Here is a 72,089-nt window from a genome sequence, read left to right as displayed (position 1 = left end):
CGGCCTGATTCAGAGATGGATGCAAGGCCGATGTTTTTGCAGTTTGAGCGATTATCGGTAATCTGCGCATGCATGTGAGGCCAGCTTAATTTTCGTTGTCGCTCGCAAATAGGATTTATTCGCAAAGTGAGTGACAGAGACCATTTGTGGTTGGCATTGAGGAGGTGGCGACTCACACAGACGTGTCGCAACTGTTTTTGGGTGTGTCTCAACCTACACCTACAATCCCATTTGCAGTAAAAATGTCTATGGCATCTCAGTTCTTGTGTGTATTCAGCGCGAGTAGGGTTACTCAGAATGCTGATTATTGACTGATCTGTGTCCGATGCTGCATCTTTGTACACTTGGATTTGCGAAGCCGCGACTCAATACAAATCCCGGTGGCAGCGACATCTGCATACAAATTTGCTGCAGTGGCATTAGTGTATACATAAGGAGTATTGTAAGCCAACATTAAGGTTAGTAGAATAAGTAATATTTTACTAACTGTAATACCTGGAAGTACGCGCAACTACGCAACCACTAGAAATTGTGGCTAATTGAATCTTCATGTAAATGTACCACTGATTTTTTTTTTAGCATATTATTTATAATAAAATTTGGGCGACAACAGGGACTTTTCCCCAAAACAGAGGCGTATCACCCCCGTTTTCCGGAAAGTGCCGAGGTCAGGGTCTGCTTCTTCCAAGGCAGATTTCTTGGCCCCCGATAGATGAGTTCTGTCGCTCATTCTGAATAAGCTTAGACTTACTCAGATGGGCAAGGACTGATGCTGGAGATCCGATGCTGCGTCTTCAGACACAGTGCTCCGATCTACGATGCTGACAGAAGGCGTTTTTTTTTCTTCCTTTCTTCAGACGCCTCCTGTGTCAGATGTTATTAGTGTTCAACTCTGAATCAGGCCCTCAGTCACAAGGTTCATAGCTTACATGTCCTGTTTCTATAAATGTCCTATCTATTATATCGTGAGCAAATCTATTTTCATATTTGCATAGCACTTTACTTTAAAAAGATTGAGCCTCTCACAGCACCTGGACCAAGTATTCTTTTTGCATGGGAGCGTCGTCATAAATAAAATATTCTTCATCCACCTGGTGTCCCCTTACAGATGTGTTTTGGAAGCTTGTATGCTCTATTAGCATGTATAAAAGATTTTATCAGCTTGCGACTTCCTGGTGCCTAAATTCTCCCAAATATTAACTCCACTGGCCTCTTTGGTTTCACTTGTATTTGCAATGCTGGCGTTCTATCTCATCTAGGATCAGCCTGTTCTGAACAGCTAATTGGCTGTTAGGTATGAGCATACAATGTATCCAAATATTTCTCTGGTCTTCTATTTGGGCTATGCTTTTAATCGTTTGAAAATGTAATGTGGTTTCATATGTTTGGGCTCTACCATATCTGTACTGACTGTCACATGAACGTGGCTCTTTGATCTGGGACCATTTCCTGTTCCAGGATGTCAGTCTCGTGAACTGGGAGATCTCCTGACATTGGTCATGGAAATTTCAGGACAGGGAAAACGTATATTTCTCATGGCTTCTCACATTGTCTGCTTATAACATTTTATAAATCCACACTTAAACTTTTTCTGCAGCTTCAGATGCGCTAAACCTGTGTGTTTTGTTTGTGTGTGTGTGTGTATATATATATATATATTGTGTGTGTGTAAAATATATATTGTTGAGACTGGCAGAAGATTGAAAACATTCAAACAAGTTTATTGAAACATCACATCTTCCTCATACCGGATAAGTCAAAATGATGTTCCCGATTTCTGTGATTTGTAATGTGTTTCTTGTTGCAAGATGTGTGCTTTTGAAAGACAATCTTTCAAAGTTCAAATTCCATGCTAGCATCACGTCAGGAGCCAGCTGAGGAAAATGGCGACTAGCAGAGCATAAGGCATTCTGTGTTCTTGATTTTCATATAAACAAGTCTGTTGTGAGCATTCAACTGCATTTTCGAACAACATTTGGGAGAGACCCACCCAGCAGTAAAGCAGTTCGGAAGTGGTATTCACAATTTCGAGACACGGGCTGCATTTCAAAGCGACATTCAACTGGATGTACTTCAATAGGGGAAGAAGCATGGAGTGTGTTCCAGCAAGTTTCACAAGAAGCCCTCAGAAATCCACCTACAGAGCAGGCCGAGAACTTCTTATCCTGCAGAAAACAGTATGGCGGGTTCTACAGAGACTTTTTCAAAGTAGACCCTATCATCTGCAGTTGCTGCAAGCTCTGAAGAACAGTGACTTAAGATGCCTACACACTAGACGATATTCTGCACGATTTGGTCGATTCCGATGCATCAGAACGTCAAATCGTGCATAATATTTGCAAATCGTGAGTGACCATTTACGATGCCGATACACGTACCCGTGGGTCATCCGTCGTATCCTCCGATCTTACCTACAGCAGGTAAGATCTGGCAATCTCGTACACGATCTGCGGTGTTCAGTGTTTAAGCCTGTCTTCCCGATCCATACGATGCCGACGTCATTGCTTGACACAGATGCATGCATCTACCAATGAGATCCGTCCATGCATCTGTGTTTAAAAAAATAAACTAATAAGTGTAAAAATAAGAAAAGAGACAACATGCCCCCCCCCAAAGCACAACCAACCCAGGGCTTTTTAGGGACAGTCCAGGTTGTGAAAATACAGGGGACAAAGGAAGGAGGGTTCCTCTGTGTTTAGCACAACCAGCACTGGGCTCAGCAAGCTGGTCCTGGTTTTGGAAAAACAGGGGACAAAAAAAAGAGTAGGGGTCCCCTGTATTTTCCATAACTGGCACCGGAATCTTTCTAGCGGGGGGGAGTGATGCCACAGCCAGGGGAATCCTTTCACTATAGAAATCCCAGTGCTAAGCTTTCATTGGCTGAAAGGCAGGCCTTCCGTCTCTCAGCCCATGAGCGGAAGGCATGCCTCTCTCAGCCAATGAAAGCTCAGCACCAGGATTTCTATAGTGAAATCCTGCAGCAGACATTCGGTTAGTACTGTCCTTAGAGGACAATACTAAGTTTGTAGACTGGGGCAATTATTTTATTTATTTTTTTTTCCGAAGACCTTTGATGCCTACTTGGAAAGTATTGGGGCATTACTCCCCCGCTAGAAAGAGTCCAATGCTGGTTATGGAAAATACAGGGGACCCCTACTCTTTTTTTTTTTCCCGGTATTTCCAAAACCAGGACCGCCTCGCTGAGCCTAGTGCTGGTTGTGCTAAATACAGGGGACCCCTACTTTTTTTTTGTCCCCCGTGGAGCGCAAATTGAATGTTTGTAATTTGTCTTAAAAAACTTGATAAGTTTTTCTTTTTCATCAGTACTTATTGTATTTACCTGAAAACTTGAGTAAAAATATATGGAATCGGGAACATCATTTTGACTTACCCTGTATAATATAATATACACTGATCAGCCAGAGTATTAAAACCACTGACATTTGTTGTGGAATCTGATATTTACCCCATATATTATGGCGGGATCGCAGCAGATATTGAAGATACGGTATCTGTCCCTGCATTTCTGACAGCAGCTACAACCCCATAGGTTTCTATAGGGGATGCGATGCTGGTGGATTTACCAAGTGTTGTCCTGCTGTAGCCTATGGGCTGCACATCACAAAAATGGCCACCGTGCATCTAATTGGGCTTCACATCTCAATGGCCGACGTGCATGTGTGATCTGTAGCCCGCGCATGTGCTGAAGTCCCGGCACAGGCAGTGTATAATGTAAATGCTCCTGTCATCCCGGTAGTGCATAGTGTAATGCCCCTGTCATCCAGGCAGTGTACAATGTAAATGCCCCTGTCATACAGGCAGTGTACAATGTAAATGCCCCTGTCATCCAGGCAGTGCATAGTGTAAATGTCCCTGTAATCCAGGCTGTGTACAGTGTAAATGCTCCTGTCATCCAGGCAGTGTATACTGTAAATGCTCCTGTCACCCAGGCAGTGTACAGTGTAAATGCTACTGTTATCCAGGCAGTCAGTGTACAGTGTAAATGCCCCTGTTATGCACGCAGTGTATAATGTAAATGCCCCTGTCATGCACGCTATCTGTACAGTGTAAATGCTACTGTTATCTAGGCAGTGCAAAATATAAATGCCCATGTAAATCAGGCAGTGTATAATGTAAATGCCCCTATAATCCAGGCCGTGTACAATGTAAATGCTCCTGTCATCCAGGCTGTGCACAGTGCAAAATGGCCCCATAATCCAGACTGTGTACAGTGTAAATGCTCCTATCATCCAGGCTGTGCACAGTGTACAGTAAATGTCCCTGTAATCCAGGCTGTATACAGTGTAAATGGCCCCATAATCCAGGCTGTGTACAGTGTAAACGCTCCTATCATCCAGGCTGTGCACAGTGTACAGTAAATGTCCCTGTAATCCAGGCTGTGTACAGTGTAAATGCCCCTGTAATCCAGACTGTGTACAGTGTAAATTCCTCTGTTATCCAGACTATGCACAGGATATCTGGCTCTGTAAAACAGTTTGTGCATAATGTAAATGCCACTGTAAGACAATTTGGACAGTGTAAATGCCTCTGTAAAACAGGATGGGCACTGTATACTTGCATTGTTCAGGTTGTGCTCAGTGTAGCTATCATTGTCAGACAGAGTATTAAAACCACTGACATTTGTTGTGGAATCTGATATTTACCCCATATATTATGGCGGGATCGCAGCAGATATTGAAGATACGGTATCTGTCCCTGCATTTCTGACAGCAGCTACAACCCCATAGGTTTCTATAGGGGATGCGATGCTGGTGGATTTACCAAGTGTTGTCCTGCTGTAGCCTATGGGCTGCACATCACAAAAATGGCCACCGTGCATCTAATTGGGCTTCACATCTCAATGGCCGACGTGCATGTGTGATCTGTAGCTCGCGCATGTGCTGGAGTCCCGGCACAGAAATTAAGAAATTGGTGACGTGGTCACTTCACTCAGAGCACATTGCAAGGACGGGCTACTTTTTGAGAATTTAAAAAAAAATACTACATGACCGGCGCCCTCTTGCAAGCTTATAATCTATAGGGAAAAAGAAATTAGATACAGCAATTTAGGCCTGGGGTCAGTGGGATTTGTGAGTGTAGAAAGAGAACATATGTAAAGTTAGCAGATACTTGCCATGGCCAGGAAACTCCCCAGACCTTAATACCATTGAGAACTTGTGGTCAATCCTCAAGAGAAGGATGGACAAACAAAAACCCACAAATTCTGACAAACTCCGAGCATTGATTAGGCAAGAATGGGCGGCCATCAGTCAGTATGTGGCACAGAATTTGATTGACAGCATGCCAAGGGCGAATTGTAGAGGGCTTGAAAAAGAAGGGTCAACACTGCAAATATTGACTCTTTGCATAAACTTAATGTAATTGTCAATAAAATTCTTTGACACTTAAGAAATGTGTGTAATTTTACTTCAGTATACATTGTAACATCTGACTAAAACACTGAAGCAGCAAACTTTGTGAAAACCAATACTTGTCATTCTTAAAACTTTTGCCATGGCTGTACAGTGTAAAATGCTCCTGCGGTATACGTTTATGAAGCCGGCAGACGAAATGCCAACTGCCAGCTTCCGGACTACTAAATCCCGGCGAGGATAAATGACAGGCTACTAAATCTAGACGCCTGTTATTTTACCGCCGCCAGGAGACTGGCGCCCGGCACTAGGGTTAGGGGGTGAAATTAGGTTAATTTATACTTACCTGGGGACGATCAGGATTTCCTCCTCTGTCGGGATTTGAACCGCCGGTGGTGAATCATACCGATTCTGCTCCTGTCATCCAGGCAGTGTATAATGTAAATGCTCCTGTTATCCCAGCACTGCATAGTGTAAATGTCCCTGTCATGCAGGCAGTGTATAGTGTAAATGCCCCTGTCATGCAGGCAGTGTTTAGTGTAAATGCCCGTCATGCAGGCAGTGTACAATGTAAATGCCCCTGTCATGCAGGCAGTGTACAGTGTAAATGCTCCTGTCATCCAGGCAGTGCATAGTGTAAATGCCCCTGTCATCCAGGCAGTGTATAATGTAAATGCTCCTGTTATCCCAGCAGTGCTTAGTGTAAATGTCCCTGTCATGCAGGCAGTGTATAGTGTAAATGCCTCTGTCATCCAGGCAGTGTATAATGTAAATGCTCCTGTTATCCCGGCAGTGCATAGTGTAAATGTCCCTGTCATGCAGGCAGTGTATAATGTAAATGCTCCTGTCATCCCGGTAGTGCATAGTGTAATGCCCCTGTCATCCAGGCAGTGTACAATGTAAATGCCCCTGTCATACAGGCAGTGCATAGTGTAAATGTCCCTGTAATCCAGGCTGTGTACAGTGTAAATGTTCCTGTTATCCTGGCAGTGCATAATGTAAATGTCCCTGTAATCCAGGCTGTGTACAGTGTAAATGCTCCTGTCATCCAGGCAGTGTATACTGTAAATGCTCCTGTCACCCAGGCAGTGTACAGTGTAAATGCCCCTGTTGTGTACGCAGTGTATAATGTAAATGCCCCTGTCATGCACGCTATGTACAGTGTAAATGCTACTGTTATCCAGGCAGTCAGTGTACAGTGTAAATGCCCCTGTTATGCACGCAGTGTATAATGTAAATGCCCCTGTCATGCACGCTATCTGTACAGTGTAAATGCTACTGTTATCTAGGCAGTGCAAAATATAAATGCCCATGTAAATCAGGCAGTGTATAATGTAAATGCCCCTATAATCCAGGCTGTGTACAGTGTAAACGCTCCTATCATCCAGGCTGTGCACAGTGTACAGTAAATGTCCCTGTAATCCAGGCTGTATACAGTGTAAATGGCCCCATAATCCAGGCTGTGTACAGTGTAAACGCTCCTATCATCCAGACTGTGCACAGTGTACAGTAAATGTCCCTGTAATCCAGGCTGTGTACAGTGTAAATGCCCCTGTAATCCAGACTGTGTACAGTGTAAATGCTCCTGTTATCCAGACAGTGCACATCTTAAATGCCCCTGTAATACAGACTGCGTACAGTGCAAATTCCTCTGTTATCCAGACTATGCACAGGATATCTGGCTCTGTAAAACAGTTTGTGCATAATGTAAATGCCACTGTAAGACAATTTGGACAGTGTAAATGCCTCTGTAAAACAGGATGGGCACTGTATACTTGCATTGTTCAGGTTGTGCTCAGTGTAGCTATCATTGTCAGACAGGCTGCACTGTGTAACCCACATTGCTGACCTGCAAGGAGTAAGTAATTGTTAATTTCCATTAACATTCAGTTTATTTTATGGAAGTCATTGAGAGACATTAAATGAAGATATGTTTACTTTACCATCAGATTTTCTACCAGTTACATAGCCTCATGTATTTTATTTTAATAGTTTTTCTCAGTATCATTTTAATTGACTATTCCCTGGTCTGCTGTGTGAAAAATGGGTCTGATTTTCATCTGTTTATTCTTCATATGAAATGCAGTTTGCTGTAAGTAATATGAATCTGTGAAGGTGCTATGCAACAGGGATTATGGCTTAAAATAATAATACATTACAGTTACTGGGGATGAAAGTAATTTTCCCATGGGTGTTTTGGCGTAGCTCATGTTGTTTTTGGCTCATGTTGATTTTGGCTCAGATGTGACAACCTTGTCCGGCACCCTGCGTACTGTCCTTCAGTATGAGACAGAGAATGCAGACATCACTGATTGTAACAAGGACTTAATTTCCTGCCCCAGGGTGTGGAGACACACACACACACACACACATATATATATATATATATATATATATATATATATATATGTATATATATAAAATTTCCCTGTAGCCACAGAAAAAAAACAGCACTCCATAAATATGCAAAAATGTTTCTCTGTGCCCCGTGAGGAAGGTGTGAGGAAGCACCGAAACAGCTGTCGGGCTGTGACATACAGACTCCTTAGAACCACAGCACGTTTGTTCCATGGTGGTGACCATGCACGATTACACTGCCTTTGACACATGACGGGAACCTCGCTGTCTGTTCATAATGCCTCATTGAGATTTAAGGAGCCTGAATTGACCGGATACTACTGCTGGACATTACTGACTCCTCAGGACCATAGCAAGTTTACTCATTGGTGGTGACTATGCATGAGAATACTGCTACTACCTTTATTATATGATGAGAACTTTGCTTTTTTGTCCATGATGCTTGAAAAAGCTTAAAGGAGCCTGATTGACTGTATATCATTGCTGTATATTGTTGGATATACTAGCACAGCAGTTATGTGTTTGTATTTGTCCATATTATTATGAAATTCTTTACTAAAGAAACATTTTTGCATATTTATGGAGTGCTGGTTTTTTTCTGTGGCTACAGGGAAATTTTTCTATATTGATTGAACTGTGCACCCATCCCTTGGATAATAGGAGTGTGCACACTTGCTTTACAAACTATATATATATATATATATATATATATATATATATATATATTAGGGATGTGCAGGCTCGGATAGGTTCGAGTTTGCACGTTGAGTTTGGATTTTTCCCTCCAAAAAAACGGAACTCAGAAAGAGGCTAAACGTCATCTTACATGGACGAACATCATCATTCCTGGACTTTTGTCCAGGAATGATGATGTTCGTCCATGTAAGATGACGAACAGCCTCTTTCTGAGTTCCGTTTTTTTGGAGGGAAAAATCCGAACTCAACGTGCAAACTCGAACCTATCCGAGCCTGCACATCCCTAATATATATATATATATATATATATATATATATATAGCAGGGAAACGGGCGGCACTCAGTGAGACTCCACAGCCAAATTATAATTTGCAGCGCTACTTTGTTTCTTACTGTAGGCAACGTTTCAGTGTTGTCTCACTGTTATCAAGACATGTGTCTTGATAAAAGTGTTACAACACTGAAACGTTTATCTAAGAAACAAAGTAGCGCTGTGTTTTATTATTTGGCTGTGGAGTCTTAAGGTGCATATCCACTACACGAGAGTGGAACGGCTGTACGATTACAATATTGTAATCATTCAATCGTTCATCATCCTGTGCAGTGGATAATGAGCTCACACATTGAACGATATGAACATGCACAATCTGTTGATATCGACAGGTTGGCCTGCATGTTCAGGCGATGACATATACGCACATCGCTTATAGTTACTGGCATTTTACTGCATGATTAATGAACGATTGAACGATAACGATGTCGTTAATCGTCCAATCGCTTATTTTTCTTTTCTAGTGGATACGCACCTTTACTGAGTGCCACCCGTTTCCCTGCTATATGGTTTCCTGTTTGGGAAGTGCATCAGAGCTATGCCCTTGTTTAAAGAATGCCGGGTCTTGCTAGATATATATATATATCTATATATATACTGTGTATATATTACACACACCTCCCAACTGTCCTGATTTCAGTGGGACAGACCCGTTTTAGAGGCACTGTCCCGCCCGTGGGCCACAGTGTCCCGTGGGCAAGGGGAAGTTGGGGAGAACACTGTCACACCGAATGTTATAATTCTGAGCAATAGAGTAGGGACTTGCAGTAAAGTGGGGTCCCGTGACGGGGGCTGCAAGCTTAAATGCATTGATCAATTCATGAACCAAAACCCCACTGTTTATTATGTTTATTATTATTATTATTATTGTTAGTTATTATGGTGAGTGCAGAGCCCCTGTGATTTATATATATATATATATATATATAACAGGTTGGAGGACACTCACCATTGATGCAATAAAAATATCCTTTATTTGTTACATACCAGCAGTGTTACAGCACATGTTCCGATGTTATGGTCTGATAACAGACCTTTGTCAAGGTAGAGAAGTGTTGCAAGAAGCCACAGCCATCACAAATATATATTTTATGGAAATGGTGTGGTCACATACCAAGGGCACCCCAGATGGTTTAGTGCCGTGGATTATATATATATATACACATACACATACATACAGTACTGTGCAAAAGTTTTAGGCAGGTGTGGTAAAAATGCTGCAAAGTAAGAGTGCTTTCAAAAATAGAAGTGAACAAACTGCATTCTGTTACAGCCAAATATTTCAAATTTTGACTCATCAGTCCAGAGAACCTGCTGCCATTTTTCTGCATCCCAGTTCCTATGTTTTCGTGCATAGTTGAGTCACTTGGCCTTGTTTCCAGTTGAAGGTATGGCTTTTGCCCGCAATTCTTCCATGAAGACCACTTCTGACCAGACTTGATACAAAATGATCCAATATCACATATCTGTGAGTGGCAAAAGTATGTGAACCTTTAGGCTTAGCAGATATTTTGAAGGTGAAATTACAGTCAGGTATTTTCAATCTATGGGCTGACAATCAGGTGTGAGTGGACAACCTGTGTTTTTAAAAGAACAGGGATCTATCAAAGTCTGATGTTCACAACACAGGTTTGTGAAAGTGTGTCATGCCACGAGCAAAAGAGATTTGAGGACCTCAGAAGAAGAGGCTGGAGGTTACAAAACCATCTCTAAAGAGTTTTGTCTCCACCAATCAACAGTCAGACAAATTGTGTACAAATGGAGGGAATTCCAGACCTTTATCACCCTCCCCAGGAGTGGTCATTCAACAAAGATGACGCCAAGAGCAAGGAGTCTAATAGTTGGCAAAGTCACAAAGGAACCCAACGTAACCTCTAAGCAACTGAAGCCCTTTCTCACATTAGCTAATGTTAATGTTCATGAGTCTACCATCAGGAGGATACTGAACAATAATGGTGTGCATGGCAGGATTGCAAGGAGAAAGACACTGCTCTCCAAAAAGAACATTGCTAACGTCTGCAGTTTGCTAAAGATCACCTGGACAAGCCAGAAGACTATTGGAACAATGTTTTGTGGATACATGAGTCCAAAGAGAAATATAGAAAATTCTGAAGGATTCACAAACTTTCAAGCACCACTGTAAGTGTATGGCCTAGCGCCTGCCTACTAGGCCTGTGGGCCACCCTCCAAAATCAGGGGGAATAACTACATGAGACCCCTCCTGATTAACCAGCACTGGTCATTGCCAGCCTGGGTTGCTTGAACCATAGTTTGGTACACTGCATGACACCCACCATGATTCCAGACAGCCTCAGGCCATTTGGCACCAGGGCTGGCTTTCACAAGGGAGTTGGGCCTGCAAAAAGACATGTGTCTCTTCCCCCCAGGTATAACTAGCCCTGGTGCAGACTGCGCCAGAACTCTTCCCCGTACTCCAGAGCTGTGGTTATGGGTTTAATGAAAGTGTTAAATATTGTAAAATGCAATTTATCTTTGGCAAACTACAGGTCCCAGCATGACCGGGCTGCCAAAAATGCCTGCCAGGGCCTGTTAGCACTTGAAGAACCACAAGTGCCAGCATAAACAGAGACAGTCTAAGAAACAAAAATGTAATAAAAAAAAAAAACACGGACACTAATTTCTAAAATATTTTCAATCTATACTACCACTCTCATAGGCCTGAAGTAGTCCAAATAACATGTAAAGTCCCAAACAAATTGTTTGCAGTCCTCCGGTATACTGATGTGCCCCATCCAGGAGGGATCTATTTGCCTATATTTAACATAGGCCGTATACTTTATAATGGCGAGTTCCACGGGTTCGACCTGAAATAATAACCCTGGGACCATCATTGTAAAGTATCATGCCCATTTAAAGATAGAAAAATAGTTCCAACCGCTACATGCTTTTTTTTTTTTTTTCCATTTTTTTCCGGGTGCCCTAATGAAGCTGAAGAGTAGTACTTCAGGACAACAAGACCCGGTGAGTATAAAATAAAAGAAGGCTGAAATTAAACTGTGTTTCTACTCCAGGGTCCATAGGGTATCCACAGGATACCTTGGGGGTATAGGTGTGACGTCAGTCGCAGGGCACCAAAGAGTTAAGCTTTCAGCCTCCCAGGATGCACTAGGTCCCCCTCCTATACCCCGCCCCCGGGCCAAGGCACCTCAGTTTAGTTTGGTGCCCGGCCGGAGTCGGGTGCACCTGTTGGAGTGGGGGCTAGAAGAGCGCCTGAAGCTTTTTCTTCATGCAGCTGTGGCTGCACATCTGGATGAACAGCATGGACAGTCAGTCCTGACGTCCATGCTGTCTTCCCTACACCCCGCCGGTACCAGAACGCCAGTACTGATCCGGGGATGCTGGTGGGAGTCTGGGGTCACAGCTAGCGGTGACCCCAGATGCTCCGGACCATGGCCGGATTCAAGGGGGACAGAGGTAAGGAGCGGGGTCCCGCGGTGGGTCCCCGCTGATCACATGGTCCTAAGTCCCCAGGCAGGGGGCTCCCTGGGGACTGGCTGCAGCGTGGAGCCAGGCGACCAACCTGCGCTTCCACTACCCCCTGGGACAGCGGACCGCAGCAGAGCGGTAGCGCTGCGGCGTCCCAGGGGTTAAATGCATGCCAGGGGAGCGCGCCTTCCCTGTCTCACAGCCGGCGCCTCCCCCGCTGCACACAGCCCTCTCTGCACTGTGCTGACTGGTCCTGTGTCAGCGCTCCTCCCCCAGGCCAGATTCTCTCTGCTCCTCGGCGGCCATCTTCTCTGCAACGCATGGTGAACGCTGCTGGAAGCCTGGAAGGAAGCATCGTGGTCTGGGTCCACCCGCATACCTCTCCTCCGCTGTGGCTCAGGTCTGTGTATGCAGCGCTGTGTCCTACCAGGCCCTGTGTCTCTGTAGTTGAGTGATCAGCGCTGTTAGTGCAGGAATTGTTATTTCTCTGCATTGTATGTGACTGTGCTAGCGCTGCTGCCTGTAACTTTATCTTCTCAAAACTGTCAGCTTTATTACTGTCCCTGTTCTTTCTGCTAAAGCCCTTGCAGTGCGGTGCTGCAGGGTGGTCTCTCACCTATTTAATACTTAATTGGTGAGAGAGGTCACATACGTGGTGCCATCATGTCTGAAAGTGATTTTCCCCTCCGGCTACAGTGTACCACGTGCAAAGTACCGTTAGCGGAGGGGGTTGGGTAGCGCGGAGGGCCTTTGCCGGCAGTGTTTGTCCATGGCGCGGCCTATTACGGTTACAGCACCGGTACAGGAGCCGCCCTGGGCTTGTTTCGCTCAGGCGTTAACAGCTTTAGTGGGCCAGTTAGCTCCGCAGCCCGCGTTTACTCCGATGGGTTTGTCCCAGCAGTCTGTGGTGTCGTCACCCATGCAGGGGTTCCCACGACAATTGGTGGTACCCCACAGTCTCCCTATTTCCCCGCTCCCGGGTTCTCAGGAGCCAGCGTGGGTTAACTCCCTGACGAGTTCTGTACAGCACTTGTCGGATGTGTTGCAAGGGGAGTCTGTTATGCGGCCTCATAAAAGGCCGGTGGCGTCTCTGTCCGCTCCTTATGAGGATGACGAAGGGACGTCTGATGATGGGGAGATTCTGGATCCTTACGATCAGGAACCTCTCCATACTAAGGACGCTGATGCTAAGTCCAAAGTATATATTCCTGGACTTATTCGGGCGGTCCGCACAGCCTTGGTGATTGAGGACGAAGTTCCCCCAGCGGCTAAATCTAAGTATGCCTTTTTCAAAGATGTGAAGGGCGATGCCACAGTCTTTCCTCTTTCGGGTCAGTTGGTGGACCATTTAGAGGAGGCGTGGAAACAACCTGGCAAAAGATACCAGCCGCAGAGACGCCTGGCGGTGGCTTATCCGTTCGCGGATAATTATTTTGCTAAGTGGGAATCCCCTCCACAGGTGGATTCTCACGTGACCCGTCTTGTCCGTAGTGCCACATTGCCGATGCCATCCATGTCCTCCCTTAAGGATGCTACGGACCGCAAGGTAGAAATCTGCCTGAAGTCCGCTTATTCCCTTGCAGGGGGGGCAGCACGGCCGGCTATGGCCATTTGCTGGGTTGCCAGAGCGATGGAGCGCTGGGCGGATTCATTAGAGGCTTCTTTTGAATCCGACTGTCCGGCCGAACAGGCGGAGTTGATTGGCAATCTCCGTGATTCGGCCACCTACATCAACGAGGCGGCTCTAGACATTAGTACTCTGGTGTCTAGAATTTCTTCAGCAGCGGTAGCTGCTCGTCGCACCTTGTGGCTGCGATCCTGGAAGGCGGACGCAGATTCCAAGAAAGGTCTGGAAGCGTTGCCGTTTACCGGAGAAGTTCTCTTCGGTCCGGATCTGGATAAGATTGTGGCCACGCTGGCGGCAGCCAAATCTGCTTGTCTCCCGTCGGCCGCTGCTCCTTCTGGTTCTGGACCATCGTCCTTTCGGTCATCTAGGGCCCAGGGCAGGCCCAAACCACAGTCGTTTCCTCGACAGGCTGGCCCTAAGAAATCGGTCACGCCCCGGAAGCAGGCATGGAGTACCAGACGTCCGGCCCCCAAGCCAGATGACAAGCCTGCGGCCTGACGGTCCGGGCCTCCCTTTGGGGGATCCCAGGGTGGGAGGCCGCCTGCTACAGTTCGCCCAGTGTTGGTCGACCACTACGACAGACACTTGGGTTCTGGAGGTGGTTACCCACGGATACGCCCTCTCCTTCCGGCACAGACCCCCGGCTCGATTCTTCACCACAGGTCTACCATCAGACCGGAACAAGGCTACGGAGCTGCGGAAGGTATTGCACACTATGCTCCAGGCTGGAGTTATAGTGCCTGTTCCATTCTCCCAGAGGGGCCAGGGTTTCTATTCAAATCTATTTTTGGTACAGAAACCCAATGGGTCATATCGTCCGATTCTCAACCTCAAAGCACTCAACAAGTCTTTGCGGGTCCCGAAGTTTCGGATGGAGACCCTACGGTCCATCATTCTGGCGCTGGAACCTGGGGACTACATGGTGTCATTGGACATACAGGACGCTTACCTGCATGTCCCTATTCTTTTGCGCCATCAACAGTTCCTCCGGTTTGCAATCCGCAGCGACCACTTCCAGTTTCGGGCGTTATCTTTTGGCCTGGCGACAGCACCACGTGTTTTCACCAAGGTGATGGCGGTCATGGCGGCTTCTCTGCGGCTGCAGGGAGTCCGCATGTTGCCGTACTTGGACGACCTGTTATTGGTGGCAGGATCTCCAGAGCTCCTGTTACACCACTTGGACCTGACCATTGCGCTGCTGCAACGGCACGGCTGGCTAATCAACTGGCAGAAGTCCACTCTAATCCCGTCTCGGAGGATTCTGCATCTTGGAGCCTTATTGGACTCGGGACAGCAAAGGATCTTCGTGACGGAGGACAAGATCTCTGCTTTACAGTCAAGGGTGCGCAGTTGTCTGCACAGCCGCCGGGTGTCCTTACACTCGGCGATGAGGTTACTGGGCTCCGTGGTGTCGGTGTTCGACATGGTGGAATACGCCCAGTTTCACTCCAGACCTCTGCAGCACCTGATCCTGTCCAAATGGAACGGGCTGCCTCAGTCTCTGAAGTCCCAGACGATTGTGCTCACCCCGGAGGTTCGCCTGTCCCTTGCGTGGTGGTTAAAGACGACCCACCTCAACAAGGGACGTCCGTTCTGGGTTCCAAATTGGGTCCTGTTGACAACGGACGCCAGTCTTCGGGGCTGGGGAGCAGTTTCGGGTCCACACTTGTTCCAGGGCAGGTGGACGCCGACAGAAGCGGAGCTTCCAATAAATATCTTGGAACTCCGTGCGGTCTTCAATGCTCTCCAGCAGGCACAGCGGTTTCTCCAGGGTCACCCGGTGCAGGTCCAGTCGGACAACGCTACCACCGTGGCCTACATAAACAGGCAAGGAGGAACTCGCAGTCGTGCGGCTCTCGTAGAGGTCTCTCGGATCCTGGTTTGGGCGGAGCGCAATCTTCCGGCCATATCAGCGGTCTTCATCCCGGGAGTGCTAAATTGGGAGGCGGACTTTCTAAGTCGCCAGGACGTTCATCCGGGGGAATGGTCCCTGCACCCGGACGTTTTTCAACTACTGGTGGACAGGTGGGGTCTTCCAGAAATCGACCTCATGGCGTCCCGGCACAACAACAAGTTGCTGGTGTACGGGTCTCGCACAAGAGACGAAGGGGCGTCTCTGGTGGATGCTCTGTCCGTCCGGTGGACGTTCCGGTTCGCATACCTGTTCCCTCTGGTCTCCCTTCTTCCACGGGTAATCCGGAAATTCAAACAGGAAGGAGGGACGCTCCTGTTGATAGCTCCCGCGTGGCCCAGACGGCACTGGTTCTCAGACCTTCAGGGTCTGTCCGTGGACAGTCCTCTGCGGTTGCCGCTACGACCGGACCTTCTGTCTCAGGGTCCTTGCCTTCACCCGGACCTGACTCGGCTGTCTTTGACTGCGTGGCTGTTGAGACGGCCATGCTGAGGTCCCGGGGGTTTTCCAGCTCTGTGGTGCGTACCATGTTACGAGCTCGGAAACCGTCTTCTGCGAGGATATACCATCGCGTGTGGCATACGTTCTTCCAGTGGTGTCGACCGAGAGGTTATGCACTGCGGGAGTTTCGTCTGTCTCGGATTCTCGCCTTCCTGCAAGCGGGACTAGATCATGGGCTTCGCCTTGCTTCTTTGAAGGTACAGGTTTCGGCCCTATCTGTCTGGTTTCACCATAGGATTGCTACAATCCCGGATGTGCGCACCTTTATGCAAGGTGTTCTCCGTATTCAGCCGCCCTTTGTTCCACCTGTGGCGCCTTGGGATTTGGCTGTGGTCCTGAGGGCTCTCCAAGGACCGCCGTTTGAACCACTGGGCTCAGTGGATATTAAATGGCTAACAGCTAAGACTGTTTTCCTTCTGGCCATTGCTTCGGCCAGACGTGTTTCTGAGTTAGGGGCTCTTTCTTGTAGACCCCCTTTCTTGGTTTTTCACGGGAACAGGGCAGTGCTCCGCACTCGGCCCGAGTTTCTTCCCAAAGTTGTTTCCCAGTTTCATGTTAACGAGGAAATAGTTGTTCCGGCCTTTAACTCACCGGGTCTTTCCGTGGGTGAGGCCTCTTTGGATGTTGTGCGGGCATTAAGGACTTATGTTGACCGCACTTCTTCGTTTAGGAAGTCGGACGCTTTGTTTGTCCTCTATGGCTTCCGTAAAAAGGGTTGGCCTGCTTCAAAGCAAACTTTGGCAGCCTGGATCCGTATGGCTATTTCTGAAGCTTATCTTCATGAAGGCCTACCGGTCCCTCCTTCTCTGAAGGCTCATTCCACTAGGTCTGTGGGTCCTTCGTGGGCAGCTCGACGTGGTGCCTCGGCAGTTCAGATCTGCAAGGCTGCTACGTGGTCTTCTGTCCATACCTTCGTGAGGTATTACAGGTTTGACACCTTTGCCTCTCAGGATGCTTCCTTCGGGCGGCGGATTCTCCTTTCTGCACAGGAGCGTCCCCACCCTTAAAGGATACTGCTTTGGGACATCCCCAAGGTATCCTGTGGATACCCTATGGACCCTGAAGTAGAAAATATGAGATATGGTAAGAACTTACCCTTGTTATCTCTATTTCTACGAAATCCATAGGGTTCCACAGGACTCCCGCCCTGTCGCACCTGTGCTGCAATGGGCTTTGCTCTGGTCACCGGTTTTCCGTCTCCCTCTGGTGAGAATGTGATTCTTGTATGTGTCCAGATCTTTGTTCTCTCTCTTCCTTCTCCTCCTCCGGCCTATGGCTTGGTAACTAACTGAGGTGCCTTGGCCCGGGGGCGGGGTATAGGAGGGGGACCTAGTGCATCCTGGGAGGCTGAAAGCTTAACCCTTTGGTGCCCTGCGACTGACGTCACACCTATACCCCCAAGGTATCCTGTGGAACCCTATGGACTTCGTAGAAATAGAGATAACAAGGGTAAGTTCTTACCATATCTCATATTTTTGTCATTATTTATTAAAATGTTTTTACATTAAACTGTGTCTCTGTTTGGTTTTTTCTTTGGTGAACTACAGATGGCAGCTGATCCTAGTGCTAGGGCAAGCTGGCACTTGTGGTTTTACAAGTGTCTGCCGATATGACAAGCCATGCTGGGACCTGTAGTTCACCAAGGAAAATTGCAATTTTACAATATTTAACACTTTACCCTGGTACATACTGCCCTGGGGTACAGGAAGGAGACCTTTTGCAATTGGTACCAGGGCTAAACCGGGATATTGTTTACACGGTACAATTACCCAGGTCCGGCCATTGTAGCTACTCAGGTTGGATTCCCAGGTAACCCAACCTGGATTACTTTCCAGGGACCCTTTTCCGCTAAGCTGCGACCCGGGTAGACCCGGCAATAATCCGGGTTATTGTGGCAAAAGAGGTATAACAAAACGTCCACTTCTAATGACTCACACATATGGCAGGGCAGACATGGGTCCAGTATGCAAGGGGCTAACCCGGGACCAAAGTGCAGTGTGGAAGGGTTATTTGAACTGTGACCTGGGTTCAACCCATGTTAAATAACCCGGGGAAAAGCAGAGTGGAAGCCCCGGCTTCTGTCTGTTACGGGTATTATACCTCTTTCAGACCAAAATCCCGGGTCTGACCCTGGTTTTGGAACACGGTTTCAAGCCATGTTACAGCTGCTCACACCCCTTTCACACTGCACCTTGGACCTGGGTTGTTCCCTGGTCGACCCCTTTCACACTGGACCCGTGCCTGCCCTGCCAAATGTGTGATTAATTAGAAGTGGACGTATTTACAGGCTCACATCATCTCCCAGCACTCCTCAGTCGCCAATGAGATCCACTGTAACCCAAGTTGCATAACCTGTGTCGCCCCTTTCACACTGCAGCTGACCCGGATCAATCCCGGGAATAACCGCGGTCGTGATCCCAGGACACACAACCCAGTTCGACCCTTTCACACCGACACACAGCCCGAGTTGCCCCGGCATTATCCTGGGTCCAAGGTGCGGTATGATAGGGGTATGACTCACAAAAAATTAGAACTTCTCTGTATCCTTTGCTACTAGGTATCACACAGATTTATACACAAAGTATGCTTTTTTCACACGTGGGGGTCTGCTAGCTCATAGGCTTTGGGGAATTAGCTGATGAGAATTGGCTTATATATGGGAGATTCGGGTACAAGAGAATATATATAAAATACACACACCAAGGGTGTGCCCTCACAGGCTCAGCAAATCCAGCAACACATAAGAGGTGCGGCACTGAGGTTACAGATAAACAAAGTTTTGGTATTTATATCCGAAGACGAGAACTACTGAAATGTGTGTATGTGTAAAGATAAGGAATTCTACAACAAGGTTGCATACTTTTTAAATTAGAGGGAAGAAGATTTAAAGTTTACAGAGCACTATCTATGTTGCAGTTTGTATATTCTCCCGCTGTTTGCGTGGGTTTCCTCCAGGTGCTGGGGTTTCTTCCCACATTCTAAAACATACTGGTTAGTTACTGTTAATGTGTGTTAGAGGATTTAGGCAGGGGCAGGGACTGATGTAAATGATTAAAAATGATTTTTAAAGCTCTGTGTAATATGTTGATGCTATGCAAATAATGAAATGTGTGATTAGGAGTCATACTGTATTAGAGTGCATGGACTTGGTCAGAAGAAGAATTATAAACACCTGCTTTTCATCATTAAAATAACAATTATTTTATACTGTTACTGGTTTGAGTTGTGGTACAGGAAAGGAATCCTCTCTCTACACATGACAGTGGGCCTGATTCTGCGTTAGGGATAAAGCAAGAAAGAACAAGTAACTATGCACCTTGGTAAAACCATGTTGCACTGCAGGGGGGGCAGATATAAAATGTTCAGAGGGATTTATATGTGGGCCGGGTGTGTCCAAACAGGAATTATTATTATTATCCTATATTTATATGGTGCCACAAGGGTTCCACAGTGCCTATCAAAGTACATAAGCAAATGAGCACATAAGAAAACAGTTAGTAACAGCACCAAACAATGCAGGACATTACTGATCATAACACGTAATCAGCAAGTGTTGAGGTGCCTTTGCAGGGAGTTGGGAGTAAATTATAGTATAAGTAAGGGAAGGAGAAGCACATGAGGGACGAGGAATCCTGTGTTTCATTATGATTGTGAACTTTCATCCAGCAGACTGGATCCTGGTCTATGCTGTAGTAAAGGGGAGAAAGATCTGGGTGTTAGGGCTATGAAGTCTCTTTAGGGTTTTATATTTCCAGCACTTGGTAGTAAATATAAAAGTAAAGTGTGCCCTGTGTTTGGCTTTCAAGCCTTTTTCACAGCAGATACATACTTACCTACCCTCCCGGGATGGCCGGGAGGCTCCTGAAAATTGGGTGGCGCTCCAGACCACCAGGTAAAGATGGACAAGTCTCCCGGGTTTGGGGCCATCCAGCCGCTCATTGTCGGCCAATGACGCAATTGTGTTGAATTGCGTCATTGTAGTCCTGCTCCACAATGACGATAATCTCGGCATTTCATAGAGGGAGCGGGGCTACAATCACACGCCCCCAGACCAGAGTTTGGCTCTCATAGTGCCGACTTGGCAGCCAAAAGGTCGGCAAGTATGAGCAGATGATATGACCCTTTATATCACCATAAGACTTGGTGGGAAGCAGTCCATTGTCTGCTGTTTTGGGCACATTGGTAATTGCCATCAGCCTTTAAAGTAACAGATTGTACTAATAAAGTTTGTTTTTATTAGAAAACTAATTTACCAGAAGTGTTTGAAAGAATGTTTGCAACGTATCAGACATAACACCTAGATGTACATACTGTATGTGTTGTGTTGTCTTTGGGGAACCTGCTACCTGCTGCTATCATAAGCTGAACAGAGTGCCCCATACTATTATTTCTACATTTGTCAGGCATGAGCAGAGTGCCCCATACTATTATTTCTACATTTGTCAGGCATGAGCAGAGTGCCCCATACTATTATTTCTACATTTGTCAGGCATGAACAGAGTGCCCCATACTATTATTTCTACATTTGTCAGGCATGAGCAGAGTGCCCCATACTATTATTTCTACATTTGTCAGGCATGAGCAGAGTGCCCCATACTATTATTTCTACATTTGTCAGGCATGAGCAGAGTGCCCCATACTATTATTTCTACATTTGTCAGGCATGAACAGAGTGCCCCATACTATTATTTCTACATTTGTCAGGCATGAACAGAGTGCCCCATACTATTATTTCTACATTTGGCAGGCATGAGCAGAGTGCCCCATACTATTATTTCTACATTTGTCAGGCATGAGCAGAGTGCCCCATACTATTATTTCTACATTTGTCAGGCATGAACAGAGTGCCCCATACTATTATTTCTACATTTGTCAGGCATGAACAGAGTGCCCCATACTATTATTTCTACATTTGTCAGGCATGAACAGAGTGCCCCATACTATTATTTCTACATTTGTCAGGCATGAGCAGAGTGCCCCATACTATTATTTCTACATTTGTCAGGCATGAACAGAGTGCCCCATACTATTATTTCTACATTTGTCAGGCATGAACAGAGTGCCCCATACTATTATTTCTACATTTGTCAGGCATGAACAGAGTGCCCCATATTATTATTTCTACATTTGTCAGGCATGAGCAGATTGCCCCATACTATTATTTCTACATTTGTCAGGCATGAGCAGAGTGCCCCATACTATTATTTCTACATTTGTCAGGCATGAACAGAGTGCCCCATACTATTATATCTACATTTGTCAGGCATGAGCAGAGTGCCCCATACTATTATTTCTACATTTGTCAGGCATGAACAGAGTGCCCCATACTATTATTTCTACATTTGTCAGGCATGAGCAGAGTGCCCCATACTATTATTTCTACATTTGTCAGGCATGAACAGAGTGCCCCATACTATTATTTCTACATTTGGCAGGCATGAGCAGAGTGCCCCATACTATTATTTCTACATTTGTCAGGCATGAACAGAGTGCCCCATACTATTATTTCTACATTTGTCAGGCATGAACAGAGTGCCCCATACTATTATTTCTACATTTGTCAGGCATGAACAGAGTGCCCCATACTATTATTTCTACATTTGTCAGGCATGAACAGAGTGCCCCATACTATTATTTCTACATTTGTCAGGCATGAACAAAGTGCCCCATACTATTATTTCTACATTTGTCAGGCATGAACAGAGTGCCCCATACTATTATTTCTACATTTGTCAGGCATCGACAGAGTGCCCCATACTATTATATCTACATTTGTCAGGCATGAACAGAGTGCCCCATACTATTATTTCTACATTTGTCAGGCATGAACAGAGTGCCCCATACTATTATTTCTACATTTGTCAGGCATGAACAGAGTGCCTCATACTATTATATCTACATTTGTCAGGCATGAGCAGAGTGCCCCATACTATTATTTCTACATTTGTCAGGCATGAACAGAGTGCCCCATACTATTATTTCTACATTTGTCAGGCATGAACAGAGTGCCCCATACTATTATTTCTACATTTGTCAGGCATGAGCAGAGTGCCCCATACTATTATTTCTACATTTGTCAGGCATGAACAGAGTGCCCCATACTATTATTTCTACATTTGTCAGGCATGAACAGAGTGCCCCATACTATTATTTCTACATTTGTCAGGCATGAGCAGAGTGCCCCATACTATTATTTCTACAAATCCTGACATGTTTTGTTACATAGTTTATCCTCTGTATTAGTAACCTATTATGTGTTTTTCAGGCACTGAATCGGTAACATTAATTGTGTAGTTTGGATGATCTCTCGCTGTCCAGTCATTGCCAGAGTCAGGGGATGATGAGCTTACTCTCTACTCTTCTAAAACCTTTCTTGGTGTAACTTCATCCTGATCTGCCACCATCCAATCGCTGCTGCAGTCTGAGGAGGATGATCCTGCTCTACGCTATCATGAAACCCTTTGTGTGCGCAGTTCTTCTTTGTTGTGTCATTCATATGTGGCTGTCAGATTCCAGTTCCTGTTCAAAAAAGAGGAATCCCAAAATGCCAAACTTTATTGTTATTTTAGCAGATGACATTGGATGGGGGGATCTTGGAGCAAACAAGGCTGCACAGACAACTAATACCCCCAACCTGGACAAAATGGCTTGCAATGGTTTGAGGTAACTGTGTCTTATCTAAAATACCTTGAGCAAGTTATTTGCCAGCACTTGGGAATTCATGAAATCATTATCATTGTAGCTGACCTCACATGTACCCAAATTGGTGTGTTATTGTGGATTGCCTCCACACCCAGGGCTGGATTAAGTGCCTCATAGGCCTGGGGCTAAAAATGTTTAAGGACCTTTACTAAGAAGGGGAGGAGACATGACCATGAAAGTTTTGCTCTGGGACCACCCTATGTCTTGTTACGCCCCTGACTGTGCATCATCGTTGTGAGAGCATGTCACTACCACCACCACAGGGATCACTTAGATGTATGCGTAGTGTGTTGTTGCAGTACCACCTCTTTTGCTGCTTACTCTGGCTAATTCCACCTAAATGCTTACTTTGATTAGGGACTGCTGGGTAATAGGCAGTGCTGAGGTAGCTGATAAAGGACTTCTGTGTTAGTACCTGTGATCTTCTGATCACAGGATAAAAAACAGGATCTTAGCAGTGAACCTGTTTATTGTTAAGAAGCACTTATAGGAGCTGCAATTAATATATACTGTAGTCCTGTTAAGGTGCCCACACACTAGGCGTCCAGGTCACTATCATATATCGTCTCCAATTTCTCCCCCTGCAGTCGTGGGCACGATTTGGTGTTAAAAACAATCCAAATTGACCCACGATCTATCGTGCATCCTATACTATTCCAGTGCATCGTGACAAGATTTTCAGATCTTGCCTGCAGCAGGCAAGATCTGAAGATGCTGCGATGTACGACCAGAGGGTACGCGCATCGGCATCGTAATCTTGAGTAGAGACTCACGATTAGGACATATTTTACACAATCTGTCGTCCCAATGCGTCGGAATCTGGCTGATCGTGTAAAATATTGCCTAGTGCACAGGTTCTCAAACTCGGTCCTCATGACCCCAAACAGTGCATGTTTTGCAGGTCTCTTCACATAATTACTAGTTAGTAGTTAGCTGCACCTGTAGATCTTTTAAAATGTGTCAGTGAGTAATGAGTACACCTGTGCACCTGCTGGGTGACCTGCAAAAAGTGAACTGTGTGGGGTCCTGAGGACCGAGTTTGAGAACCACTGGCCTAGTGTGTGGGCACCTTTACCCTTTGGGTTTGGGCAGTAAGCCTTTTATATCAACATTGTGTTTGGAGTCGGTTTGACCAGCCCCCTGTCCAGGGATATATTAAGAGAGGAGAGGGCCCATGTTCACTCCACGACCGGCCTATCCATTAGCCGATATAATGAACGATTGAGCGATATATCGTTCAATCGTTAATTTTATCTGCTAATGGATAGGCCCCTTTAACATGCTTTCTGCTTTGGCTTGCTGATTATGGATTGGAGGACTTTCTCTTTATCTTGGGAATAGGAATGCTACAACCAGAATACCATTTGAGCCCTTGCTACAATCAATCATGCAGGGTAGATCAGAACCATGCATTAAGCTGTGGTTGGGATTTCTAATCGTTCCTTTTCCCAGTCCCAACACTCAGGAATGTGGAGTGAAAACCTAGAGCCAACACTCAACATTCGACCATCAGGGTTTTTATATTTATTTTAAATGCTATTAAACTTTTTGTAAATTATGCGTAGATATTACAGTGGGCATTACATTGGGCATATAATAAAACCTTTCCTTTGGCATATGTGCTGGGAGGGGGAGAGGAAGGGCTTGACACAGCTACGCACCATTTACGGTCACACGAAGACTGCTGATTCTGATCAATCCGGGAGGGTACACACTTGCATACAGTACTATATCGTGCAGTGTGTATGCCCAAGTGCGCGCTCCTGCGGGTCACATGCAATATATTGTGTGATTGGACATGCTACACGGCCAATATCCTATGCAAGGCTATACAGCGGAATGAAGGACAGAACATGGTATCGTTGCGTCGTTCATTACAGCGGGTGATTTGTACCGGCAATCTTGCGTGATCCAAGGTGAAGGTAAATCACCCCGACCATCGGCAAGATTGCTGGTCATACAAGTGTGTACCCCAACTTAATTGGGGTGTACAGTACATGTGGTCAATATCTGAAGGTACTAATGGTTCCTCATTGGATCCTCCAAATGCCAAAGTGAAGAAAAGAAAGCGCTTTTAGATTTTGCAACAAACATCATTTAGATTATATGAATATTACTTTATGCAAAACATTGCCTGTATCCACTGCCTCCTCAGTGACTTCTGATATATTCATAGTGTACAGCATTCATAGTGTTTTTATATGTGCTCCATGGCTGCCACAGTCCAGTCTGACCGCTCTTAGGGCCTGATTCAGAGCCGCTCGTAAGCGGCCACTCGTTTGCTCCGAGCGATGTTCACACATCTGCGCATGCGTATGGGTCGTAATGCGCATGCGCCAACCAGTCAGAGCGGTCGGAAATCGTGTGTTCGCAAAATAGCGAGTGCCTGCTAATTTGAGCGACAGGATGAGGCGTTTGTGGGTGGTAACAGGGGAAGGTGCTTGAAAACGGGGACTGGAGATCCGAACGCAGGCGTGCCAAACGGTCAAAACGGGTGTTTTAAGGGTGTGTATAATTAACAAAGCAGCGTCATCGACCACGTCACTTGGTTGTCTCTTAGCCTGAATTGTTCGCATGATTGCGGTAGGAAAATCCTACCACAAGCACTGCGAGCAGTTCAGACGCCTTTCGATGTACTCGATTAATCTAATAAATAGCGGAGATAACGTATGATGCGAACGGCCAGGGGCGTTTTTACAAAATAGCGAGTGCATATTTCGTTCGCTCGCTCAGACATAGAGGCGTCAACAGACCACAAAGAGCGAGCGCTCTATTTAAATATCCGGACCCTTTTTCTGAACGAGTGAGCGCAAATAGCGTCCGGCTCTGAATCACGCTCTTAATTAGAAAGTATATCTGTCATATAACTAAGTTGAGTCTGGTTTTACTCACCTTGCTTAAATAGGTATAATGCTCCAATATTGGTAATTGGGCAGATGGTCCTTTATCTCATCTGTGATGATGGGTCAAAATGAGCCTGTAATAATATGAATCTATTGGGCCTGTTAGTTAATGTGGCCTGTGATCATCTCCAAGCTGCACAATCAGACCCTACTGATGCCAGAAATGATCAGGCTACAAATTCAACCACATTTGTTCTTTTTAACAGATTTATATTCTTTAGGACATATTTAGGGGGGGTTTCAATTAGCTGTGAAATCGTTAACTCTTTTGCATGTGTAAACTTTTTGCACTGTTTGCCCAAATGTGTCACTTTTCACCTCTTTCGCGGCTGCCCTGATTCGCGCAATCCTATTGCAAAAGATGCAGCAAAAAGTGCAGGAGAAAATGGGGGAATCTACCTGTACCCCCAAAAAAGTCAATGAAGGTAGGGTAATAGTGTAGAAGTGTTTTAGTGACCATATTCGATGGGTTTTGGGGTTTTTCATTTGTGTCAAATGACTGTTATGTGATTTTTTTTTCTCTAACGGAAAAAATTATAGGAAGCAATTTGTTTTGTGGAAAATAAATGCTGTATTTAAATTGGGGGTACATTAAAATGGATGTAAGTATGTTTTTGTGTCATAAAAGTGCATTTTTTTTTAAATGCATCTATCACTTGCACCTGCAATCCCAAATACACCCCATCCATACAGCCCCCAAAATACCTAACCCACTACTTTTGAACCCATTTTCCAACACTTTTTACATTTTCACCCAAAAAATGACATGTCATTATTGGTCCAAGTAAGCTAATTAAAGTATTTGTGTCTAATTAATCATTAAAGGGGGTGTCCAAGGGGTTCTGAACCAAGTCCAAACATTTTTGGCCAACTTTTCACCTGCTCTGAGATGGTGAAAACTTTATGCGGCTTTTGCCTATGAACATTTAGCACCTATGAAAAGCCGCTGCTAATAGGATTGCACGATAAGCCGCATTTGTGCGAAAAGTTTGCACTTGTGCAAAGTTATTGCACAAACATGGCTTATTGCATCTTATTGAATCCAGCCCTTAATGACAAAAGAAGTGATTTCAGGTTAATAATGGTTCTCTAGGTTACGGGATGACTTGTTTTATTTTCCTGTATAAAATGTATTCAGCATAGAAATCTCTAAATTGTCCAATACAGTGTCAGAATTATATGTGTAGTTTATCTGTACAGAGCTTGATTTATTGCTTTTTCCCTGGGGAGCCGCAGAGCTGTTTTTATAGCTGATATTTCCTGGCAAATGAGCTGTGGATAAAGAAAACTGTTCTCAAGATGGTTCTAGGAAATCTTTCATCTCATGATCTGCCACTGCCAGCCGCTAATCTGACTGTTGTGTGGAAGTGCCAAAACCTGGTGTTCAAAACGTTCCCATCTCCCTCCTCCTGTGCTAGAGGCGACCACAGCTAATTGTCCTCACACACAAATTTCATGCTGGTTAGAGTACTAGAGCTGCTCCTCATGAAGACAGCATTCATCTGTGTACTGGAAATTATCATTGACCAGCTACTTTTCTACAGCAGTGTATATGTGCTTAATCTAGAACCCTGATTGTTTTTTGTTCCAGACTTGTAGATTTCCACTCTGCGGCTTCCACTTGTTCCCCGTCCAGAGCATCACTGCTCACCGGAAGACTTGGAATCCGCAATGGAGTCACACACAACTTTGCGCCCAAGTCGATCGGTGGTCTACCACTGAATGAGACAACTCTGGCAGACGTCTTAAAGCAATCTGGCTACATGACTGGTCTCATAGGTACTTAACTGTCACATTTCTGTATTAGGAATCCTGTAAGCTGCCCTTCAGGCAATCATGCACTTTCATACAGATGTTTAGTTTTCCTTTTCTTGGACCATCAAGAATATTTTCTCTTGATTTACTATAATTGTTAACATGGTTCATTAAAGAGTGCTTTAAGAGTATCTTGTATAGCGATCCTTGTCATTAGTCCTTATCAAGGTTCCACTATATGTGGATTAAATGTCTTGTGCAGATTTTAGTGGATAGGGAGTAGTCATGTCTAATACAAACTCCATATTATATTATCTTGCGCTGACCTCTTGCAACCACACTTATAGGTGTTTTTTTTTTTTTTCCCCAGGTAAATGGCATCTCGGGCACCATAGACGTTATCACCCTAATTGGCGTGGTTAGTGAGGCTCATTAGGAATTTGATTTTGTGAACCCACAAAACACTTACCTGCCATATATGATGTATCCTAACAAACATATAACTCACCTGCCTTATCTCTTTTCAGGTTTTGATTACTACTATGGTATTCCATACAGTAATGACATGGGTTGTACAGACACGCCAGGATACAACCTGCCCCCGTGTCCACCATGCCCCCGGCATTCTGAGAACCCCCAAAGGTATATGACTAATGGCATTTATATAAAGGCATTTCTGCAGCTAGATACATCTCATCTGTGGTATCAGTACCACAATCAATAATCTATAATAAAATAATCAGCTTAGTTGGATACGCTGACTCAGAGGGATATCCAATTAGATGCGAAAACGAAAAGTTTTTGCTGTTGAAATCTTTTCGCCCCTATCGTCCGAATAGGTCACTTATCGCACCTATGCGCACTCCTGTTTATTGGGCTATTCTACTGCAAAACCGACGATAACCAAATTGCATGATAATTCTTGCATACATGTACAGGTAAAAATGGGGAAATAAGCTTGTACCCCAAATAATGGTAAAATAATATTGGGTAATAGTATAGAAGTATTTTAATGGTCTCTGGGTGTCTCCTATGGTAACCCAGATGCACAAAAAAACTTGCGCTGGATCGGCGTCTGGGCTGGGGGAGGGGCTGTCAGGCAGAGCCTACTTCCCCTAGGCTGTATCAATCCAGCGGGTGCATTGGCCTTTTACATGGCCACCGCCATTGTCCCCAGCGCCAGATTTGTATGCCCCGGTTGTCTAGTGGGGAAGCAGTCATCTCCGGTTCCCCACTAGAGCAACCTCCGGCAGATCTCCACTGAACCACCTTACCTGCGTCCCTGTGTCTTCCGGTTGCAGTCCCAGGCCCAGCGTCATTGCTAATCAAACTCCGCTGGCGCCTGCCGAGATCACCAGTTCCCTTACTGGTGTTGCGGCGCCGGCGGGGGTAGATGGAGCAGCAGCATGGGCATCCATTAGGACGTCTAGCGCTGCTTACTCATTCAGAAAAACAAAAAACAAAGCTTGGTACTGTCTGAGCAGTCCCCTGTCTAAAAAGGTGCACTGATCCTGCGCACCAGACAAAAACTGAGTGCCTGTAGCCAGGGGCGGGTATATATGGAAGAGGACCCAGCGCCTCCTGGGAGCTAAAGCTTGTAATTGTTTGGTGCCTGGATCACTCCAACCACATACCCTATGGACCTTGACGAAAAAGAGTTAACAAAGGTATGTTATACCATGACTCTTATTTTTGCTAAAAAAAAAAAAAACCATGCATACACAATCCCCATTACATTTAAAGTTTTGCATAGTATTTTGATGCTATATAAGTAAAGCTTAATAATAAAGATTGCATTATAAGCTTCCTTCACTGAATAAATATTAATGTTACAGTACATCTTACATTATAGGGAAAAGTGTGAGGATTTACAAATACCTAATTTTATCTAATTAAAACCATGTTTTCATACACCACACATTCTGTAACATTAAGCATTCTTTCTTTATCACATCAATATGGTAAAACTACACTGCCTCATGTGTTCTGTCTCAGCAGGTCTGCTGGAGGATGTTACACCAAGCTAGCATTACCCCTTATGGAAAATTCTGTGATCGTGGAGCAGCCAGTTGACCTAACCAGCTTGCCTGCAAGATATGCCGACAAGGCGGTCACCTTCATCAAGAATGCCAGGTTAGAGATGTCCACATAATCACAAAAGTACCTTCATATGTTTCCATTGCTATCTCTCAACGGGTTTTAAGAAGGGTTAGAACCAAGATGCAGCTTATCAGTTAATTTGAATATTTACCTAAGCCAGGGACATTGTTACTTTTATGATCGCCACATATAATTATTTAGCAGCCTAATTTTGGGCAGTTGACCTAATATTACTGCCAGGGCCACTAACAGGGAGGCCTCATGTCATGAGGCCTGGCAGAGGTGGGGGAAGGGGCCCAGCCAATACTACCGGTCAGGGACTGAAATTTTTTTTTTTTTTTAAATTACAATGAGTTGTTACTTAGTCCCTCTTTAGTGTTCTATTGTCTTTGGTTTGGTGTTTGTTTTTGTTTTTTGGTCTTGTTTTGTGCTGTTCTGTTAATATCTTGGTGACTCGATGATCTTGGTACAGCAGTGTACTACTGCCAAGCACGCTTGCTTTATCCACTCCCAAATCATAATAAAATTGTTCTAAACTTTATTTTAATAATTTGGTTGAGAGATGAAAATTGTTTTTGTACTCATCAAGGAGAGGGGGTCTTATAATTTGTATGGGCGCCCTAACAGCAGCTCGTGATCCAAAAATTACTGTGGTGCAAAATAATTTTTATTTTGCATGTGTGTAAATGTAAATGCAAGAGAACTCGCTGTGTGCTGCCACTCCCAAATGCACTAATAGGACCCGGTAATGCAAGAAACAAAGGGCCAAGTGCTGGGATCTTATCCAGTTTGCCACTCATGTGTTTGGTCAAATTGGACACTGATATGATTGCTCACTTCGAGCTGCAGAATGGACCTGTGTGTGGTCATATTAATGTATCGTATCGTATCTAGAACCTGCACATGCTACAGATTAGCCTTAGAAGAACTACTTCTCCAGTTACTGGTAGGTATATAAACATGTTGTGTCCGTCCTCCTGACACAAACTAGTATCAGCATCCTATAACTGTCTACACTGTCCAAACAAAGCTGAGCATGTTCTCACAGAGTAGACTTGGCTGGAACATTGTTTCATCCCATACAGTGGTGGACTTGTGTGAATTGCTTGATTTCAGGTATGAGGAGTATTTAACAAAAATATATATACACAGACCATCAATAGAAACACCCTACAACTCTTACCGACGGGCAGAAACTGCTGGCATTTTGGTTCCATTGCTGCAGATCCTAGGTGCAGCAATATTAGTGTGGCTAGAGGTAATCCTACTTCTCTTTTTTAACCAGTTCTACATATCGCCCTAATTTCCTGGTTGTGATCCTTGCAGACAACTTTTGTTCTAGAAGACCTAAAGAATTGTTTGGACCTAAAATAATGAGATATGGCCCAGAAAGTGAGTTACTAGCATCGTGTTCCAGGTCTCTATCCATGAGAATGAGCTGTGCACAGCTTGTTCCCCCCCGTGTAATGTCATAGGGCGTTTAAGCCAGATTCACTTTGTTGCTGAGCCAGATGATTAAAGTACACTGAGTACTGTCTAGATGGACCCTGGTGTACTACTTATCCCATTATAACATGTTCTAAAGTAACTTTTCATTACAACTACTACACATCAGAAAGTATTACACTGTAAAGCCAAGAGAATCAGAGAACTGAATGAAATATTGCTACTTCCTTCACCCTGGCAAATTAATTACTAAGCTATGACCTTTATACTGGCCTTGAGACTGCGGCATCTATTGTTTCTTACAGGCTCTGATTAGTAAAAAAAAAAAGATAAATGAGGGTGCCTAGTACAGAGTACATTTATCAGTGTATGTGTGAGGTGAATTATGCAAACACTAAAGAGGTAAACTAATGCCCATACTCTACAATAGGGCAGTGACATTGTATGGCATATTATCTTTATTACACAGTGATATAAAACACCTCTCAGCAATGGGAGTATCTTTTCTTTAATTCAGTCCGATGTGTATGATGTAGTGATCGGGGACAGCCATTCTTCCTGTACGTGGCCTTGGCCCATATGCACGTGCCTCTGTCACCTGTCCCTGTGACCACCCCGCGTGGACCTTATGAGGAGAGTTTGCAAGAGATGGATCATCTGGTTGGAGAGATAAGAGCCAGCTCTAATAACAACACTCTCATCTGGTTCACAGGTACCTCAGGCAGTGACTTCATACTATACAATGGCTAGTCTCAGCTTTCCTTCCTGCAGCATCAGCTGTACTATAATATCATTTATTTATATATGTAATAAGTTTGTCATATTCTGCAGGTGACAATGGTCCATGGGCTCAGAAATGCCATCTTGCAGGAAGTGTGGGGCCTTTTGTGGGAGCCTGGCAGACTACACAAGGTGATCTTCAACCTCTGTTTTACAGTGTGTTCAGCAAGCAAAGGAACAGGTATCCTGGCCAAAATTTCCTGCAGTAACTGAGTCCATTTTATGAATTGTAGGTGATTTTGTGCCAAAATTAGATTAGTGTAAGGTATTCAGCAAGCAAAATTTTACTTATATCATGCTGAAGCGAACATTTAAGTATCCCAGCTGTGTAGAAAAGGGTTAACAGATAAAATAATGCAATTATCTTCTCCGTTAAAGCCTGACTCCTACAACATCGCAATGTAGAGAGAAATCTCGATAGCACGTAACTTTTTCTGATATTCAGGTAGCAGAAAAATGTAAAAAAAAAAAAAAAAGAAAGACCTAAAAGGCTTATCTTCTATAATGCCATCTGAGAATGGCGTTACATAGGGAAAATCCTTATTTCAGACGAAAACTGCAGGGACAGATGGCTCTCGTCCAATCAGTCTCAGCAGCTGTCTGAAACTCCGCACACACTCGTTCGGTAATTACATTGCCAGTGTTCCCTTTAGTGTGTATATGTTTACAACATATATATGTGTATGTAATGAGTGTTTACTGCACATTCACCGCAGGACAGTCTTTACGGGCAACCGAAAAGACTGCATGCGTGGATTTTGCAGAGACAGCGTGTTCGTTTTTTTATAGCGGAGAAAACTTTGGAGAAGATGAAAATAATTGTATCGATGTTGGCCAAAAATATTTGTGCCAATATCGACATGATTGCTGAATAGACCCCTAAGAGTGATCCTTGTTTTTAACAGAGAGAAACCATGTTGCATTTGATCTCTAATACTCCAGTCTACGCTGTAGACACAAAAAGATACATAGACTCATCTACAACCTGCAGACCAGCACAATAAGTGCGCCTCCTTTATCAAGCTAGTTTCAGGCAGCCTGCCAATGTCATGGTATACCGTCCTTCTCCTAAAGCAATTCTCTGTTCACTTTGTATTTGAAATAATCATGAGTGAGGGGACATGGTGTCATTTTGTATGTTTACAGTTTATTATTTCATTGTTTAATGTGAATATGTAAGAAGAGCACACAAGTGGTATTCTGGGTGTAGAATTTTTGGGTCAAAGTGATTTATTGTTATGTAATAGAGAGGTATCTTATTCACAATGACAGTGTTGCAGTAGGTTCCCTATGCTTCTCATTATTTTGGGCCCCTACATTTAGGTTTGTTGGCAGAATTCTTTAAATGTATAATCAGATTACATAAACCCCCTATGTACACTAATTAGCTCCACAAAATCTAGGTTACTTGATCAAAGTAAACATTTATATGTTGACAACAAATATATCTATTGTCTGGCCCCCCAATGTTGAACAAAGGAAAATCAATTCTGATTATCATACCTATTCTGACTTGTTTCCTAATCTCAGTACCTACTAGTCTATGCAAAGACAACTTGTTACACAATGGCTCAAACACAAATATACAGCTATATGCACACATATACATAGAAGACACATTGTTTCCTTAAATTTATAAAATGGATTTTCTACTGTTATATGCAATATACAATATTAAGAGTATATCTGTAAAAGTCTGTGTAAATATAAACACTAATTCTAGTGATTGATAAATATTATTTTAGCTTAAATCCATACATGATTGGAGGTGATAGAGAATTATTCTGTCTGCCTCTATTTCACTTGGTACTTAAAAGGAAATTAAATTAGACCCGATCATTTTTCGGGTGGGTAAAACAGGATTTCAACGCTTGACTTGTCCTCGGGCAATTCAATTACATCCCATTTTTATTTGCCCGAACAATTATCTGTTTTCTGGCGAATACACACAGCATCCGTGATAAGTTCACGAATCCTACGTGTTAGCGCTGGCGCCGGCCTGGAAACAGATAGTTATTGTGGATTTTTTTCGGAGCTTACTGAGCTTCTGTAAAGAAATTCCCGATGCCTTACTAGTCAGCAGCCCAGGATACGCTACTGTGTACTGGGCTGCAGTGGGACCAGGGAGACTGCTGCCGCTGAGCAACAACAGCAGTCTCTTCTCCTCTCCCTGTGTGGCGGTGGGGGGAGCAGTCACACTGATCCTGCCCCTCCACCTAGTTTTGCCCCTGACTGAGGAGATCACAGCGCCCCCTCTTGGCAAATTGTTTTTTTTTTCTTAGGGGGATGTGGCCACACCTACCATAATTAGGCCACGCCCTGAGAAGTGCTGGCTTTGGGGCTAATTAAATTAGCCCGGGGGATCAATTAGCCAGCGGTAAAGAACCGCGGCTAGGAATTCCCCCCTTAATCTTTGAGACATGTAATGTGTCTGATTTAGTTCACAACTGGTTAATATCTTATTGTGCCCCTAATTCAGTGGTCTGCAAACTATTTATGGTGACCATTTATATATTTTTAGTTCAAAAGGTATAACCCTACCCATATTATTATAGGAATTATATTGTTATTAGAATTGAATAGAACTTGATCATATATCATGTAACCAGATATCTTCTCTATACTAGCTGATTTCATTCTACCATTTAAGCCTGATGCTGGCTAATTACAATTCTGCCATATAATCACCAGATATTTATTGGCTAGTTTCAGCCCTACCATTAATGCCTAGCGCTGGCTAATTATAGTTTGGCCATGTAAGCACCCATAACTATAGAGATACACAAGTAAGGAGGCCAATCACAGGTCGTTTTTTCAATCCCGGGATTCGGAATACCCGAGATTGATTTGGTCAATGGGGCAGGTGGGTGCGGCTGAAGGGGCGGGCCGGCATCGGGCTGCACAGCTTGATCTCAGATGTCATGTCACGCTGCACACAGACGGGGGCTGGGGCAACGCTGATCGAGTGCAGCAGGTGCTCAGCTCTGCCCTGCATAAAAGAAAAAAAAAACCTGCGTTTACTAATCCCGGGAATTTTAGGGCAAATTCCTTGGTTCCCGTTCCTCCCTATATACAAATAGTGAAATTACAGTATATCTTGTATACATTAAACCTACTTACATACAAGTATGAGCCACTGTGGACTACTTTGCCAAAAGCAGCTAAGGCATGCCAAGAACTGATATCTTACAAATGCAAAAAGGAATGTGACAGGCAATTCTGGTGCAACAGTTCAGGACTTGCATGTGCTGCTTTGTTTTTTTTTGTGTATGACAGTGTTTCAGCTGTGATATGTGACTAAATCAGACATATGTTTCATAATAAATGTAAAGGGCAGTTATCGGTATGCAATCTGGAAGCCGACTGACGTAAGCCCGACAGTCGGCTTCCCGACCGTTTTATCCCGGCGAGGGTTAAATGACAGGCGTCTAATTCTAGACGCCTGTCATTTTATCGACACCGGGAGACCGGCACCCGGCATCCCAATCGAAGTGATGCTGGGCGCCGCTGCGGACAGCCGCGGGGTGGGAGGGTTAGGTTTAGGGCTCCCGGGGGGGACTTAGGGTTAGGCATCCCCCCGGGAGGTTAGGGTTAGGCTAGGGAGAGGGAGGGTTACGGTTAGGCACCCCCGAGGGGGGACTTAGGGTTTGGCACCCCCCCGGGGGACTTAGGTTTAGGTGGCGGGGAAGGGGGGGTTAGGTTTAGGCACTTAGAGGGGGCATTAGGGTTAGGCACTGGGGGGAAGGTTAGGGTTAGGCACCCCTAAGGAGGGTTAGGGGGGTTAGGTTAGTTGATACCTGGGGACGATCGGGATTTTCAGCCGTGTCGGCCTGCTGCTGTCGGGATTTGAACCGCCGGACTTCTGTCCGGTGGTAATTTGTATGTATTCCCAGTTATCAATAAAACAAGATTAATTTGGGGTTTTTCTCTGATAAGATGTATCATACCCCACTATACTGATCATTGGCAAACAGGAGTGCTTAGTAGCTTTATGCTTCTGCAAGTCCCGTAGTGCTGCCATAAGATATACATACAATACCGTGCAAATGTTTTAGGCAGATGTGGAAAAAATGCTGCAAAGTAAGAATGTTTTCAAAAATAGAAGTGTTGATAATTTATTTTTTATCAATTAACAAAATGCAAAGTGAATGAAGAGAAGAGAAATCAAATCAATATTTGGTGTGACCACCCTTTGCCTTCACAACTGCATCAATTCTTCTAGGTACACTTACACAAAGTCAGGGATTTTGTAGGATTATAGGCCCTGATTCAGACCCGGACGCAAGTGGCCGGACGCACGTACGGCGTACGAGCCGAAAAATGCAAATTCAAGCGCTCGCTCGTAATTTCGTATGCAGCTAATCTTCCGCCCCATAGTCTACCAACCCCTCCTCTAGCTAACGAGCGAGCCAAATTGCGACCGTACATCTCCAATTTTGCATGCAGGGAACGCTCGCACCAGTCCAAACCGGAAGTGGGCCTGTCAGTTTTCGATTACCTGCTCGTTCATTCTGCATACATCCTTTAATCGTATCATGGCAATCAACAGATCAATTAGCTTAATTGCTCTTCACATTTTTTTTTTTCATTTGCAATAAACTTTACTCTTGTCCGTGTTTGTTTTTTCACGCAGAATACGTACGGATTAAACAATGGTTTCCTTTATCCAAAATACATGTTTGTGTCATTTTTCATATTGTTTTTCGTGTTTTGTCTGACGCATATTTTACTTGTTTCATTTTTTGATTTAAATTAGCGAACGCATGTCACTGCATTAAGCCAATCATAACTCACATTAGATTTTTAAGCCTGTTGAACACGACTCATACACTAACCAATAGAATGGTTCCTGTTAATTTTCCAAATACATTAGCCAATCAAAAAATTTTTCTTGCCTTTATTAAAACTGTTTTTTCCCAAATCCACCATTGCCATCATGAGAGCCTCTGCGTTCACCAGGCGGGAGCTGATAGTCCTGACAGAGGTTATGGACAGGCGGATAACCAGCCAGCCTCCCCCCATCACCAACAGAGAGAAGCAATCCGCCTATGCGGAGGTTCGCCGCCGCCTGCCCTCCTTCGGCTCACGCCGACAGATTGGCCAGCTGGAGCGCAGGTGGTCGGATCTGCAGCGACGCACGCCACGCTTGCTGGCATGTTTCAGACAGCGGATAGCTGAAAGTAAGTTTTTTTTTTTTTAATTTTGTGGCCCTATTTGCGTGTGCATGTTTTCCTTCTTGCCCTGTTTGTTTATTTAATACATATCTGCATGTGCATGTTTTCCTTCTTGCCCTGTTTGTTTATTTAATACATATGTGCATGTTTTCCTTCTTGCCCTGTTTGTTTATTTAATACATATCTGCATGTGCATGTTTTCCTTCTTGCCCTGTTTGTTTATTTAATACATATCTGCATGTGCATGTTTTCCTTCTTGCCCTGTTTGTTTATTTAATACATATCTGCATGTGCATGGTTTTTTTTTTACCTTTTTTAGTCTCTAAATATTTTTTCAGTATGTTTGAAAGATAAAAAATTAAGCCAACCTTAAATTGTTATCCATCATTTAGGGGCAGAGCGCAGAATACGCCGACATCGGCAGCGACGCCGTCGGCCACGTCCCCTATCCCCAACTCCCAGCCAATCCTCCTCTCCCCACCCTACCCCTAATTCACCCTCCAACCCAGCATGGCCAGACCCGGACGACCTCTCCCTCTAGTATACTTCCCATCCCTCAACATTCACCCTCCCCTCAACCCCCCTCTCTCTTTTCATCACCCTCCCCTCCAACCACCCCTCGCTTTTCCACCCCCTCCCCCCCTTCAGAAATCACCCCTCCTCCTACAGACCTGCATTGGCCCACCTCCAAGGAGGACGATGGTGATGCTTCAGGGCCAGGCGGCATTGTCAACGGTATGTTTCCCTTTTACCTTGTTTTTACAAAATTTTGGGGGGGATGTTCTCCTTTGCCTGTGCATTTTTATTTGTTATATTTTTTTAAATGTTTGTTAGATATATCTGGATTTAGAAATGTCTATGATGTTTGGCCCTTACACATATCACACATGTCCAAACACTCATACTTGTATCTCTTGTTTACGGTACCCACCAAAGTAGTTTTTCGGTGTTTTTCTCTTTTTTTACAATTTCTTGTTTTTGTCGTGTTTATTTCGAATTTATTTGGGCAAAGAATGTTGGCTTTGAATTGTAATGTTTGTCCAATTTATTTTGGCTTGGAAAATTGCATTTCCTTTGGCAGTTATTCCTCAAACAAAATTATGGATTTTTTGTTTAAGAACCTCAATTTTTAAACCCACAGAGAACCAGAGGCGGCTGACGGAGGCAGCAGCGTGTGTGGAGAGGCTGAGGGGGCATGTGATAGGCATGCTGGTGGTCCTCGATCACATGGCAGGGATCCTGCGTCATTAATTTTTTACATTTCTCAAAATTTTGTTACTTTTTCCCTAAATAAAAAAAAATGGTTCGTTTGAAGTCTCATTCCTTCTCTGGAAATATTATATTGTTTACCCTTACCTAAGTCGACTATTGCAGCAAGTTTTTAAAACTAATGTAACTTAGATTCGAGAAAGCTGAATTCGGTCAGCTGGCACATTCAACACCTAACAATACCAATATGTATTTTTTTGGTTTGTTAGAACTATTTTTTTTTTGGGGGGGTAAGGTAAATATTTAATGAAACCTGTTTAGGCCGAGAATCCAAAACATACTGATTCACCATAATACCTTGGTGTGTTTGTTTTGAGACACTAAGCATGGTAAAATACTGCACAATTTAAAACATAAATGGATTAGCCCTTAATCAAGTTTCCAATTTGGGAACCACGTTACACTTGCATGTAATTTCGAACGGAAATGTTTGTAAGAATGTCAAAAAAATGTATTAAGTAAAAAATTAGAAACACAAAGTGATTAAGGACAAACAATACACACAGTGAAAACACTCGTCAAAAAACAGCCTACACCAAAAATATACAAAAACAAAACAATCAAGCACTGTTTGACGAAGTAGCATGCCAACATGATTCCACAAATGAGTTGACAACAATTTTGGGCCCGAAGTTAAATCCAATGTGTCCACATGAAGTCATTTTTTAAGAACAGGTAGTAGTCATAGTTTTCCCGATAAATATTATGGAATAAAACACACAAACAAAACAAAAATTAAAATTGTTAATTACATTATTACATGTCTACATTGTGTCATCTCACTTAATTTTGGACAATAATTACCTGAAAAAACGGGCCACAACATCATCACGTATGGCCCCCCCACATACAGACCTCCGACCAACCTCGGGGGGGCCATCCTCAGGCAAGGCATCCTCTGGCTGCATTGGGACACCACTCCTTATGGCGATGTTGTGAAATATCCCACACAGGACCACAATTTTTGAAACCATATCCGGCAAATACATGAGCTCGCCACCAGAGCGGTGGAGGCATCTGAATCGGCCTTTTAAAAGGCCGATACAGCGCTCCACCACTTGCCTGGTGGCTGTAAGTGCGGAATTATACTCACTTTGTGGCCCTGGTGTGGGAGCCAAATAAGGAGTGAGCAGCCAGGGCGTGCAAGGGTAGTCACTGTGTCCTGTGAACAAGAAATTACAAAATCAGGATCACTGTGTATCAAGCTTTGCATTGCTTTCTTAAAAAGGTCTACACTTACCCAGAAGCCACGCATCACCAGCTTGTAGGTTGTTTAATTTATGCCAAATCCCTGATTGACGGATGACGAATGAGTCATGTGCACTCCCGGGTAATTTTGCATTCAGGGACAGGATCTGGAGGGAGGCATCACATACCACCATTACATTCAGTGAGTGATAGTGTTTTCTGTTTCGAAAAATGGCCTCCAGCCGTGCTGGAGGCTGAAGTGGTATGTGAGTACCATCCACAACCCCTATGATGTGTGGGAAGCCAGCAATTTGGTAAAAATTGGCCTTCGCCACACTAAGGGAACCCATATCCAAAGGCATTTGAATAAAATGATGGAGGTGCTTGAAAAGGGCCTCCATCACTGCCCTCAGGATCCTTGAAAATGAGGATTGGGAGATTCCCGCAACTATTCCCACCGTGGTTTGAAAGGATCCTGAGGCACAGAAATGTAACACCGCCATAAATTGCGTAAGTGGTGGTATTGCTGTAGGACTGTCAATTTGCCGCTCAAGATCACTCTCTATTAATGAGAGAGTGTCTATGATGATTTGGGGCGGAAGACGGTAGCGCCTTAACACCTCATCATCGGGCATTCCAAAAAGGGTGACACGTGTTCTATATATCTGGGGCCGAGCACGCCTACGATGCCTACGCCTGGGATGAGATTGAGGTTGGTCGGCTTCCGGCAGCATGGCCACAATAATACGACCAACATCAACCTGAAATGGTAAGAATTGTAGTTAAGGTATGTTGCCCAAAAAAAAAAAAAATACTTATCTTTACGATACAATCCAAAGATGCTTACATGCCGGGGTATTGTCATGATTTCAAAAACCTACATTTCAAAAGACCATAATAAGTTAAGATTTTGTGGTGGCCATTTTGTAATCTTGTTTTTTGAAATTGCACAAAAATAAAGGGGGGAAACACACATTTTTAAAAATAGTAAACCGACATTGAGAGGACTTCCACAATTGGACAGAAACAAAAAAAAACAGAATTGGAACGCTAAATGGTTCGCATTTTTACCAGGGGAATCAAGCCTACAAAAGTGCGCTAAATGGTTCGCATTTTTCACATCCCAAAAAACACGAAAAAAAACCGTTAAGACCCCAAAATATGCGAAGACCAAGACATGAACATTTAACAAACAAGTTAAAATCAACACTTACCAATACACGAAAAAGAAGTCACAGAACAAAAACGTCTTTGGGGCACAGCCAAAATAAACCTACAAAAATAAAATTAAAAAAAAATTAATTTTTGGGCCAAACCCAAAAAAAAGGAGAACCATATTTTACAAAAGAATGAGGGGAAAAAACTTACACAGAAAAAACACCACAACTAAAAAAAACCACACCAAAAAATGCGAACGGAAAGTTAACAAAAAAAAACGCCCCTAACACTATCCAAAAATCCGCCAAACACAACTCCCTCCAACAAACCACTCCGAACAACGTAACCTCCAACAAACAACAACCGCCACCTCGACTCGAGTCGCCAAAAGCCATAAATAGTGTTTCTTTTCCCGCTCAAATTAAGGACGGATCATAGGAACGCACAATCAATGATGCGGCCGAATAATAAGGACGCATGTATAAATACGTCACGGAAAAAAAAAAAAGTCTGGTGTAGTTGTTGTTTTTGCTTGAAAAATGGCTACTGACCAGCCAAACAATGGCCAAGAGGCGGCCGGTAAGTATTTCTCACATTTCTAATCAAGGCTGATTTTGAAACAGAATATTGTGAAAGCTTGTCATCTAAATTCAAATTAATTTAATGTAAATAGGTGTTGAGGATGACATGGAAGAGGCTGCTGGGCCCAGTATTCCGGCCAAAGCTGGCAAAAAGAAAAGGCAGCCACAATTCACAAGAAAGGAGATGGAGGTTTTGGTTCAGAAGTGTGTGGACATCCTGCCACAGGCAGACAGGAATATGGGTGTAAGCCAGAAGTGGAGAATGTGGGAGGAGATAGCCAGTGCTGTCAATAGGGTGGGTGATTATGTCCGTCTAGCCCGGGATGTCAAACGCCGGTAAGTAAAAACTTAAATTAGAAAATAAAAACAGGGAAAAATAATGCAGGAATAATGCCTACTTTTTCACCCACAGATGGCAAGACTTCAAATATCGCCTGAAGCAAAAACTGGCTGACAGGGCTAGGCATGCAAGGGGGACAGGTGGGGGTCCCACCCCTGTGTCGTTGGAGCTGAATGATTTGGAAGAGCTGGCACAGGGGTGTGTGCAGGATGTGGAGGTGTTTGGCGTGTCCAACATGGATACGGACATGCCAGACTTTGCGGCTCCTCATGTTGTCCCAGGTAAATGTTGTGATGTAACCAACTCTGAAATGTTATTGTGACAATATGTAGATTCTAATGTGACTTTTTTTCTCTTTTTTCACACAGAGACACAGGCGGATGAGTCTGCTACAGAGGGGAGCCTTGGCCGCAGAATTTCTGCTGGCTCTGCAGGGGAGGAACCAGTACATCCGGCTGAGGACCCTGCAGAAGCCAGTCCAGGGCAATCCCCCTCGCAGGCAGTGGCACTCCTCACAGAACTCAATTTTAAATCGGATTACCATACGGAGATTCTGCAGAGGATGGACGCCAGTCTGCTACGGGTGGCTGAGGCCCTGGATTAAAATGCTGCAGCCAACGTGACCATTGGTCAGGCCCTGGCTGAAAATACCAGGGCCAACATCCGAATAGCCAATGCCCTGGAGCAGCTCGTTCGCCAGCACATGGTGGAGCCGACCTCCCTTCCTGCCGGAACATCAGGATCCTCCACCTCTGGCACAACAACAGCCATTCCTCCAAATGTGCCTAGCCCTGTGCCTAGTCCAGAGGCCCCAACATCTGCCTCTGGACAGGCCAGCCAGAGGACATCCCGGACCCGGTCTGGCGCCCACCCTACCCCAGCCAAACGTGGAAAAAAACGATGACAGCACTGGCTACTTTTCCCACACTCCTTCTGTGCTTGCCCCATATTCCTTTCGGGCCAAAACTTCCCTCTCCTTTCTTGTGAATTGTTTTTAATGTGTTTGTTTAAGTTGGCCAACACTGGTAATATGTTTTTCTGATTTTTTTAACATTATTATTGCCTAACACTGCCCAAAAAGTGTATTTGCAAAATGACCCCCAAAACTTGAAAAAACTGTCTCTGTAAATAAAAAATTGACAAATGATCTCCATTGTATTGTGACATTATTTAAAAATTGTTTGAGAGTTAATCCTGGCCCACAAGCCAAAAACGTCCTCCAAATATAAAAAAAAATGTGTTTTTTAAAAAAGGGTTCTTTAAGGAACACTGTAAAATTAAAAAAAGGATGCAAAATCTCCTTTCCTAAGCAAAATGGTAAAATATACACAAACATGATGACATTATTGTTACAATAGCACAAAACCAAATTCCAAAAATAAAAACATTCAAACAAATGTACGCTAATTGATTATGTAATCCTGAAATTAGCAGCTGAGATTTTCCCCTGCGTACGGTTTTGTGCTAACCCAAAAAACGCTTTTCAAAACACATTACAAGCTAGTTTGCAATTCAAAGTTGATTGTTTTTCTGACAATCCGTGATAAATCGATGAAACATCGAGGAGGCCCGGACCAGAGGACAAGGCCATCGCCATTGTGGTCGAGTAATCCACACCCCAAGCTGTGCGAGCAAGTTGAACGGAAAGAGGATCAGCCAGTGACGTATGACTTGGTACGAACACATTTGCCGTACGCATCTGAAACTTTATGTACGCCCCAAAAACGCCTTGCCACGCCTGCGTTTTTCCATCTCCACCCCCGTCAACGCCCAAAAACGGCCTTTTCTGACAATCACATTTCACAAGTCACTTCCTGTTCGCTATTTGACGAACGAGAGAAAAAAAGCTCGCAATATGCCGTACGCACATGCGCAGTGTAACACCGGTGCATGCGTGGTTTAACAACATCGGAACGCAACGAGTGTACTGATGCTAACGAACGGCTCTGAATGAAGGCCATAGTCTGGTGTTTGAATAACCAATCATACCAAACAGGTGATAATGATCATCATTTTCATATGTAAGTTGAAACACAGGACCTCATTCAGACCCGGTCGCAAGCGCTGAGCGCTCGCAACCGGGTCGATGGTTAGGCCCTGCGCATGTGCCGGAGCGAGAGAGAAACACTCTCGCTCCGTAGCTCACTACAAAAGGACCGGCTGTCGATGTTGATCGACAGCTCGGCCTGTTTTGTAGGCGGGACGGGGGGGGTGGCTACACAAACGGAGGCGTTCCCAAGCAAACGCCTGCCGTTTTGTGGGCGACCGCACTGACATCAGCAGTGATGTCAGTGGGGATCTTCCTGCCCGATCAGAGCAGGAAGCTCCCTGGGGCTTGCAGCTGCCGAGACCCAACCTTAGGGTCTCGTCGCAAGCCGCGATGGTCTTGACCATCGCGACCATCACCCTGGTCGGTCGCTAAGCTGTGGGTGGTAACCCACAGCTTAGCTAGAGACCAGGAGGCCGCACTAAAAAAATGACACAGCCGCCCTCATTCAGAGAGAGTGATCGCTTCTTGCGACCTCCTCTGAATGAGGGCCGCAGTCATTAACTGAAACAGAAACAGCTGTGTAGGAAGCTTAAAACTGGGCGTGGAACAGCCAAACTCTGCTACAAAGGTGAGATTGTGGAAGACCGTTTCATGTCACAGGTCACACACCATACACACTGAGCACAGCAACAAGATAGTTATACTGCATCAGCAAGGTCTCTCTCAGGCAAAGAATTCAAATAGATTGGGGTTTCAAGATGTGCTGTTCAAGCTCTTTTGAAGAAGCACAAAGAAACGGGCAACGTTGAGGACCAATAGACACAGTGGTCGGCCCAGAAAACTTGGTACATCAGATGAAAGTCACATCATAGGAATGTTTGGCTGTAACGGAAGGCGGTTTGTTCGCCGAAGGGTTGGTACAATAATGAGAGTCTGCAGGCAACAGGGAAGCACTGTGGAGGTTTCTTACAAGTTTGGGGCTGCATTTCAGCAAATGGAGTTGGGGATTTGGTCAGGATTAATTGTGTCCTCAATGCTGAGAAATACAGACAGGTAGTTATCCATCATGCAATACCATCAGGGAGGCGTCTGATTGGCTCCAAATTTATTCTGCAGCAGGATAACGACCCCAAATATACAGCCAATGTCATTAAGAACTATCTTCAGCGTAAAGAAGAACAAGGAGTCCTGGAAGTGACGATATGGCCCCCCCAGAGCCCTGATCTCAACATCCTCAAGTCTGTCTGGGATTACATGAAGCGCCTACATCCACAGAAGATCAGTGGTTAGTTCTCCAAGATGTTTGGAACAACCTCCCTGCCGAGTTCCTTCAAAAACTGTGTGCAAGTGTACCTAGGAGAATTGATGCTGTTTTGAAGGCAAAGGGTAGTCACACCAAATATTGATTTGACTTAGATTTCTCTTCTGTTTATTAGTTTGCATTTTGTTAATTGATAAAAAATAAACTATTAACACTTTTCTATTTTGAAGGCATTCTTACTTTGTAGAATTCTTTACACACCTGTGTGTGTGTGTGTGTGTGTGTGTAAATATATATAATATATTCATTTATTATCCTTATCCTTTATATGGCACCGCAAGAGTTCTGCAGCGTCTTACAAGGTACATAAAAAAATGAGCGCACAAGAAAAACAATACAAAACAATGCAGGACAAGTACATGGTTTATAAACATGGGGAATTAGGAATAAATTATACTATATGTAAGGGAAGAAGAAGCACGTGAGGGACGAGGGGCACTCTTCCAATCTCTGGCAGATCGTCTGCCACTCACTGGGAAGAATTGGGAGAATAATAGGACAGACCAGTCTCTGGAGCGTACACACTTCTAAATCGGTCTGGTGATTGGCGATCTGGTCTCCTGATTTTTTTTCAGTAGGTTTAAAAATGTTTTCACAAGACCAGAAGACGAAGATTGTATGAAAACAGGGGTCTTGTGAGCATACACACTCTACCAATGTCTGACCAACCAGTTGGTCTGAAGTTGCATTGGACAAGTGTGTACCCAGCTTTAGTGTGAAGTTGTGCCCTTGATAGGGCTGAAGAAGTGAGGTAGTGCCGTGAATGGTGGCTAGGTTGTTCCTTATTTTCTGTTACTGTATGCTGATATTGCACCATTTTGTTTGTTTAAACCCAAACTAACTGTATGGTGACCCTTATTTCAGCACCTAAATACTGCACAACTGACCACTCCTACTGAGCAAAATACCCCAGAAAGTCATACAGGCTCTGCACTCGCCTCATTTTTACTCCAAGTTGTATTTCATTTAAATTCAGGGAATATTGGTTCCAAAATATTGCAATCATTTGTCAAGCCGGCCAGCTGTGTAAAAATCTCCCCTTTAGGGCAGTCCCTAAAAAAACATGAGAATTACTCTGCATCACTTGCCACCAGGTATCGCACGGATATGCTGTAGGAACCCTTTCCCGGCTAATTATGTGAAGTGTAGCTCATAGGCTAAAACAGGATAACAACATCTTCAGATGGCGTTCGCTGCGGGGGCTTCGCATTCAGGAAGTTGGTAAATTAGGCAGCATTGCATTTCCCCATAGACACCTATAGTCCCCCGGAAGTGTTAATGCTGGGGACACCATGTACTGGGATGTGTAAGAAATTCTATGCATATGTCAGGCGTGGAGATAAAGCGTGACCACACGTAACTATTTCCATTCTCTGACATTAGGGGAGAATGTGTTTATCCTAAGAATTATCCATATTTGTCCGGACGCTGCACATGGGGAACTACATATTATCTTTTTGATTGTCAGTACAGTTTAGGAAATCATTTATTACCTTTTATTTGACTGGAGAAGGGAAAGTCATCTCAAGTCACTGACTTCAACTTATAAAGTGCTCCGCTTGCTGCATCACTGTATGGTACAGCCGACATAAGGCGCACATCCACTACCCGATTAAATAGAGCGATTGAACGATAACAACATCGTTATTGTTCAATCACTCGTTAATCTGGCACAAATCTGGTATGCAAATGTCGGAAATGACCAGCGATGCGCGCTCCCGCTGGTTGTTTCCTACATCAATCATCGCCCGAACATGTTGGTCAATCTACCGATAACAACAGTTTGACCATGTTCAGGGAAGAGGGAGGGTGCCGACCGATCGTTCACTGTAGGCACTGCAGGGGATGGGGAACGTCGGTATTACTATTACGATGTTGTAATCGTACTGTCTTTCCCTAGCCTGCATGTGGATGTGCGCCTTTAGTTTCACCTCTCTTCATATGCTGCGTTAGGGAGACAATCTGCTGGGTACTGTAGTGCTATTATACTGATCAGACACATTTTTAAATCACAAAAACTTAAACTCTTAGCGACCACATTGTACTGTACATGTATCATGTTTCTTTTACCAGGTGGCAGTTCCACAAAGCAGACAACGTGGGAAGGTGGTCATCGTGTACCGACCATTGTTTATTGGCCAGAAAGGATTCCACAAAATGGCACAAGCTCTGCATTATTGAGGTAGGCCGCATAGCTCAGCTGCATCTCAGTCTTTAGTTGTTTCCTAGATTGTATTTAGGCTGATAGGTTCCTCCAATTTGATAAATACCATATCCCTTATATATTTATCTGCATCCAACACAATGAAAAAAAACAGTATTACCATTTTTTTGCCTAAGCCCTTTTCCTTACAACCTGAAAACTAAATACGTCTCTAGTACCAATGGAGGGTAAAATACTGAAGAAGAGTGCAGCAGCTTGGATGCAGCCCATGGTCTATAAACTTCAATCTATAGGTTTTAAAAAAACACATTTCCTTTTCTAAACATTGTGACTCTGAGCGGTTTATTTACTAAAAAAGCATTTTAATAAACCAATAATAATCCATGTTTTTTAATTCCGTTGTCATAAGGCGGGATTTAAAGCAGTCGTGTATTGCCTTTAAACAAAAAAAAAAGCATTACTGCTTTAAATCCAGTGTCGAAACCACAGAAAATGGTCAGTTTGTAAAATCAATATCAATAGTAAATATGCCCCATACAGTTTTACTCTCTTGGTTTTAAAATGTTATTAATGTTGGAACTAGTTGCAGATGACAAGAGCTGCAAAAAAAGGGTGGTCTAAAGTACAAACATACCTAGCAGATAATGTATGCCCACCGGCTCATACAATGTAATATTGTGAAAATCTGTCTGTTTATAGGAAAATGTAAGCCTGCTGGGTTTTTTTCCCCCCGTATCTGTTGGTGTAATGGAGATATTTGGAGATAATATGCTTATTTTAGAAATGCAGGTATTTATGTCAAGTGTTATAAGGCTGCTGGCTGCTGTATCTATGACACAATGTGGCTCATGTCCTTCAGCCCTCAGTGAGAGTGAGCAGTCAAATCGTTGGCAAAAATCCATGGCTCGAAAATGGTGTTTGTAGTTGTAGTTGCTGGTTCCGTCTATCCAGTTTCCAGATCAGATACAGGGTGACATGGAACATGAACTTTGCACCAACTTGTCCACCCAGGCAGAATAAATGTCACACCACTGTGCAGTGACGTGCGCTGTTATTGATCTCCCTGGACCCACCCTGTATGATCTGTACTATAATATACCAGCCATCAGACAGTCGGGATGTGATGAGAAGCAAACGTATATGTCAGGAAAGGCAACACTTTCTCTAAAACTTTCATCGCTATTTTATATTTAGAATATAAACAGCTTAAAAGAATTTGCTCTGTTGGCAGCACTGTCCATGAATCCACCACTTGTTAGTATAATAATCCCTAGCAACTTTAGACCAGGTGTAATTTAGGCTGCTAGCAGAGTGCCACCATCCCTCCTCTCTCCTCAAACACCTGTGCACTTTATTCATAATGATGATGTGTTAATATTACTCCCTTACAGACCTGCATACAACGAATTACTGTACTAATTCATAGTTGTCCAACAGATAAACCTCAGGACTGCACGGGATCCATCCAGGGTTATATTGTGCACTGTCTGCCCTGATACTATATTTGGAATTAGCCTAGTATTGCTTTATAACCCTTGTCCCTGCCGAGTTCTGTGACTGGCTTGTGTTAGTATTAGCTTGTTACTAAATAATTGTATTAGCTGCTTGTATCATGTTTGTTTTCTATCCAGTGCTGTTTTGTGTAATAGAATAGTGTTGCTGTTTTATCTGTTGTGGTTGTAAGTGCAAAAAACAAACGTTCTCTGGCTCAGAGGATAGGCTGCTATTAGATTAGGGGGATATGTATCAACCCTTCTAAAGAGTAGAGAAGTGGACTAATTGCTGATACCAACCAATCAGCTTCTACATATCATATTATAAAATGTACTTGATAATTACTAGTTAGAAGCTTACTGACTGCTATTCTCCATTTCTTTACCCTTAGAAGGTTTGATACATTTCCCTGTACCTGTGGCATGTTTCCATGCTGAGAGACAATGAAGTATTGTTCAGGGCAGCGTTTGTTGTTCTCTATTATTACTCACCTAAAGACTCATTGTGTTCCTGCAAGAGCAAAGTCTAACACACATCCTGTGGCAAATTGCCAGCAATGTGTTTTTGTAAAGCTAGTAATCCACTCACCTTTCCAGTCAGCCATGGCAGTGCTGTACAATCCACAGTGCCTGCCTGTGGTCTGAATTCTGGACAACCATTGCTCCAGGCCTGGAGCAGGAGCCACAATTAAGACCAGCAGCCAGAGCCGTGCTCAGGAAAGAGTTGGGGGTGACACTAATTCAAAATGTAGCAGAGCATAGAGCTAGAGCTCTGCTTCTGTAGCTGCTCCTCATGCTACCAGCTTAATATTGTAACATGAAATCTAAAATTGGATGAATTTTATGTCCAATTAACACTGGCTGGACAATTCCATTAAACATACTACATTTACTTAAATATGCAATAGGGGCCTATTTAGCTTTTTTTTTCAGAAAATTATGTAATAACTACAGTGTGTGCGTAATGCTATGTATCCCCACTATGTACTAACAGCCTAATGCAGGTGATTTCACAGAAATCCCCTGCAAAAACCTAAATAGTGCTTCAGACCGCAGTCCCCATTATTATCAGTGGGGACTATGGCCTGACCCTTATGTACCAGACCCTGAAAAGGTTTGCTAAGCTTTTCGGAGTTTGGCCCTGTCGGTTTACACCTTCTTCATATGGTGTATGGAGGCATTTGCGCCTATGCCCGCCTCTGTAAACTGACACTATCCACATCCACAATGTCAGATTGCGAAAGACTCCTCCAATGTGGCCAGGATATAACTCGCAGGGATAGCGGTTATCACAACCGCTGTCCCGTGAGTTACGTGAAGTACATAGATGGGGGGGGTACTTTCATTAAAAATGAAAAAGATTTGTGGAAATAATCCTGACACCCCCCAAAAGATGCACTGATGTGGGAGATCACTATAGATACCCCAGAATAGCCCTGCTGGAGGTATTTGGGGTGCTTAAATGCTTACAATTGGTGGTATTTGGCATCTTTGCACAAGTGATGAAGAATAGCATGTTGCAGGTTTTTTGGGGGCAAAAATAAGTAGTCCCAGCAAAGTTGGGGTACATGAAAATGGCTGCAAGCATGGTTAAAAATCGTTTTTAAAAAACGCACCTTCAGCAAACACCTGCAATCCAAAAAAAACTTGGGGCACCCCCTGGGGTCTATATCGCTAGTTTTTAACTTTGTCCCCAGCTTTTTTTTTTTTCGCCCCCCCAAAACAAAAGTACTTTTGGGGGGTGATCTAAAGTAAAAAAATTTCTTTTTTTTTTACGCAGTTTACCTTTGTGGGACTGTACCGAGGCTGCAGGTGTGTTGCCGCAACTTTGCACCCCAATTCTGCACTTTTTTCTGCCTTCATTCCAAGGCAAATCTTTTCTGCTGGATACAAGGCGCAGACTTTTCGCACTGACGAAAAGTCTTTGCAATTGAATACAGCGAAAAGTTTCCGACAGGCGAAATGACATCATCAGCGAAAACTTTTCGCCGGTAATTGAATACGGCCCTTTTATGTTTATCTTGATTGGACATTGATGATTGTGTTTGTGATGAATAGAGGTTTGGTACAGAATGCATGTAGCAGAAAATTTAGGAAATATATTTATAATTTGTACCGGAATGTATTTCTTTCACCAACCAATTAAAACTTGATCCATGTTCCTCTCTCTAATATCTTTATACCTCTCCCTCCCACAGCATGCTGGACATTTTCCCCACCTTAGTGTCTCTGGCAAATGGCACTCTACCAGCAAACCGCCATATAGATGGCAATGACATCTCTAAGATCCTATGCGGTGGTTCACAGGAAGGACAGAGGGTAAGAGTAACTTCATGACAATTAGACTTGGCCTCTTGCTGACAGAGGACATTACAGTGATGAAGGGAGTCATTGCACTTTCTGTGGGTGTACATGGATCTGGTTTGATCTCTGGTGTAGAAGTGTTGGCTGACCCTGTATAGAGATTACTCGCAGATGTCTTGTCAGGAAAGACAAGTTTTCCTGGAAGGAGCAGAGTGACCTGTCTGTATCCTGACTAGCTGTATCTAGAACACTTCAAAATAAAGGTCTCTGCTATGGAAGTTTTCTCTGCAGCCACCAGCAGATACTTTGTTTTCTAGGTTATTAGTTAGTGAAAGGTTTCTGGGAGTTCTTTGCCCCAGGTCCCACTTACAGTCAAGACATCTGTGTGTATATTCTGTCTTTTCCAAGCATTAACACCTGCAATACTGGAAACCTCGCTGCGCTGTGCTGTGCGTGTGTGTTGTGTCGCCAGCTGTTTCAGGGGTGGAGAAAGGTCAGGAATATCGAACACCCAACAAAATGAGCTCATGTTATTTAAAGAGATGGAAAGCAGATGGTTCTAGTGCCAGGGGTTGCTTCACTTCCTTGTTATGCTTTGGACGCCTCCTTAGACACCTGCTGATGAACCCCAGCCCTGGAGAAACTGAGCAGTCGCTTACTCTTCAGCTTGTATTGGATGCAAAGCAGAAATGAATGACTCAGACCGTGTAACGTCACACTGCATATAAAGTGCGTTGTTACTCTTGTGGTGTCCATTGCTGTCACACAGAACATGACATGCTCCGTAACTGAGTGCAATTTATACCTGGGATTGCAGGCTGCAAAATCTCTAATTATTTATACTTCAATGTAGAACCTGCTTACTGCATATCTAGGTGAGCCTGTCCCTCTATCTACAGTCTGTGGTCATTACAGGGGAGAGTGAAGCTTACATCTCCCAAAGCAGGGCTTTAATTATAACAATGTATCTTCATTCTAATGGGAGAACAGATCCCTGACTGGTGGCAAAGAGAAGAGCACATTAAGGTGTGCGCTTTAACTTATTTATTATCGGGACCAAATATGGAAATAAGCTCTTGTCAGTTGTGACCTGAATTGATGACCCATGCTGAGCTACTGTATTAGAACAGAATTTTTGATACACTACAGGTTCTCCAAGCTAAGAGTAACCCTGCCATTAATATACTCCTTGCTTTAGCTAATGCCACAGTGACCATTCTCAGGACAGAAGTATCTGATCTCATGATATGGGCAGAGGGTATATCCTGCTTCTTCCGCCTCCTTAATAAATAATGGGCTTGCTTTAGTTAACAGCACAATAAAGTGTAATGTTTTAGAATACACAGTGTTTGTTGCATATTTTTCCAAGAAGAGATTAGAGGATGACTATAACATCTGCTTTTTTAGAATTATGTTTTTCTTCTTAAGGGCTAAAGAAAAGAAAAAAAAAAAAAAGTTTTGCCATGCGTAATAAGAGATTTATTGGAAGATGGTGTACACGTATAGACAATCCATCAAACACAATTATAAGAACACTTTCAGGTTTTCCCAGATTTGTACAAATTACCAGTGGAGTGACTATAAGATTTCTGAGGAGCACTATCATGAGAATATATAAATTAATCAAATAAATAAATATTTTTTTTATATATATATATATATATATATATATATATATATATATATATATATATATAACACTATATATATATATATTACTGTGTGTGTGTGTGTATGTATATATATATATATATATATGTGTATATATACACATTAACTTCTAAATCTTCCTTTCCAGACTTTGTATCACCCGAATAGCGGAGCAGGCGGGATGATGGGGAATATAGAAACGCTTCGGGTGGGTCACTACAAGGCGTTTTATACCACAGGTACAGTATCACTCCCCTGTTTTAGTAACAATTTCAGGCCTTGACGGCTGGTTATATCCCCAGGCAGTTACACATGCTGTAGGTAAATACTGCCATTACATGAAGCAGGTGTGATTACATCACAAATACCAGGCTCATTTCTGGCCTTCAATCTTCTGCTTTGCATTGTGTGTAGGTGGAGCGTTGGCCTGTGATGGAAGTATTGGACCTGAGCAACACCACTCTCCCCCACTAGTGTTTAATCTTCACCAAGACCCTCAGGAAGAGGCCCCACTGGAAAAGGGAAGTGTGGAGTATCAGCAGGTGCTGCCATGGATCACGAAGGCCATGACTGACCTTTCTGATGAAATCCGGACGGATAATGTGTCCACAGCTGACTATACTCAGAGTGAAGCCGCCACCATCTGCTGTAACCCGAGCCACGTTGTCTGCTCCTGTATGGGGAAGTAAATCTTATGTAAAAAGACTTTGGGCCACATCGGTCTCTTGTTATATATAATTCTTGGAAGTTGTAGGTGAGGATACAAATGTCCAGATGATATGTTCTGCATCCAACAAATTAGTTTTTTTTATCCTCCAATATAAAAATATATCTGCGTTTATTGTTCTTGCTATACTGAAGGACCTTAACTAGTGTAATTGAACATTGGATTAGATATATAATAGTGCTGTAGATACATCGCTAATAAGTTACTAACACTAAAGCCCTCCATAGTCTTCCCCTATAGCAGAAGTGCTCACCACCCTCCACAAACACCATTGTTTTCATTTAGGTCATGATTTATTACCCTGGCATTCCCCTGCCCTAGCTCCCTCATTGTGCAGGGCTTAATAAGCCTTTTTATACAGTAACACTGTGATTCAGCCCTTGCAAGAAAATCCTCTCTACTTTGTTATGCTGGCCATACACTAGAACAGTCCAGGTTTTAGTTATAGCCATGCTTCAGCACAGATGGTTAAATCAAAATAACTGAGGTACTAATTAAAACACCTGTGGTCAAGTATGGCTATCCTTAAAACCTGGACTGCTAGTGTGCCTTGAGGACCGTGGTTGGGAACCCCTGTACTAGAACAATAACTAGTTGGCTGGTTGGAATGATAGTCATTTAGTGTGTGGGAGTAAACCAAAATCATTAGTTTGCTTCCACACACTGAAAAACGTCAGGAAACGGTTGGTCCAACTTGTTGGGAAAATTAAACATGCTTGATTTTGCCCAACTAATTGCCTATTTATCTTCAGTTGGGTTGAAAGTTCCCCCTACACTAGGACAGACACTGGCAGCTAGTGTCCACTTACTTCATCATCACCGTCTGTCAGCTGTGCTGCCTGTCAGCCCAGGATCCCTGTCACTGGCAGCGGCTGAGTGGGATGAGAGGATCAGTGCTGCTGCTGCACAGTCTCTTTCCAGGACCTTATGGTCAGTATCATTACACTAGGACCCCCGCCAGGGCTAACAGGGAGTGCATGATTTACCCCACCTGGGGCGCCTGTGCCCTCCCTCCATACCCAACACCCCTCGCTGGGGGCCAGCCTTTTTGCAAATTGCGAATGTACATGCTGCATACTTGTGCACTATAGAAGCATGACACATTTATTTAAGACATGCAGAAGTAGGCAGACACTGTCCGCCTACTACTTTGACATCACAAGTTGGATAGAAGTTAGCTGGTCTGATGAAAAAGTTGGTTTTAATGGGAAGAGCACTGTTTTAGTTGGACAGACAAGTTGGATGGTTGGAGGAAAGTTGGTCTAATGTTTAGCCAGTTTTAGCTTCTAAGGGGCATATGCAATTAGCCACGTGGTTTCACCCGCGGCTAATTGTCAGGCAATAGTCCAGCGACACGGGCATTAGCTATTCAATTAAATAGCTTTTTCCCTGCACCATTAGAATGGAACTCCCGCGCGAGAACACACTGATTCCGCAAGAACTGCGGAATCGGTGTATTATACCCTCTCACGCGAGGCTGAATAGGGCAGCTTCATGCGGATTTTACCTCACACCTACATGAGGCGCGAGGTGCAGTCCGACAGCGGGGACTCGCCCGCGGGGGTCTTGGGACACCCGTGTGTGGAATCCCCACTAATTGAATCCCGATCAGCGCGATAATTAGCCACAGGAATTTGATATGCTGCAAAATCAGAAGTGCTGGGGTGGAGGAAGCAAGTGTAGCCATGCACACAGCCTTTCCAGTGTTATTAAACTGTGTAGCAGTTATTATTCGATTGTCACAAAACTACAATCAGGAGATACAGCAACAGAAAGAGGGATGAGTTGGTCATTTGTGTATAGGGGATGTAGTCAAAATACTGGCGTTGGGATCCCGGATCCAGGTTCCCAATCGCCAGCATCCTGAAGGTAAGTATCTGGGGTTAGGGGAAGGGTTAGATTTAGGGTTAGGCACTAGGGGGGAGGGTAAGGGTACTTACCTGATGGTGTCGGGATGCTGCTGTCGGTATTCTGACCGGTGCATCCCAGCCGCCAGGATCCCATACCCAGCCCGTGTATAGTTTCCCCTAGCATAGATTGCACAGTCACTTGCAGGGTTACCTGTTCAAAGCATTTGACAGCTTTTACTTGTTTTATATAAGTGGCTGTTCCACTGTACACATAAAGTACTTGTACCACAGGTTTGCCTCTACTTTAGATTGTAAGCTCTAAAGTAGAGATTCCCCCTCTCCTTATTCCACAATGATGTGCTATGGTGATGATAATTGAAAAAGTCTTATTACACACACACACACACACACAGCATTTGCAGTGTAATATGGATAGACTTGAAATTGTGGATCAGTGTAAAGGCATCTGATGATTACTAACCTTACTAACCTTCAGGACTCTGATTATCTCAGTTTATAGCCAAGTGATCACCATAAGATAGGGCGCTGTTAGATTTCCACAATCCATTCAATGGATTCTGCCACTGTAGGCAAAACTACCATTGTTCTACTTCTGCATCCAGAACTACTGTGCTAAGTGTAATCTGACGTATAAACTGCTAGAAAATTAATATTACATTGAATCCATTAGTGTTGGTGATGTCATCCAACTTTTAGAGCAGAGTCCCACTTTTGAATTTCATATGCTGGTCAGGAACTGTAATATAAATATAATGCATATTTATATGGTACATTGCAGTAATGTCGGAAACACAATTGATATTAGTTTTTATATATACAGTCAGGTGCATAAATATTGGGACATTGACAGAATTTTCATATTTTGGCCTCTATTCACCACCACAATGGCTTTGAAATGAAAGAACCAAGATGTGCTTTAACTGCAGACTTTCAGATTTAATTTGAGGGTAATTACATCCAAATCAGGTGAACAGTGTAGGAATTACAACGGTTTCTATATGTGCCTCCCACTTTTTAAGGGGCCAAAAGTAACGGGACTATCAACTCAAAAGCTATTTCATGGACAGGTATGGGCTATTCCCTTGTTATTTCATTATCAATTAAGCAGGTAAAAGGTCTGGAGTTTATTCTAGGTGTGACATTTGCATTTGGAATCAGTTGCTGTCGACTCTCAATATGAGATCCAAAGAGCTGTTACTATCAGTGAAGCAAGCCATCATTAGGCTGAAAAATCAAAACAAATCCATCAGAGAGATAGCAAAAACATTAGGTGTGGCCAAATCAACTGTTTGGAACATTCTTAAAAAGAAAGAATGCACCAGAGAGCTCAGCAACACCAAAAGATCCGGAAGACCACGGAAAACAACTGTGGTGGATGACAGAAGAATTATTTGGCTGGTGAAGAAAAACCCCTTCACAACAGTTGGCCAAATCAAGAACACTCTCCAAGAGGTAGGTGTATATGTGTCAAAGTCAACAATCAAGAGAAGACTTCACAAGAGTGAATATAGAGGGTTCACCACAAGATGTAAACCATTGGTGAGCCACAAAAACAGGAAGACCAGATTAGAGTTTGCCAAACAACATCTAAAAAAGCCATTACAGTTCTGGAACAACATCCTATGGACAGATGAGACAAAGATCAACTTGTACCAGAGTGATGGGAAGAGAAGAGTATGGAGAAGGAAAGGATCTGCTCATGATCCAAAACATACCACCTCATCAGTGAAGCATGGTGGTGGTGGTAGTGTCATGTATGGCTGCCAATGAAACTGGTTCCCTTGTATTTATTGATGATGTGACTGCTGACAAAAGCAGCAGAATGAATTCTGAAGTGTTTCGGGCAATATTATATGCTCATATTTAGTCAAATGCTTCAGAACTCATTGGACGGCGCTTCACAGTGCAGATGGACAATGACCCGAAGCATACTGCAAGAGCAACCAAAGAGTTTTTTAAGGCTAAAAAGTTGAATGTTATGCAATGGCCAAGTCAATTCCCTGACCTGAATCCGATAGAGCATGCATTTCACTTGATGAAGACAAAACTGAAGGGAAAATGCCCCAAGAACAAGCAGGAACTGAAGACATTTGCAGTAGAGGCCTGGCAGAGCATCATCAGGGATGAAACCCAGCGTCTGGTGATGTCTATGCATTCCAGACTTCAGGCTGTAATTGCTGCAAAGGATTTGCAACAAAGTATTAAAAAGTGAAAGTTAGATTTATGATTGTTTAGTTTGTCCCATTACTTTTGGCCCCTTAAAAAGTGGGAGGCACATATAGAAACAGTTGTAATTCCTACACCGTTCACCTGATTTGGATGTAATTACCCTCAAATTAAATCTGAAAGTCTGCAGTTAAAGCACATATTGTTTGTTTCATTTCAAAGCCACTGTGGTGGTGAATAGAGGCCAAAATATGAAAATTCTGTCAATGTCCCAATATTTATGCACCTGACTGTATGTAATGTTCTGTCAAGGAATTAAAAAGAAATTACATAGGGCAATGATTATTTTATTCATGTTTAATCTATGTGGCAGAAATATGTCCCATTTACACGAGATATATATACACACACCATAACTAATTTACCTCTACCAGCACCACTCTCCTGCCTATCCTATAAAGGCCAGTAATCACTTCAAATTTTTCTAGATCTCTCCGCTGCCTTTGATACTGTTGACCACTCTCTTCTCATACAAACAATACAATCCCTAGGTCTTCAAGACACAGCCCTTTCTTGGTTCTCATCCTACCTATCTAATCGCTCTTTCACTGTTAGCTTTTCTGATTCTACCTCCACTTCGCTACCTCTATCAGTTGGAGTACGACAAGGTTCAGTATTAGGTCCTCTGCTTTTCTTAATATATACCACCTCTCTTGGCAAACTAATCTGCTCTTTTGGTTTTCAGTATCATCTGTACGCGGACGATACTCAAATTTACCTATCTTCCCCAGATTTGTCACCATCTGTACTGGTCCTTGTCACTGAATGTCTCTCTGCCATTTCATCTTGGATGTCATCTCGCCACCTCAAACTTAATATATCCAAAACAGAATTAATTATATTTCCACCAGCCAATAGCAGTTACCAACCTGATATCTCTATTACTGTTGACAACTCGACAATCAACCCCACCCCACCCCACAAGCTCGCTGCTTAGGTGTGATCCTTGACTCTGAACTGTCTTTTGTTCCCCACATTCAATCTGTCTCTAAATCCTGTTACATACATCTAAGAAACATAGCCAAAATTCGACCATATCTTACGCAAGACACTGCAAAAAAACTATTAATACATGCACTCATAATTTCCCGCATTGACTATTGCAATAGTCTCCTTATTGGTCTTCCCAAAAACAGGCTCTCCCCACTACAATCCATTTTGAATGCAGCTGCGAGGTTGATCTTTCTCACCAAACGTTCAGTGTCTGCTGATCCACTCTGTCAGTCCCTCCATTGTCTGCCGGTCTTCTACCGTATTCAATTTAAAATACTTACACTCACACATAAAGCTATTAACCAAACCACACCAACATACATCTCTTCACTTATCTCAAAATATCTTCCAACCCGACATCTCCGTTCTGCACAAAATCTGAGTCTCTCATACCCGTGCATTACTTGTTCCCATGCACGGTTACAGGACTTTTTTCGGGCTGCACGCACCCTGTGGAATGCCCTCCCACGCACAATAAGACTTTCCACTAGTTTCCAAACATTCAAGCGTTCTCTGAAAACTCACCTCTTTAGACAAGCTTATCAGATTCCAGAACCGCCCACCTAACCTTTTATAGCTCCCTATCTAACTCTCTTCTTATAGTAAACACCTATCACATCTTCTCTTTCTTCAATTGAACAGCCTCCTAACCCTAGGCCAACTTTCCAGTGTGATTGGATTATACAGCCCACCAAGAACATCTGCAATCGGGCTGGGCCAATTTGCAATATGTAGCACCTATCCTTGTGTATCAACACCTCTTTCCCTATAGATTGTAAGCTTGCGAGCAGGGCCCTCTTACCCTTATGTATGTCATGTATGTATGTCTTTTACAACCCAGTATAATTTTAATCTTGATTCAAATTGTAAAGCGCAACGGAATTTGCTGCGCTATATAAGAAACTGTAAATAAATAAATTAAATAAATAATAAATCTTTGTCAGTCTCCCTCTGCCCTTATTCATCTCCACCTATCCTACTATTTCATTACAATCCTCTCCTGCTGCTTCTTGCAGTCATTAATAATCTGTGGACAGGGAGCCTTATGCATGAAGGGTTCCACACACATCTTTCATTGTAAGCGCATTTGGACAGGACCTTCTCTAACTTCTGTTTCATGTCATTGTAATTGGTATTAAGACCCTCTCACTGTATGTTGCTTCATAATGCCAGTGCTTTATAAATAAAGAATAATGACTGAGTAGTGCATGTTCTATTAAGTAGAATAAAAATAACCAAAACAGGTTGGCAGCCAACATGAAAATTGTATATGGGATATTATTAGAGGATAGTAATAGCAGGAATAGTAAGTTTGCCTTAACTTTTCTTTATAAATATTCATTCTGTGCCAAATTCTAATTTATCATTTCCATTAATTTTGCCATATTTTGTTAATGAGTAAAAAGCAGGTGTGGTTTGTAAGTGCTACAATAAAATTGCATTTTTATAAAATATACATGAAAGAGACTTTTTTTTTCAATTGACGCAGTAGTCAACTTTTCAAACCTTATCATTTCCAATTTTTTTTTAGAGTACAGAACACTTATTGTTACAGTGCTTTCTTAGGAAAACAAATGGTTTAATAACAGCAAGGACAAATGTTAAAAAAAAAAAAACATCCTAAAGGACCTTATTATGTAGCTGTTTGATTAAGCATTTTAAGAATTGTCCAATTCATAGAATATTCTTATAGGGTGATTTCATTAGGAGACAGTTGGCTCACACCCCCTCCAGAGATTAAGCCCTTTTTGTGTCGGACTGTGTGTGGCACATTACCCACATTAGAACGATGTGCAAGGCAACCTGAACAAAATTGAATCGCCACTTACAGTGTGTGTTAGGTGTGTTTACTGTGTACAGATTTTTGGGGGTTTCACTTCCCATAAATAACCTGCTGTTACTGATGACTGGTATTGGTGACCTTTGGCCTGCAGACTATCACAGCCCATAAATATCAACTGTGTTTCCACATGGTGCTCCTACTTTCAGGAGAATAATCTCTACCACCACCAGGATACTTTATGGGACCCTGAAACTGCTTTGCTTTCTGGATAGTGGGTGTAGCTGCTGCACTACCTCTCTGCTGGATCCTCTCATCCACTATCTCTGGATCAGGTCTGCTGAGTAGCAATTAAAGCAATTACACAGGACTCTGAGCTCAACTCAGTAAAGCTGAGATGGATTAGACCAGTACAGTGCATGTTTTCCAGATCATTGAGCTGGAGCACAGGTGTTAAAGGACTAACACAATAGATCTACAGGTGGTATGAATTACTACTAAGGATACCTTAAAAACATGCACTGTTAGGTTCCATGAGGACCAATTTTACTGAAACAATGGATTAGGTCAGAGGTTCCCAAACGCGGTCCTCAAGGCTGCCCAACAGTTCATATTTTAGAGATCTCCATGGTTAAGCACAGGTGGTTAAATCAAATTGACTGAGCTACTAATTAAATCACCTGTGCTCAACCATGGATATCTGTAAAACCTGAACTATTGGGGAACTTTGAGGACCGTGATTGGAAACCTCTGGATTAGGGTGTTAAGATGGGTACACACTGACAGATATATTGGCCGATCAATTGATCGGCCAATATATCTGCTGTCCGTCAGCCAGTGTGTACCCGCAATATCTTGGTGAACGTCGTGCTGCACAGCCGATGGACAGAGATGTCTTCATACATATCTGTCCATTGGCAAGTGTGTACCGGTGGTCTGCAGACCACCCGTACACACACAGCGGCAGCCGCGAGGAGGGGGCAGGACACGCGGCAAGACACAGATGATGGCCGTTCAGTATGTATGAACGACCATCATCTGACGATATATCTGCAGATCACTCGATCTGCAGATATATCTGTATATTATTACAGGTTGAGTCTCCCATATCCAAATATTCCGAAATACGGAATATTTTTAGTATGACTGAGAAAGTGAAACTTTTGCTTTCTGATGGTTCAATGTACACAAACTTATTTTAAAGCACAAAATCATTAAAATACAGTATACAATAACCTTCAGGCTGTGTGTATAAGGTGTATATGAAACATAAATGAATTTCATGTATGTACACAAATTTTTTTTGATGCTCAAAATTATTGAAAATATTGTATAAAATGACCTGCAGGCTGTCTGTATAAGGTGTATATAATACATAAATGCATTCTGTGTTTAAATTTGGGTCCCATACCCAAGATACTTCATTATAGTATGCAAATATTCCAAACTACGGAATAATCAGATATCCAAAATACCCCTGGTCCCAAGCATTTTGGATATGGGAGACTCATCCTGTATTAACAGTTTCTTATATAGCGCAGCATATTCCGTTGCGCTTTACAATTTGAATTACAATAAGACTGAGTTGTAAAAGAGAGACATAAAAGGTAAGAGTATAGTGTGCACCCACCATTAGTGCTTAGCTGTAGCTCACAGGAACAGAGCATGGTCTTTAGTAATAGTGATGGATATTTCACAAAGGAGTTGGGCACGGGATGCTGGCGCTCAGAATCTCGATACCAGCATCCTGACTGGGTTAGGATACAGACACCCATTGGTAAGTATCCTAACCCTCCCCCTAGTTACCTCTTTAAGGAGCTGTTAAGGTACACACATGGAACCTGGCATTTCAAGGTGCTATGGAACTCTTCGGATGTCAGGGAAAGGGACATTTTATTTATTTTTTTGCTTTAAATACTTTATTTTCTATATAATAATATAAAAATTGTTACAGCACTGTGGATCCTTTGAGGCGCTTTATACATAACTTACTAATAATAGTAAAAGCGCACTACATCTACAATAAAGTCTTCAATCGCCACTTTAACTGAATCATTATTCTTGTCATGTATAGGATGTGGGGAAAGGAGGACCTGTTTACATTCCTCTCCATGTTCATGTGGGCAATAACTCCATGAGCTGGTCTGGCAGTCTTTTTGTCACAACTTGGGGTAGGTAGCTCCTCCTGCCAGGACAGTTTATCCCTTTTGCTGTAGGCCTTTTTTTTTTTTTGCTTTAGAGTCTGATCTACATATTCCTCATAAGATTCAAAAAATATGTTGAGGTGTTATGACCTTATAGTAACTTGAATGGCCAGAAGCTAGTAGACTCCTTTGGCACTTCCCAATAAGCAAAGTAGGCAGTGCTCCAGTCTCCCCCTCCAAAGTTTCAAATGCCTGTAGCATTTGCTTCAGAGGACCATTGAATTGCTAGCACAACTATTATTTGTGGATGGTAATAGTCAGTACAGCGTTTCCTTCCTCTGCACTTTCCCAAGAGACATTAGACCAGTTCAATCATGAACTCCCACTCATGATTGGTTAGGATCTCTCAGCGCATCTGCCACCTACTTTCTCAGTGATTAAAGACTGAGACATAGCTTCAGGAAAAGGTTCTCCAACTATTGGCAAGGACCTAAAGAGAACGTGACCACTTTGATGTACAAATCATTGATAAACATCACATCTTACTGAAGATTTACATAATTCAACATTCTTGGCTAGAAAAAGGCTAGAGGGATTTTGTGGGCAATTGACAAAAGTGGCGCATGAAGGCTCAGTGGGACTACCAGTTGAACTTGCTCCCTGAAAGGCATATTCCCATCTGACTATTCTGTACACTAGCCCTTTATGTAAGTCACGCTTCTTATCTACATCCCTGAAAGACCACTGCCAACATAGTGCCTGATGCCTTCCAGAGATGGATCAGGGAGCTGAGCTTTCCTGAAATTATCACTCTTTAATAGGTGTGCTCTCTGAAAATGGTCTGCAGATTATCCTGCTCCTTGCCACCACTTAGTCTGTAACCAGATGGACTTGCTTTGCCATCCCATTATGGGGTGTACAGACTGCGGTTTCGCTTGCCATCATAAATTTCCATCACTGACCACTCCATGCCACTTGCACATTAGACACATCGATTTAAGTGTCACCTGAGCACCATTGTAGTTGTATGCGAAAAATCGCTGGAACTACGCCGAGGGCTGGAGTCCCCTCCAAGCCAAATATGGCTCCAGACCCAGATCTCAAGGCAGTAGTTCTGCAGCTTTTGAGAGCTCATCAACCTCAGCTACAATTGCTTTGTCTTCCAGACTTCTATATGGGTACCCAGCACTGCCTTCTCCTGTTCCTGGTAGCAGAGACAGCAAAAGGCAGTCTGCTATCACCATCAGGGGAAGTATATTTATTTATTTACATTATTTTATACAAGATGCGGACTGTGCCTACGATGGGCTCACTAATTAAAATATATCTCAATATGCAGGGTTTGGAGAAAAGAGACTTGGCCACAGACTATAACTAAGTCAGACATTGAACAAATGACACATTTGCTATAACCAAGAGAAATCGAAATATGTTGCAGGAATTACACTAAATCACTTGATTATAATTATAGGCAAAATCAAGTTAAACAAAAAAAACAGCCAGTACTAAAATGTCAAACCGCGGTCCCACTGAAGAACGTAAGACATGTAATTTTCTGATAAAAATATAAATAATGGCCCTCTACACATCATGTAATCCAAATATGTAGATACAGAGTCTCCCATATCCAAAATGCTTGGGACCAGGGGTATTTTGGATATTGGAATATTTGCATAAAATAATGAAATATCTTGGCAATGGGCACCAAATCTAATCACAGGATGCATTTATGTTTTATACACAACTTATACACACAGCCTGCATGTCATTTTATACAATATTTTCAATAATTTTGTGGCTCAAACAAAATTTGTGTACATACATGAAATTTATTTATGTTTCATATACACCTTATAACCACAGCCTGAAGGTAATTTTATACAATATTTTTAATAGTGTTGTGCTTTAAACAAAGTTTGTGCACATTGAACCATCAAAAAACAAACCCCGTAACTTGACCGTACTATCAGCTATTTCTCCTGTATTGGGGGAGGTTTCTCCAATGTATCCCACACTATCTCTTGGTATGATAATGACTTTAGTTCTTCATAAGCGTAAAGAATAGACAGAATGAGAAAAAAAGACCAAGAACTGGATCTTGTACATTATTAAAAGGATATTAAACACTAGCAATCACACTAACTTAAATGCATATAAAGTAACATGTAATCATATACAAGTGCCCATGGGGAGAGAAAGTACAGGTGTAAGTACCTCAGTGAGGTTTAAGTTTAATCCGATACAGGCACCTGAACTCTCTCTCCCCATGAGGACTTGTATAAAATTATAATACTTATTTTTCTACAATTTATGTAATTGTTAGATTTTTTTTTTTTTTTAAATACCATTCAATAAAAGGGTAAATAAGCAAATTCTTAGTTTTGTTTTCCCATTCTTTCCATGCTTTAAGTCTATGAAGTAGAACCTCATCTACAAACATCTGATGAAGGCCCAAATGTAAAATGCTTGGATTTGATTGCCCAGACGAGATTTCAGTAATATAGCCACTAGATTTAAAGTGGCAATTAGTTTTAAAAGGCAAAAACAACCTGGTTTTGCCTTAAAACTAATTGCCACTTTAAATCTAGCTGATGTATCACTGGAATCACACCAGGATCAGCAAATTGGAGCCTATTACATGTCACGACTCTAGGAAAGTTGGACTCCTGAGATGAAACACTCTGCGGGCTGAGACCGTGGTAGCAAGAACTGAGGAGGTTGTAGATAGCTTTTCCTCATAGGAGAATTAAGACTTGAGTCTTAGTAGCTTTTGAAAGAACACAAGGTTTTAATGAACAAACAGCGGAGAATTGGGAATGATGGGTAGAATCAGAACAAAAGTCCAGAACGATAGGAACATGAACCTGTGACAAGAATGCAGCAGCGTAGTAGGAGTGAGACAACTGGTATTAGTGCATGAACTCCACAAGCAGGACACTAGTCAGAGGATGCAGAATTATCCTCAATAGACGGATGCAGGAATCCTGAGACCGAGCCACCGGGGTTCACCCAGTAAGACGAGATGGGAATCCTGGGTCATAGGTGTAGAGGTATGTCCAGCTTGACTGTGACGTCTTAGGTTTGCGTTGAATGTGAGTCTTGTGTACACAATGTTGCGTCGAACTCCAGATATAGTGCACTGAGATGTGTCACGGTGATGAGGACAAAGTACAAAGACGTGCATCAAGGGTTGCTGCGGGTTTTGTACCCAAAGTGGCGTCTTTAGGTGCTGCAGGCTTTGTTTCCAAAGTGGAGTCTTACAACACGGAGCAGGACATGAGGATAACAGGAAGGCATCAAATTATATCAGTAGCCAAATACTAGGACTTGAGAAGACATTGTACAGGCACTGAATGATCATCCAGGAAGTGTTTTTATATGCAGTGCCTGTTGCTGATTGGTGATGGAGTCCCAGCTGACTTGAGAACCAGGAAACACAGGCAGTAGACTCTGGCTACAATAAGATGGCCGCACCCATGAACTGGAGACTCTGTGGGTAATTTTGGAGGAAGACATCATACAGCTCTAGGGACGCTAGTCAGTGTGGAATAGAAGGCATGCGACCTGTTGCTGGAGTGTTGTCGCGAAGATGAATGGCAGCTGACCAGACCCACGAACCGGAGACCGCAGGTAAGTAACGCTGCTGGCTGAGCTCTGCGTCAGGGCCTGGTAATGGAATTCCTGACAGTACCGCCCCTTTTAAGGGCAGACTCCGGACGCCCCTTAGGTTCCTGTGGAAATCTGTAATGGAAGTTGTGCACCAACCTAGGAACATGTACATCTGTAGCCTTGATCCAGGACCTTTCTTCTGGGCCATACCCTTTCCAATCCACAAGATATTGTAATCGACCTTGGTACCAACGAGAATCTAGGATCTTCACGACCTCGAACTCCACTCTCTGAGCAGTCTGCACTGGTGGTGTCGAGGGAATCTTGGCGTGGAAACTATTCAGTATTAATGGCTTGAGTAAAGAGACAGGTGTTGGGAATTCGTAGATTAGGAGGAAGGTGTAAGTTACATGCCACAGGGTTAAGCATCCGTTCATTCCGGAAAGGCCCAATGAACCAAGGGGCGAACTTCATGGTGGGGACCCGGAGTCAAGTTTTTAGTGGAAAGCCACACCCGATCACCAGGAGAAAACTTGGGCACAGCTGAACTGTCAGCAAAGATTTTGTAGCTATGTGATGCCTTCTTAAGAGACAGCTGAACTTGTCTCCAAATCTGCGCAAAATGTCGTAGGGCAGAACTGGCAGCGGGAACTTCCACGGTGGGTAAACACTGAAATTCAGGAATATGTGGGTGTAACATACGCGAGTGCAACCCGTAGTTGGCGAAGAACGAACTTACTCCCGTAGATGAATGGTAGTGGAAGTTGTGGGCGAACTCCGCCCAGGGTATCAAGTCTGCCCAGTCGTCTTGAGAGGAGGACAAGTAAATCCGGAGGAAAGTTTCCAGGTCTTTATTTACCCGCTCCATCTGCCCATTCGATTGTGGGTGGTAGGCTGAGGAAAACTGTAACGTATTTTGCATAGTTGCACATAAGGATTTCCAATATCGGGCCACGAAGTGGACTCCTCGATCCGAGACTATCTCCTGGGGTAGTCCGTGTAAACGAAAGATCTCCTGAATGAATAGTTGTGCTAATGTGGCAAGGGGACAAAGTGAGCCATCTTAGTGAAACGGTCCACTATGACCCGTATGACGGTAAATCCTTTGGACTCTGGTAAATCAGTGATAAAGTCCATCAACAGATGTGACCATGGTTTGGCTGGAATTGAAAGAGGGTGGAGCAGTCAAGCAGGAGATTTTCGAGAATTTTTATGTTGAACACATTTGGGAAAGGATTGAATAAACGCTTGTACCTCAGTTTTCATAGACGGCAACCAATATTTTTGTTGAAGAAAAGACTATGTCTTGCAAACTCCAGAGTGTGTGTGTGTAATATTGGAAAAGCCTGTTTGTGTAGTAATGCAGAATATGTAATAGAACAGTAACAACTGAGTGGCGTTTGCAAAGGACAATTAATGTTTAACAGTGTTGTATTATCAGGAAGCATTTCCGAGTAAAATATGATGAATATAACATTGTAACAGTTATCAGAGCCGCGAGATCTAACCACGCTGTAAAAACATCTCCAAACAGGGGATATAGCGTGCCACGTGTATATGCTATACTGTAACAGCCAATTGTGCAGTACTCTTGAATACAGTGGCGTTTATAAAGGACAATTAATGTTCAACAGTGTTGTATTATCAGGAAGCATTTCCGAGTAAAATATGATGAATATAATATTGTAACAGTTATCAGAGCCGTGAGATCTAACCACGCTGTAAAAACATCTCCGAACAGGGGTCATAGCGTGCCACGTGTATATGCTATACCGCAACAGCCTATTATGCAGTACTCTTGAATACACAATAGAACAGCAATAATTCACTGGCGTTTATTAAGGACAGCGAATGTTTAACAGTGTGGCTTTATTAGATAGCATTTCTGAGCAGGGGTTTTGATACATTTATTAGAGCCGCAACATCTTAAGCGGTGCTCTCAGGGGATTTCTATATATATATATATATATATATATATATATATCTCAGTACTGTGCTATTCACTATAATTTAGTTCATCCAGCAGTGAGATCCTAACAGGATTCCCGATCACTAGATACGATTTACCAATTTATATAGGTGACTGCTATACATATATTATCATATGACACTGATACGGAGGATGAAAGAGGGTTTCTAAGTTTATTTGGAATTTACATTATTAATATTATCAATAACATCCATCAGAATCTACCCCTCGTTTATTTGTACGTCTGAACCTACCCCATGTCTCATTGTGTGACTGAATAAATAATAAAGCCGCAACATTATAGCGACGATCTTAGAGACAGCCACTTTATAACTTCATTTGTTAGGCATACAGTGCCACCGCTAACTTCTATCATACAGCTGCGGAATCAGTCATTCAGTCTGGATAATATGTGTATTTATGATACCCTCCATACGGTAGTGTCTATATATTGATCACAGAATAAAATATCAATACACTCTTGGCCCATATACACATGAGACCAACTGAGACTTAGTGATTATAGACACCTCTATCTGAGTAAGGCTGATGTTAATATCGGGCAGTAATTAGCACTAATAATCTTAACTGAATATATGATATTTTTACATGATACAACATTGATTCATGTGAAATAGCTCTACTCATATCTAAAAATACACCAGCGTCTCAGATGGATATAGAAGTTACAATACTGAGACTGCCTGTTCAGTACTAACCACATGATGTTTCAATCTATGTAACAATCGATGTTGCAACATTCTTGAATGTTTTAATACCTAACACTGTTGCTGATTCTCAGCGGTGACTGATACTCGTACTTGGGTCATAATATTAGATTATGCTTTTTCATAAACAAGCTCCCTAACAGCGGACTCCATTGAATCTATATTATATATATTCAGGCATTTAACATCTAGGAATACACTACACCAAGGGCAATTATTCTGTTTCTTGAGTTGTTGCCTATCGGATTATATTGGCAATAACTCAGATACCTACCCTATCATTACTAACATATAAGACCCAGGCTTTTCCTTACTTATGACCAATGACAGGTTTTGATTAATGAATACACACACACACACACTTGGTTATAGCAATTTATTTTATTTCACTTTTCTATACTTTATTCACTCCTAATATCTTTTTAATATTTCGCCTACCTATTTCAAGCATATTTTAGAATATCATTATTAAAGGTTATATTTTATTATATAGGACATTTTGGAATTATTATATCATCATTACGGTGAATTACTTCCTAGAGTGCGCCAGAATAACTCATCCTTTCTCTTTTTTCTTTTTGCTGAAATAGTTTATGAGTTTGGTAGCACCACATCCCTAATGTATAGATAGAATAAACAGTATACATTAAATAATTTGAGAAATATATACTCATTAATAACAGGGATTGGTAATATATCACCCATTCTGTGCAGATCTTATATTTTTTGTAGTTAGTGAAACTCCAGAGTGACAAGAAAATAGGGAGTCATGAGCCCAAGACAATTTATTCCGTAATTCTGGAGCAACAAAAGTTTTTCCCCCTGAGGAGTGGGAGAGACTTCGGTGGTTGCAAAAGCCACAGGGTTGACAATAGGATATTCTTGCATAGAGGTTTGGTCTTCTTTCTCCAGCTTGGACCTGGACAGGGCATCAGCTTTGATATGCAAAGATCCTGGGCGATATTTCAAGCCAAAGATGAAACGGGAGAAAAAGAGTGCCCAGCGGGCCTGGCGAGGATTCAAGTACTGAGTTGACTTCAAGTATAGAAGATTTTTGTGATCCGTGTAAATGGTTATTGTGTGTTTTGCTCCTTCTAACAGGTATCTCCATTCTTCTAGAGCCATCTTAATGGCTAACAGTTCTTGGTCCCAGATGGAGTAGTTCCTCTCGGCAGGGCAGAATCTGAGTGAAAAGAACCCACAGGATACGAGCATCCCACCCGGGTATGTCTGAGACAAGACTGCTCCCACTCCATACACGGATGCATCCACCTCTAGGACAAAGGGTTTTTCAATATCAGGTTGTAAAATAATTGGTGCAGAGGAGAAAGCTTGCTTGAGAGCATGAAAGGCGGTAAGGGCTTCTGGAGACCAATCAGCCGGATTGGCTCCCTTTCGGGTCATAGCTGTGATAGGCGCCACAATGGTGGAGAAAGATCTGATGAACTTCCTGTACTAGTTTGGGAAGCCTAGAAATCTCTGAATAGCCTTTAATGAAGTGGGCAAGACCCAATCCTGGATAGCCTTGAGTTTCTCAGTGTCCATCTGCAATTCTGTAACAGAGATTATGTATCCAAGAAATGTGATGGTAGGAACCTCGAAAACACACACAGATAGACAATTGTGAACTGGTATACAGCATCCCGGAAGACCTCATTGATAAATTCTTGAAACACAGCAGGGGCATTGCAGAGACCAAAGGGCATCACTAAATATTCATAATGCTCGTCCCGAGTGTTGAACGTGGTTTTCCATTCATCCCCTCACGAATCCTTATCAGATTATAAGCTCCTCCAAGGTTTAGTTTAGAGAAGATATGGGCGCCCCTAACCTGGTCGAAGAGTTCTGTGATGAGAGGCAATGTATATTTGTTCTTAATGGGGATGTCGTTAAGGCCTCTATAATCGATGCATGGTTGTAACCCACCATCTTTTTTCTTGACGGAAAAGAACCCAGCACCTGCAGGAGAAGAGAAAGGCTGGATAAATCCCTTTTGTAGATTCTCTTGAATACATTGGGACATTGATTGGGTCTCAGGAATTGACAGGGGGTATGTGCGAACCCTGGGAGGCAGTTTCCCAGGCATCAGATGTATGGGGCAATCCCAAGGCCGATGAGGTGGCAGTTTATCGGCCGCTTGTTCAGAAAATACATCGGCAAAGTCCTGATACTGAAGGAGATTGTTCGCAAGAAGAGCCTTGGTGCCCGCAACTCGAACCACTCGATCCAGGCATTGCTGATGACACTGGGAGCTCCAGGACAGAATCTGAGCAGTAGACCAGTCAATATGAGGATTGTGCTGACGTAGCCACGGCAATCCTAGAATTGCTTCATGAGTGGTGGCTGGGATGACTAGGAACTCTATCTGCTCCATGTGTAGGGCTCCGATCTTCATTTTGAGGGCCTTGGTTGTATGGGTGACTATGCAGTTTTTGATCAGTGTCCCATTGACCGCAGTGAGAGTAATAGGATGAGACAACAGGTAAACAGGGACAGCTAGTTGCTGAACAATAGATGAAGAAATTAAATTTCCGGCCGCACCGGAATCAGTTAGGGCGGCAAACTCCTCTACGTAGACAGAAATCGAACAGTCTTGATTTGGGAAGGTTGCAGCAAAAAATTCTGTGGGAGAAGTTCAAAGTGCACCTCGCACTGGTTAAGGAACCCTCTGCAATTCTTGGGGTTGCCATCAAAACGATTTGGGGTCGGGAGACGCAATTGAGATTCAGTGGTCCGTGAAGTCGGCACCGGAGAGGCTGAAGAAACGGTCGCAGTAGGCAGGGGAGCAACTTGGGGCTGGTCCAAATGCACTGACAGTTCCTGTAAGCATTGGAGTACTCGTGCTTGTGTATGCTCCTGTGCCTCTAGTCGAGACGCTTGATTATGCAAGGCGTGAGCCCCTGAAGCCTGATCCTGTTTGGGATTCATCTGGCCTGTACAAACTGTCACAACTCTAGGAAAGTTGGCCTCCTGAGAGGAATCAGACTCTGCGGGCTGAGACCGTGGTAGCAAGAACTGAGGAAGTTTTAAATAACTTTTCCTCATAGGAGAATTAAGACATGAGTCTTAGTAGCTTTTGAAAGAACACAAGGTTTTATTGAACAAACAGCGGAAAATTGGGAATGATGGGTAGAATCAGAACAAAAGTCCAGAACGATAGGAACATGAACCTGTGACAAGAATGCAGCAGCGTAGTAGGAGTGGGACGACTGGTATTAGTGCATGAACTCCACAAGCAGGACACTAGTCAGAGGATGCTGAATTATCCTCAATAGACTGATGCAGGAATCCTGAGTGCGAGTCACCCAGTAAGAAGAGACTGGAATCCTGGGTCAAAGGTGTAGAGGTATGTCCAGCTAAACTGTGACATCTTAGGCTTGCGATGAATGTGAGTCTTGTGTACACAATGTTGCGTCGAACTCCACATATAGTGCACTGAGATGTGTCACGGTGGTAAGGACAAAGGCCCTGATTCAGAGC

The 72,089-nt window shown here is 43.3% G+C and overlaps 1 protein-coding gene across 1 annotated transcript; it reads left to right on the top strand.

Annotated features, from left to right (window-relative positions):
* Positions 1–22,674: 22,674 nt before the first annotated feature.
* On the top strand, positions 22,675–53,974 carry ARSG (arylsulfatase G). The gene is made up of 11 exons (XM_088482717.1): positions 22,675–22,907; positions 27,441–27,628; positions 27,975–28,022; positions 28,132–28,246; positions 29,603–29,737; positions 31,687–31,862; positions 31,982–32,062; positions 47,025–47,133; positions 50,807–50,927; positions 52,711–52,801; positions 52,977–53,974. Exons 1-11 carry the CDS (start codon positions 22,675–22,677, stop codon positions 53,249–53,251), a joined length of 1,572 nt encoding a protein of 523 aa, XP_088338843.1. The 3' UTR covers positions 53,252–53,974.
* The last annotated feature ends 18,115 nt before the right edge of the window (positions 53,975–72,089 follow it).

Source organism: Taudactylus pleione, unplaced genomic scaffold (genome assembly GCF_031769625.1).
Source record: "Taudactylus pleione unplaced genomic scaffold, aTauple2 ptg000290l, whole genome shotgun sequence".
Lineage (NCBI taxonomy): Eukaryota > Metazoa > Chordata > Amphibia > Anura > Myobatrachidae > Taudactylus > Taudactylus pleione.
Note: the sequence above shows the minus strand (reverse complement) of the source record. Positions and strands in the feature narration are given on the sequence as shown.

What these genes read in the sequence shown, in the direction of transcription:
- ARSG (XM_088482717.1), top strand. Translation starts at nt 22,675, where the DNA reads ATGATCCTGCTCTACGCTATCATGAAACCCTTTGTGTGCGCAGTTCTT. An exon ending in CACTCTCATCTGGTTCACAG is followed by an intron (nt 31,863 to 31,981) that starts GTACCTCAGGCA and finishes CATATTCTGCAG; the next exon opens with GTGACAATGGTCCATGGGCT. An exon ending in CAAGGCGTTTTATACCACAG is followed by an intron (nt 52,802 to 52,976) that starts GTACAGTATCAC and finishes CATTGTGTGTAG; the next exon opens with GTGGAGCGTTGGCCTGTGAT.